Source organism: Arachis ipaensis, chromosome B9 (genome assembly GCF_059453495.1).
Source record: "Arachis ipaensis isolate K30076 ecotype BB chromosome B9, ASM5945349v1, whole genome shotgun sequence".
Taxonomy (NCBI): Eukaryota; Viridiplantae; Streptophyta; class Magnoliopsida; order Fabales; family Fabaceae; genus Arachis; species Arachis ipaensis.
The window spans coordinates 12,999,294-13,071,382 of NC_142444.1; the positions used below are offsets into that span (position 1 = coordinate 12,999,294).

A 72,089-nucleotide genomic window follows, 5' to 3' on the forward strand; every position below is an offset into this window, starting at 1 on the left:
TTGATTAAAAAATAAGTAATCTTTTGAGAACAAAATTAATCTTTTTTTTTTATATAATATAGATACATTTTATCTTAATCTACTACGATAATTACAATAGTTATAATATTTTAAAAAATATTACTAAAAGTTAAAATAATATTTTTTATTATTTAATAATATTTTTTAATTTAAAAATAAGAAATATTATTAAAATATAAAAAAATATCATCTTAGTTTTAATAATACTTATATAATCTACATAATCGTTGTTTCTACTAGAATCCACGTATAATATACATTCTTTTAATTAAGTGCTACACTTTTGAAGACTACTCACTAGTTACGTTATTCCGATCCATCACTTTCACACTTTTGCGAGAAGAGTTCAATCATATGAAAATGGTGAGTAATATCTATCTATTCCCAATTATATATGACTCATGTTAATTCATGTATGACCATACTATGTTTTTTCCCCTATAAGGATAACATTATTTGTGTTGAAATATCAAGTGTTAGATGTGAAAAATTATATCAATTCAGAATGGATTAAGTGAAGTGTGCAGAAAGACCCATAGATTTTTGGGTCAAGTTTTTTTAATCTTTGGTAAAACTCTTGATAAGATTAGACCCTAATCATACTTAAATCTATTAGTATGATTGATAGATTTTGATTTTTTACTTTAAAATATTTCTTCATCATTACCTCAATTTGTTATTACTGTTTCTAATAATACATACTTCTTTACTTTTTTCAACCAAAATTTATTAAATTCTTATTAGGCTAAATAACAAATAATTATCTGGTAAACAAAGATTTTGTAAAATAACTTTAGTATATTGGAGACTAAAATTCTGAAACTATTTATACTTAGCTATTGAAAAAGCTGTGGTGTACTATGAATTCCAACTCAAGGCTATCTTTACTTTTGCCATTTTTTTCTCTTTTTCCTTCAATTTTAGTTTTCAATTTTCCCTTTATTTTAATTTTTAAAAAATACATATAATAAGTTTATAATTACAAAAATAAAAATAGGGATCGATAGCAATGAATGCCAAGCTGTTGGTGCTTACCATAAATTCGCAACAAATCAAATGCCTTATAGAAGACAGACAAATGTCAAATTCTTTGCACTAAAAAATTTCCTTTAAAATATATCACAAAAATATTAAAGAGTCATCAGAATTTATTATTTATTATTATTAATTAATTATTAATATTTAAAAATATAAATTAAAATATATATTAAATTATTAAATTAAAAAATTAAATTAATAATTAAAAATTATTATTAATAATAATAAATAATTAATAATAATAATAATAATAAGTAATTAATTATAATAATTCTCTAATATTTCTCAATTATATATTAAATGAAGAACACTTTAATAAAAATATTTAAAATATTTTTTTAAGACGTTTATATATGTCATGATATTATTTGACATCTTTATTAAACCAGTTAATAATTTATTTTTTAATAAACTAAGATAAAATCGGTTTATTATAGCAACAATAATAAATTTAATTGTCTATATTATAATTATTAGATTTGATTTGATCCGATCAATTTACACAATCTGAACTGAATTATATTTAAATTTTTTGATAAAAAGATAAATATATCTCTAATTTTTGTTTTAAAAAAAAAAAACAAAAAAATCATAATCCAATGAATTTTATAAATTAATCGGTTCAACCAAATCTGATAATAATTGAATTTATTATTGTTGTTATAAAAAATCGATTTTATTCTGATGTATTAAAAATTAAAAAATAATCAATTTATTAATACATTGAATAATAATGCGACACATAAATATAAATATCTTTATAAAAAATGTTTTATATGTGTTTATGGAAGGATCCTCCATATTAAATACCGAATTATTCACAACTCTCCCTTGCGTCAAAGTTTCGTAGAAATTAAGGCAAACATATCCACTTTTTCTAATATATTTCCTTCGATATGTTTCCATCATTATTGTTATTTTAGTATTATTAAATCTGTATATATCCTTGCAATCATTACAGATTTACAGTACATCATCTATCACATGCATCTGGTTGCTTCTACAATCAATTTCCCAGCAACAACATGCAATTATAGTAATAATAATAATTAGCGTCTCTTTCTATTATCATGTGCAATGGGGATATTGTTCTTATAAATCATTACTTATCACCTAAACTGACGCAACATCAAATTAAAGCCGTCACAAATATATACTACTATTATATATATCTAGTAGTTAGATTGTTACCTTTTCTCCTTATGATGATGAGTGCATGTCCCTTATCTTGTTATATATTCCCAATAGAAAAAGACTGGATATTCGGATTCACTATACTAATTATTCTTCTAACTTTTAAATAAAAAATACTTTTTAATCTTTTTTTATGTTTTTCAAAAATAACATATATACATTTGAATAATTTTTATTCTTTTAAATATTAAAATAATAATTAAGACTTCTAATCATTACTCTTTCTAATAACAACGTAATTAAAGCATGGAATGATGGAAGAAGTCAAAATCGTGTTGATAATAATAATAATAATAATAATAATAATAATAATAATAATAATAATAATAATAATAATAATAAAAAAGTATATTTTTTGTTCCTGATATTTGACAAAAATTTTAAAAATTCTAAGTTTTATTTTATTTGTTTTAATTTTGTCCTAAAATTTTCGATTTGTATTAAATATACCACGATGACTAATTTTTCAAAAAATTTAAGACCAATTCAACAACAATTTCATAAGAACAACCCTCAATACAAGCAAATCAAGCATAATTTTCATGCATTATTATTAGATTGGTCTTAAATTTTTTGAAAATTTAGCTGTCAAAGATATATTTGATGCAAATCGAAAACTTTTGAGATAAAATTGAAACAAAATAAAATTTAGAGATATTTTTTAAACTTTTGCCAAACTTCAAAGACAAAAAATATACTTTACCCTAATAATAATAATAGTACAACAGAAAATAAACTCCAAATAGTCAAAATTAGTATTTTGTACTCTTTAATTAAAATTTATCTTATTTTGTTTTTTTCTAATTACTGTTAAAATAATTAAATAAAATTAAATATAACAAATATATAACTATAAATATTATATACATAAAATTATAAATATTAAATTAAATAAAATAACTTTGAATTATTGTGTAACATTACTACTGTAATAATTTAACAATATAGGATGATGGTTGCTATCTTTTCCATAAATTTCTATCAATATCTATATTATTTTAATTAAATAAGATGAAAATAGAAGTTAAAGTTTAATAAATCTTGAAAACATACGTGAGAATATATATATATATATATTAGTCCGTTAAATGAGTCTCAAATTAAAGGTCCCCAAATATGAGGAGTCAAAGGACAACGTGCTATTAGATCTGGTGGCTTCTTTCGGTTTTGAGTTCTTTAACCTTTTCAAACCATGTTAGAGGATCAAGATTTAGTCCACTATAACTAAGATGCCCATCAAAGGAATAAAAATCCATTAAAAAAGAAGTTTTCATGGGGCCAAAAAAGAAAGGAAAAGAAAAATGCCGAAGTAATTGTGCCCTATAAAAAAGAATATCTACTATGTTGGTTGGATGGGAAAGTACATAATAAATATATGATAATGAAATGTCATATAAATATCCAATGCATTATTCAGTTTCGTAACTTTATTCAAATGAAGGTGGTTGTGGATTGTTGAACTTGAAATTAATACATGTATGTATGTATATTACAAGTTGTTTACGTAGTTCAACTGTATATCCATTTCTGGAAAGTTTCCTGAATATATTATTGGCTTATTGCAATATATGCCAATATTGGATGACTTCTCCAATCTGACAAACTGCATACAGTATAATAATAATATTAAATATAATTATAATATATGTATGGTTAATTAAGTCCAATATGAATTAAAAATAGAGGAGTGTTAGGGACAGCAACTTTTGTGATTTGTAGTCATTAAATAGTCATTAATGATAATTTTAATAGTGTGAAATTTTAGTTAATGGTTCAATTTTTTTTGCTAGTTACATGCTGGCAAGAATTTAATAAAATTGCTGGCTCCCTAGACTTTTCCTCAAGAATTTGAACAGACAATTAGGTTAATTAGGGTAAAAATGGGTTACTCCTTATTTTTAATTCATATTGGGTTTAATAAACAGCCTATTATAGCCATTGTATAGATACTTCATTGGTTGGAAAAATCTAAAATATTTAAGAGTCCTGCTAGGGAGCCAATGACTTATTTGTACAATGTATACTGGCTATATGAGTTACAAAATGAACATCACCCATAAGCTGATTTTAGGATTCACCAAGGATCAAACTCTTGACCTTTCGGATCTAAAACTCTAATACCATGTCATGATACCACTCATACCAAAAGCTTACGCTGATGGGAAAAGGTAACACTAATGATTATATTTCTAATACTCCATAAACCTCCATTGTACGCATTGTACAAATATTCCATTGGCTCCCCATACTTTTCCAATATTTAAATCTGAATCTAAAGCTTGCCAAAATCTGAATCTGAAACCTGCCAAAATCTAACAAAAAGAGCCAAATTCTACATTATATGATTTGATCTTGGAAGATTCAACTAGGATCCTACTTTTTTTTTCACTTCTCTAATCTATACTGAAACTGCACAAACTTTAACTACATTAAATTAGTTTCAACTTTCAAGTTATTCTACTTTTCTTTGTTGCAAGAAAGATAAATCAGAACTGGGATCACAGTAGAGCAATTTGGCTTTCTGACTCATTCGAAAATATTTCTCTCGCGGTTGCCTTCCTCTTGTGATTAACATCAGTTGGCAACCTGAAAAACAAGAATCAAATATTAGATTAGAGTCTACAAAGCAAGTAGGTACATGAACATAAAGAATAATGGACTTTGTATGCAGCAAAAATCATAGAATAGCATGATTCTTATGCAGCTTAGTTGTAAATTTGGAGGTCGAATATAGGTCCCGAATCTCCTCTTTCGTTTTCTATCTAGGTAAGCAGTCAACTTAAAGTAAAACACTTTACTTGCACTAACTATAAACATCTAAATCATATGGAAATAACCTTCAATTAACAATGTTTCAACGAACATTAGTTGCTATCCTTATTAGATTACTAACTCTCGGCGACGAAATGGTTGGGAGCGTTTTCATGTGGCTTCAATGAATTGTGATCACCGACGGGAGATGAAATATGACACAGTGGTTGAACGACATGGCACTCCATTTAAGAACGTCCACGCGGTGATGGACATATCAAAGGACAAACACTTGTGATCCCTTTCTCTGTGCCGTCAACGTCCGGAGGAAGGCACACGCCCGTTGCGACGGGGTCGTTCCAGGTCTGGGTTGATGCGGTGCCGCGAGAAAGACCCACCAAATTTGCAGGTGCTGCTGGGCGTTCGCGGGTGTGGACGACGGCGTCAGACAGAACGTCTCCCGACGAGAAAGGACGAGAAAGGGAGAGAATGAGGTACCTCCGTTGAGAGAGAGAGGAGGTCTTCGTTATTAAGTGGCAACACTATTCAAAGAGAGAGGGTATTAGTTTTTGTTTTCCTATAATTGACGCAATCCTAACTTATTTCAAATTTTAAATTAGCAAATATTTAGAATTAATAAATTGCTTATAATTTAATTTTAATTTCAATTTAACCCATTATGTACATTATATACTAATGATATTAGCTCTTCGTACTTTCGGTATTGCAATATATGCCAATATTGGATGACTTCTCCAATCTGACAAACTGCATACAGTATAATAATAATATTAAATATAATTATAACATATATATGGTAAATTAATTGAAAAAATTTTAAGTGTATCGAGAAACATCAGTGTTCCAGTTGTTTTAACTGTTAATCTGAATTATAAAAAATATATATTAATTAAAATCAATGATTAAAATAACTGGAACATTGATATTCTCGATACACCTGAAACTCTTCCTAATTAATTAGTTGGTATAGTAGTGTTAATAGTAGTCTTTATAATTTTAAGCATTTAAAATTTTCTATTTTTTTTAACTAGGTCTAGTACCACCAATTCTATGGCGAATATCCAACTCATTTGGAAAAGGTTAAAAATCTTACTGTTATAGATAGGGTTAGAAGTACAGCTACGTAAATAAAATAGAATTTGAATTTAAAATTAATTCTATCCGATCTAGTCACACGCTTGATTTGTTATTATATCTTATAAAAAAATTATTATATTATTATATCTAAACTAAAGAGAATTGAACACACATCTTTTTTTCTTTGTTTTTGTCTAAGTAATGCTAAAAAGACCATCATAAAAAGTTATTTTATTTAATTTAATATCTATAATTTTATATATAACATCTATAATTATATGTTTATCATATAAAATTACTCATTTACTCATTGGACAAAAAGAAGATCATCGGTTTCTTTAAATTTGTGATGCAAAATGCACAACAAATTTTCACAGCCATGTATATTTAAGATATATAATGTAATACTCTACCACACTGATTTTCACGTTTAAGTCGTAAAATAGAAGTAGTATGGTATTACGATCTCGAAAATAAAATGTGTACATATAATAGTAGAAAGATTATAATATACTAGAAGTCTTAAAGAATAGAGGAAATAAAAAAAATCGCGAAATAAAAGCGCAATGTCCAGAAAACGAGTTAACTTGCGTACAAAGAAAACTGTAGCTGTGAAGCATAAGATAACAAAAGTAGAAATAGAGGGCCAAAAATACAGAATAACAAGCTCTTAACTCAGTCCGCGAAGTCAAAGCTGGCCAGAGAATATATACATATATATATATATATATATATATATATATATATATATATATATATATATATATATATGTCCAAAACCTAAATTTACATAAACAAAATCCTGTTTCTTCGTAAGCCTCTAAGAGGATAAAAAAAAACAAGTTACGCGGAGAGAAAACGAAGTCCATGTATATGTATTACTATACAATCCAAAAAGTAACCCGAAAACCACTTCGCTTCAAAAGTTCAGATGCCTAAGGAGGTGCCTCTCGACCTGCATCTGAAAAACAAAAACACAGTATGGGGTGAGAACCAGAGGTTCTCAGTATGATAAAAGTGCCACACATATAAGATATAAGATCTTGGGAATGCCAGAGGCAATCCTAGAACACCGACACTCAGATTATAGAGCTTAAAGTATTAAACAAAGCCATAAAAGGTGGTTTACTAAGAGTATCTAAACCTAACTTAACTTAATCTTGAATCTGAGTCCTACTCTCTTTCCTCCATACCTCCATCTCCAACAATATTTCACAGACAAATAAGCAGATAAAAGCAAACACAAGAAGGTTACAAGTACTGCAGGTAGCAAATATACATTTAACATATTAAATGCACTTAGGCACACCCAGTTACAGCACAACAAGTAATTCAAGTAATATGCATATGAGCATATGATGCATGCCTGTCCTATGGCTGATGAGTCTCATCTGTCGGTTATCAAGCCAACCCGACAAGTTCGGTTTGCTAAACCATTGGACTGTCCCCCAACGTGCATCCCCATGAGTCTATGCATAGCTTTTTCTCATATATATATATATATATATCGAATCGCTCAATGGGGGTACCATTCCCAGGAATTTATAAGTGCCTGGTCACCCTTACGTCGTAGGGTCAACAGAGTATCGAGTTTTCAACCTGGTACACGTGGTGGCAAGTCACGGTACTTTACACATGGAATCTCGTATCTCAGATCATTTAATCATTCAAGCCAAGTTTCATACATGATCATTCATTTGATTATCAAGGCAAGTATTATACATGATCATTCGTAATATTTCATAATCAATTAATCATGTTTCAGCTTTACTTCACCTCCAAGTTATCCCCATTTCCTAGCTTCATCTGATTATCAGGTTTAATACTACTATTTATGACTAAAGGAATGAAAATAGAGGTTTAGAAATTCGAAATAGGATTTACAACTAAAAAATTATGTTTGCTGGATCAAGGGCCACGCGTACACGTGGGAGTGTAAAAATGCAGCTCGCGCGCGCGTTCCCTTTTCATGCGTACGCGTGGACATGCATGTTGGTCCACTATGCGTACGCGTGGATGTACGTTATCTAAAAAAACAGATCACCCAGAGAGCTGCATAATCAGGAAATGTCACCTGCATAACCACATTCCATACCAAAATTTCTGACGGGCATAACTCAATCGTTTTAAATCGTTTTTCTTCCGTTCTTCGAACGGCATAAACTTTACGAACCCAATTTTCATTTAAAACAAGTTCGAATCAATTTGGGGTTCCGGAAGCAAAGTTATAGCCCGCCGAAGTTCAGCCCAAAACCAAAGTTCTACAAACCTCATAAACCTCATTTCATTCAAAACTCTCAATTTCCATTCATAATCATACCTACAATTCTCAACACAACAAATCCTTCTTTATCATCAAAATAACCATCATAACAACCTATTCCTTAAATCAATAGTAATACACATACATTTTTCTAAATTCCATCAAACATTACCAACCAACCAACAAGCATCAAACCACAATAATTCATCAAATCACCAATTATCCAACAAGCCAAATCAAATATGTCCATTGTCAAGATACTTAACATTAAATATAAATCTGCATTCCAACTTATCCTATGGTCATCTAGCCTAAGTTTTCACAGAATATTATATATTAAATGCAAGAAACCTAAACCATACCTTGGTCGATTCCCACGTAACGATCAAAATAATTCACCTAAAACAAACACAGCCCCAAAAGCTCAACAAAATACCAATGACTTATTTGTACAATGTATACTGGTTATATGAGTTACAAAATGAACATCACCCATAAGCTGATTTTAGGGTTCACCAAGGATCGAACTCTTGACCTTTCGGATCTAAAACTCTAATACCATGTCATGATACCACTTATCCCAAAAGCTTACGCTGATGGGAAAAGGTAACACTAATGGTTATATCTCTAATACTCTATAAACCTCCATTGTACGCATTGTATAAATATTTCATTGGCTCCCCATAATTTTCCAATATTTAAATATGAATCTGAAGCTTGCCAAAATCTGAATCTGCAACCTGCCAAAATCTAAAAAAAAGAGCCAAATTCTACATTATATGATTTGATCTTGGGAAGATTCAACTAGGATCCTACTTTTTTTTTTTACTTCTCTAATCTATACTGAAACTAAACAAATTTAACTACATTAAATTAGTTTCAACTTTCAAGTTCTTCTACTTTTCCTTGTTGCAAGAAAGATAAATCAGAATTGGGATCACAGTAGAGCAATTTGGCTTTCTGACTCATTCGAAAATGTTTCTCTCGCGGTTGCCTTCCTCTTGTGATTAACATCAGTTGGCAACCTGAAAAACAAGAATCAAATATTAGATTAGAGTCTACAAAACATGTAGGTACATGAACATAAAGAATAATGGACTTTGTATGCAGCAAAAATCATAGAATAGCATGATTCTTATGCAGCTTAGTTGTGAATTTGGAGGTTGATGGGTTTGGAAAACTCTAAATTAATATTTGTGATGACTAAACATTATTAAATACAAAATTATTAATTTGATTTTCATTTAACATATGTTAATTAATAATTTTGTTACAGGTTTCTAAATTGGGCCGAAATAAAAAGAAATGTTGCTAGCCCAATGATTAAAATATTCAGCATTAATATGAGTTAGTTTCTTGTGGCTGAACAATTTTTTTGGGCCAGAATGATTTTGGTTGCTTCAAGCCTAATTGTGTTATATGCTTAAGATCCAATGCTTGATCTAAAATCTATCAGGAAAGCAAATGTTATTATTGGGCTAGATTAAATGTTGTTGCAACCAAGTCTAATTTTATATTTGATGAAAGTTCCTCATGCATGATCCGAAACCAAAGAAGAAAGAAAGCAAAATTGCTTTCAACGGATCCAAGAATTCAAACATGTGATGGATTCCACAATTCATTCAATTGCCATTTATTGCATGGGAACTATGAGAGAGAATATGAGTGACTTTGATTTGATAGGTATCATTAAGCTACACATTGCTCAGTAAAGGGAAGTGGACATTTATTTTTTGCTTTATCAAATTACATTAGTTAATGTTCAATTTCTCTTTCTTCTCTCTCAACTCTCTTTCTCCTCTTCGGTCATTAACCAGGAAACCATGAAAGCAAAATGGAGCTACCGAAGTGAAGGAAGAACACTCTACAAGACCATCACAATGATGGCAAGAAAACATACCAAAATAAAAGTATGCTGTGACTGAGATTTTCACCAAATATGGTTAGATTTGGTGAAGTAATCTCGAGCTCTTCATGCTCAAAAAGGAAGAAGAAGATTCGGCCAGCAAGGTGAGATTCTTGGAGGCATGGCTTGTCTTTGATTCTGCTCAACCACCATAGGAAGTAGCTAGAGTGGCGAAGTGATGGTAGAGGCAGAGATTGAAGCAGATGAAGTCATCATCATCATGAAGCATCAAGGGCCAGAAATCCATCTTGGAGAGCAAGCCAAGGATGGAGAGCTCGGATTGATGAAGAGTGATGATCAAGGAAGGACTAGAGGTAATTGCATGTTGGTTCTTGCATGGTTATCTCTTCTCTCTCTGTGTGGCCGAACCGGTTATGTGTGAAGGAAAAGAAGTTAAGCTTGGATTTTTGGCTTCAAGTGTGGAGGCTTCCCTCTTCTATAAAAAGAGTGAACAACCACTGTTTGGAGCAAGGAGTTAGAAGTAAGCAGTGAGAGTGCAAGGCACAGGATTCTCAGAGCTACCTAAGCTTACAGATTTTCTTCTTCTTCAATGTATTCTGTTTTGTATTTTTCTGTTTAATTTTGTCATGTCTTGAGTCTCATGGAAAAAGGCAAACAGTGAGGTTTTTATGAAAAAGCCATAGAGCGGAAAAAGGCAGAGAGTGCAAAATTAAAAGAAAAAGCCATAGATGTCTTAGAGTTCCTTTGTTCATCTATGTTGTGTTTCATGATTCTATGGGAATCCCCTTGTGAGTTGGGTTAGCACTTTACAGATTGTAATTAGGAAGATTATAGTGAAATTCCATCATGTTTGTGATGGAGACTGGATGTAGGCTGCACTGTACTTAGCAGCTGAACCAGGATATATCTGGGTGTAATTTTCTCTCTTCTCTACTCCAATTCTGTTTCTATTGTACAGGAGCTCAAACTGAAAAATATCTCGTGCCAAGTGACGAGACAAAAAGAAAAGTCTCGTGCCAAGTGACGAGATAAAAACAAAAGTCTCGTGGCTAGGGACGAGACAAAAATAAAAAAGTCTCCTGAAGTTATCTCAAAGGCCAGCAAGTGTTACTAAGCAAAAAAGGGGCTAAGATTCAACCCCCCCTTCTCTTAGCCACTGAAACCATCAATTGGTATCAGAGCTTGGTCTCAAAGAGATCAAGCTTTGCAGCTTGGAGTAAAGATCCTCATGGCAGAAAACAGTGGCTCAAATGTGGTGTCCTACAATCTGACCGAAGGACAATCAAGCAACAGACCTCCTCTTTTCAATGGGAAAAATTATACCTATTGGAAGGAGAGAATGAAGATATTTGTGCAAGCAGTGCATTACAGACTGTGGAAGATCATCTTGGAAGGGCCTCAATTTCCAACTAACACAAGTGCTGAAGGAATAGTCTCTCTCAAACCAGAAGCAAGCTGGACCGAGGAAGATAGGAAGAAGGTAGAGTTAAATGCCAAGGCAGTAAACCTGCTCAACTGTGCTATCAGCTTCGAGGAGTACCGACGGGTATCACGATGCACAACGGCAAAGGAAATCTGTGATAAATTGCAAATCACTCATGAAGGAACCACCATTGTAAAGAAGACTCGGACAGATCTGTTGAACAGAGAGTATGAAATGTTTGCAATGAAGGAAGGAGAGTCTATTGATGAGCTGTTTGAACGATTCAACATCATCATTGTTGGCTTAGATGCTCTAGGAATTACATATCCTGATTCTATGCTTGTGAGAAGAGTGCTGAGATGTCTCACAAAAGAGTGGGAAACAAAAGCTTTAATTATTTCTGAGAGCAGTAGCTTAGACTCCATGACTTGTGATGATTTGAGAGGAAATCTTCTTGCTTTTGAAAACACCTATTTGAAAAAAGATTCAAAAAAGAAAGGAATTGCTTTTTCTTCTATGACTAACTCTCTGGATGATGAATCCAGTGATAACTCCTCTGAACATGAATTTGTGTTATTTGCCAAAAAATTCAGGAAAATGATGAAGCTCAAAGGCAAAGGCAGCAGCTCAAGGAAAGTGAAGAAAGACCTTAGCAAAGTAACCTGTTACAACTGCAAAGAAATGAGGCATTTCAAATCTGATTGTCCCAAGTTAAAGAAGGAGGAGAAGCCGAAAAGAGGAAAGAAAAAGGGACTGATGGCTTCATGGGAAGACTTGGAGAATGACTCAGATGATGATGATGAAGAAACCGAGACCAAGTCACAACCATGTCTCATGGCAGATCACATAGATCAGGTAGTCTTTCACAACCCTAACACTGAAGATCTTCATCTTATGATAGACCACCTTTCTGAAAAAATAAGATGCTTTCTGTTGGAAAATCAAGAACTTGAACAACAAATTACCATTCTTAAAGCTGAAAACAGTTTTCTTAAAGAGAAAGTGAGAGAGGCCGAAACTGCTTGTGATCTTGTTGAAGAAAATAAGCAGTTAAGAGCCCAAATTAAGAGTTGTGAAAGTAATCATTCCATTCTTGCATATGTAGATTGTTTTAAAAGAAATGAAGAGTTGCTTAAAGAGATTAAAAGACTTAAGGAAGACTTGGCCAAGTTCACTCAAAGTTCTGAAAATCTTAATCAAATCTTGGCTAGTCAAAAATCTCTTTACGATAAAGCTGGGTTGGGATTTTATAAATCTTCAGAAAAAGCTCATTTTGAAAACATTGCTTCATCTTCTAATGATACAAGATTTCAAGATCCCACCTACTTTAACAAAACAGCAACTCAAAGATTTTGTAGACTATGCAATCGAAATGGACACTTTCCGATTCAATATTTTTTTGGTGAAAGAATGATTGGTGATAAAGTTTGTAAAGTTGTCTTCGATTATAATGGCTTAGGGCATAAGAGATGGTTTAACGTGAAAGGATCCAAGAAAATTTGGATACCTAAGGTCACTTGAGCTTGTTTTGTAGGTGTGCCTAGCATCCAAACGAAAATAAAACATGTGGTATATGGACAGCGGATGCTCTAGGCATATGACCGGAAAGACAACCTTCTTCATAAAGCTTGATGAATATGATGGAGGACTTGTCACCTTTGGTGATGATGCGAAAGGAAAAATAGTGGCTGTTGGGAAAGTTGGTAAAAACTTTTCTTCTTGTATAAATGATGTTCTTCTTGTGAATGGCTTGAAACATAATTTACTTAGTGTTAGTCAACTGTGTGATTTAGGCTTTGAGGTTATTTTTAGGAAGTTTGTTTGTTTAGTTGTTTGTGAAAAAACTGGGGATATTTTATTTGAAGCTAAAAGATGCAATAATGTGTATGGATTGACTCTTGAGGACCTAAAAGAACAAAATGTAACATGCTTTACATCCCTTGAATCTGAAAAATGGCTATGGCATAGAAAGTTGGGTCATGCAAGCATGTACCAAATTTCTAAGCTAGTTAAGAAAAATCTGGTTAGAGGAATTCCAAACATCAAATTTGATAAGGATCATACTTGTGATGCTTGCCAATTGGGCAAACAAGTAAAATCCTCTTTTAAACCTAAAGATGGAATCTCAACCAAAAGGCCATTAGAGATGTTACATATTGATCTTTTTGGACCAACAAGAACTCAAAGTTTAGGAGGTAAACACTATGGTCTTGTGGTAGTGGATGATTACTCTAGATTTGGTTGGGTACTTTTCCTTGCTCATAAAAATGATGCCTTTCATGCTTTCTCAACTCTTTGCAAGAAAATTCAAAATGAAAAGGATTTAAAAATTGCTCATTTGAGAAGTGATCACGGAAGAGAATTTGAAAATCAAGACTTTGAAAAATTATGTGATGACTTGGGAATTTCTCATAACTTTTCATGCCCTAGAACCCCCCAACAAAATGGGGTGGTTGAAAGAAGGAATAGGAGCCTTTAAGAGATGACTAGGGCTATGCTTTGTGAGAATGAGATTCCTAAATTTTTATGGGCTGAAGCTGTGAATACGGCTTGTTACATTTTGAATAGAACAATCATTAGAAAAGGGTTGAAGAAAACCCCTTATGAGCTATGGAAAGGAACCCCTCCAAATCTTAAGTACTTTCATGTTTTTGGATGCAAATGCTTTGTACTTAACAATAAAGAAAACCTTGGAAAGTTTGATCCAAAATCTTATGAAGGAATGTTTGTTGGATATTCCACCACAAGCAAGGCCTATAGAGTTTATCTCAAAGAGCATAGAACCATAGAGGAATCCATACATGTTACTTTTTGTGATTCTAACTTATTTCCCAGTATTGTAAAGGATAATGATTCATATTGTGAAGAGGCTGGAACAAGTAAAGAAAATCCCAAATCTGTGCAAACTGAAGAATCTGTCAGCCCGGTTTTGTCTCGTCAGATTGGAGGAGGCATTTTTGTTTTATCTCCTGAGCAAGCACGAGAAACTGAAACAGTGAGACCACCAGAAGTTCATCAAAGCTCAACACCTGTCCGAAAGCCTAGAGAATGGAAGTCCATGAGGGGTTATTCTCATGACTTCATCATTGGTGATTTCTCTCAAGGTGTAACTACAAGATCCTCCACCAAAAGGCAAACCGAACCTAGCAATTTCGCTCTCTTGTCACAAATGGAGCCCAACAATATCAAACAAGCCCTTGAAGATCTATCATGGGTCAAAGCCATGCAAGAAGAGCTTGCTCAATTTGACAAGAATGAGGTTTGGACACTAGTACCCCATCCGGATGGTAAGAAAGTAACGGGTACTAAATGGGTTTTTAAAAAATAAACTTGGTGAGGATGGACAAGTTGTTCGTAACAAGGTTAGATTAGTGGCCCAAGGTTACGATCAAGAAGAGGGTATAGATTTTGATGAGTCTTTTGCTTCGGTAGCTAGAATGGAAGCAATTAGTTTGCTTCTTGTCTATGCTGCCCATAAGGGTTTCAAAATGTTTTAAATGGATGTTAAATGTGCTTTCCTTAATGGCTTTATTGATAGAAAAGTGTATGTGGCACAACCCCCCCGGCTTTGAGGATAAAAAGTTTCCAAATCATGTTTTCAAATTAACTAAGGCTCTTTATGGTCTTAGACAAGCTCCAAGAGCTTGGTATGAAAGGCTTAGTGCCTTCTTGTTGGAAAATCATTTTCAAAGGGGTACCACCGACACTACTTTATTCATTAAAGCATCTAATGATGATATACTCCTTGTTCAAGTTTATGTTGATGACATTGTATTTGGATCGGCCAATGTATCCTTGTGTGAAGAGTTTGGAAAACTTATGACTAGTGAGTTTGAAATGAGTTTAATGGGAGAGCTAACTTTCTTTCTTGGCCTCCAAATCAAACAGACTCCTAGTGGTACTTTTATTCACCAAGGAAAGTATGCAAAAGAACTTATCAAAAAGTTTGGCCTTGAAAATTCCAAACCAATGGGTACACCAATGCATCCTAACACAAAACTTGAAAAGGATGATGATGGCCAAGATGTGGATGAAACAAGGTATAGAGGAATGATAGGTTCACTCATGTACCTTACCTCCTCTAGATCGGATATTGTTCAAAGTGTGGGTGTATGCTCAAGGTTTCAATCTCACCCAAAAGAATCTCATCTTACGGCTGTTAAACGCATCATTAGATACATTAAGGGAACTTGTGATTATGGCTTGTGGTATCCTAAATCTGATGACTTTTGTGCAGTAGGGTTTTGTGATGCAGATTATGCGGGAGATAGAGTGGATAGACGAAGCACATCGGGTATGTGTTGCTTCCTTGGAAGCTCACTCAACATGTGGTCAAGCAAGAAGTAACCACATTGGCTTTATCCACAGCTGAAGCTGAATACATTTTCGCATCTGCATGTTGCTCTCAATTAATTTGGTTAAAAACACAATTGGAAGATTACAAATTAAAAATCAAAAGTATTCCCTTATTTTGTGATAATATGAGTGCTATAAACATATCAAAAAATCTTGTTCTGCACTCAAGAACTAAGAACATTGAGAAAAAATATAATTTTATTAGAGAACATGTGCAAAAGGGTACTATTGATATTCAATTTGTAAAATCTGAAGACCAAATTGCTGATATTTTTACAAAACCCCTCTGTGAAGACAGATTCTGCACCTTGAGAAAAAGTTTGGGAATGTTTGATTTTAGTTCTATTGATAACTTGTGAATATTTGACTCTGTTCAGTTTTGTCTCGTAGGTTTGGACGAGATAAAAATGAGGGCATGATGGCAGAGCTATAATTAAGGGGGAGACAACGCAGAATTTAAGTTTCATGGGCCCCACCAAATATCTTTTGACCCCACCATGACAGTTTTGTTAGTTCCTCATTTTTTTGAAAAATAAAATCACAAAATTCCTTAGTTGTCTTATCAAATCTTGTTGGAAGAAGCATGTTGTCAAATCAAATCTTTCCTTCCAACTAATCCCTTGATTCAAGGAAACTCCCTTTTTCAGTTTTTGAAAAACTTCCCTGGTTAATAACCGCGCCATTAATGGTTAATAACTCCCTCCACTATCTCTCTCCACTCCACATTTATTGCACCACTAACCTCCCTTCTCCCTCACTTCTTTCGGCCCTCCTCACCCTTTCATATTCAAATTTTCCACTCTCCAAACCATGAAAAAGAAAACTGCCCCCAGAAAAAGTGAAAGGATTCTATTTTCTCAAAAACCGTCCACTCCACAATCTCACACTCACATCCATATTCACTCTACATCATCATCATCACCCTCACCTCCCTCAAAGCAAACCGACACCATGAGAAGAAAGGTCATTGCCACGAAAACTTCTATAAGAAAGAAGAAAGGAAAAGGTCCCGTGGAAGAAGAAGAAGAGTCTCACATATCACCCATTCTGTCTCCACCACCTTCACCACCGAAGAGATCCACTCCCCATGCATCTGGAAAGAGCTCTCAAAAGGCCAAGGGTTTCGTGCTTCATGAGACTAGAGAACCCACGAACCTTGGTTCAATGGATTTCAAAAATAAGTTTCACAAACCGCACTCACATTTTGATCCTTCAAGGTTCTCGACCTGTGCCTTCTATGAATTCCACAAAGAGGTCTTGGAAAAACGACATATGTGCCCCCTCTTACTTAGTGAATCTGAGTCTCTGTCCTCCAAAGGAATCAATCTACAACCCCTGTTTGATAGCCTCAAATGGTCTCCATTGCTTCTTATTCACAAAATGGTTTATCCAGGGTTGGTGAGACAGTTTTATGCAAATCTGAGATATATTGATGGCAGCCTTCACTCCTATATGAAACGGGTGCATATCACTCTGAATGCTGAGACAATTGCTTCTGCCCTTGGTTACGTTGATGAAGGGCCGAAGGTTTACATGAGTGATAAATGGGATTCACATGTTGGGGTTACATACAAGCAAGTTCTTCATCAAATCTGTGAAAATCTGTCTGGACTAGATGGAACTGTTCATACTCACAAGGCTTTGGGTCCAACCAACTCCCTGCTGCACCGCATCATCACTCATACTCTCACTCCACAGAGTGGTTCTCATAACAGGGTAACCGTATCTGACTGTCTCATAATATTTGCTCTTGTTACTTCATCTTCCATTTCATTTAGTTATCTAATGATTAGACATAAGTGGGAGTCTGTAAAGAGTACAAAAAAGGCTAATTTACCTTATGGAATGTTCCTCACGTGCATCTTTGAGTACTTTAAGGTAGATTTAACAAATGAGGATGTAGAGAACAAGGTTTCTATGATTAAAGGAGGCGGCGCTACAAAAAGGGGAAAGAAATCTATGGCCTCTGATGATGACTTTGAGAGCCGGCCAGAATTCTTAAAGGCGACCGATTCCCTAAGAGACATTCTCACAGAATTCTCTAACATGTCTGATCTCATGGTTCAATTTCACAAGTCTGCTCGCAAACTTGCATATGAAAATGAGTCGGCCTGGAAGAAATGCCAAGAAAGGGTCGGTTTAATGCTAGAGAACCTTGATGATGAAGCTGGTAGTGAAGCAAGGGCTGAGGGATCAGACTTTAATCTCTCTGACGATTAAGTTTCTGTTTACTGTTTGATATTGGCACACTTTGGCTCAATTAGTTACTTTATTTTGTTAAGTTGGAGACTGACAGTAGCATAACTATGTGATACTCTGATGACACTTGTTGTTTATGTTTTCGGATATATTTTGCATACTCTGTTTTCCATGATAATCATTTCTTGCAGGTACCCCTTTGATGACAAAAGGGGGAGAAAAGCTAAAAATTGAAATATGGAAAAACAGGGGAGAAAACAGGGGATGAAATTTTCTGTTGAAAATTCATGATCACCCTTGTTATATTTTGATGCTTGATGATAGCACGTTGATAATATTGAAACTGCATTTGCTTCATTGTGTTTGCTGCTATTGTTTTATAATGATTTAGTAATGCATTTGTTTTGATTACATGGATGACTGGTTGTTAATTAACCTTGATGAAAGTGCATGATTATATTACTCTGTTTCATCCTGGTTAATATGCTTGATATTTTTGGCAGTTCCTTTAAACTATGGAAAATATAAAAACTACCATGTTTTGACCATGTGTGCTTCAAATATTTTTCTTATCATAATAATTTTGCTCTGATATCTTGTCTAGGAAAAATATTTGAATAAACTCTCTTGCTAATTGATATGTGTAAAAAGTTTGAGCAGACAATCAAATTATTGATAACAAATGAGTTTTGTATATCATTCAAATCTGCTCATAAATCAAGCATTTAGCATTATGTAATAAAAATGCTAAATAACATTGTTACTTGATGTAACACCCTACCATACAGAGTCTTATACTTAAGTCATAATTCAGAGATGGCAAGGTATTACGACCTCTAAAACAAAAATTTAGTACGTATAGTAGTATGAATAATTGATTATAACTAGGAGCCTTTATAGAAAACGGGGTAAACAAAAAAAAATGTAACTCAAAAGCGCTACACTCCGATCGATAACGTAACGAGTAAAGGATAAGCGAACGCGAGATCATATATATAAAGAGTGTCAAAAACAGGAATAACAAGACTCAAAATCTGGCCGCGAAGATAACCGGTCCGAGCATAGCAATATATACATATAATAAAATAAGGAAAACCCCAAGGAAAGCCCAAAGGGACACAAATACAGAAACCTATTCTCCAAACCTCCTATAAGAGGAGTCATCACAGTTTGTATTATTTAATGGAGATAAAAGTATCTAAACAAGATATATAACCCAAAACAGAGTCCCGAGAACAAAGATCTTCGCTAATCCAGAAGTCTCCAGCATGCCTCAACGAGAAGCCTCGCGTCCTGCATCTGAAAACCACAAAATCCGCATGGGTGAGAACCAGAGGTCCCCAGCACGGTAACAACTTCCACATATATAATACATAATAATAGAGGAAAGTCGAAGGCAATCCTAGAACTTCCTCCAGATAATATCAAAGCTTATAAACAAACTAAACCGTAAGTGGCAACTGACTAAAGATTCTTCAGTCTAACTAATACTTCCCTTTCCAATTCCTTCAGACCTCCCAACCACCAGCAGGAGTATAATATAGCAAACACAGTTATATCAGACAAGAAATTTACAAATAGGAACAGATAAGGCATTTAGACAATTAGCAAGTAATATGCAGTCAAATAGGCAATCTCAAACAATTCATGTAGTATGCTTATGATGCATGCCTGTCCCTAGTGGCTAATGATATCATCTGTCGATTATAGAACCAACCCGACAAGTCCTGGTAGCTAACCATTGGACTGTCCCTCTGTCGCGCATCCCCAACTCGAGTTATACTCATCATAAACTTGATCATAATCATGATCCATATCCATCACCCTCACTGGTGAATATTTACGGGGGCGAGCTCATCCGGGTCTTTCACAGTGCCCGGCCACACTTACGACATAGGGTCAAAAGAGCTTCGAGTCTCAACCTGGAGCACGTGGTGGCTAGCCACTGCTTCCTCCTAGGGAAACCCTCATCTCCGATGGTGGAAGTGCAAACATTCACAATTCATTCAACAATATATATGCATTTATACTTAGCCATAATCATGGCTCCGCCGTAACACGGCAATAATCTAGCCATCCGGCTCACGGTTAAATCCATAACCAGCCAATTCATTAACAATTACGGCCCTTCGGCCCATGGCACAACAAGCACTTCCACCGCCATTCTCCGTATCTCACATAATCATCTTTGATCCTCATTGATCATTCATTTTTCCCCTTGCTTCACTCGCAAGTTACCACATTCACTAGCCCTTTTTCTCATGCTAGGCATATCATAATGATTCAAGACATAAGTGGTGAGATCGGAGGCTTAGAAGTATGAAATTTGGCTTTTAAAACTCAAAAATCAACTTTGGGATGAAAACAGGGCCACGCGTACGCGCACTCCACGCGCACGCGCTGATGGCCAAAAACTCATCGACGCGCAAGCGTCATACGCGCGAACGCGTGGGTTGAAAAATATCCAAACGGCGCGCAAGCGTCAGCCACGCATACGCGTGGGTGCTCTTGCGCCCAGGCACAAAACTGGCACAATTCTGGCACAACTCTTTGGAAAATAGCTGGGCATATGGCGCAGCGCATCGACGCGCCCGCGCACACCACGCGCACGCGTGGATGGTGCTTCCTAGAAGAATGGCGTGCACGCGCCAAGTGTGCCTACGCGCGGAGGGTTATTCAGCTAAAAATTTTCTAAGTTAAAAGCTGCAGAATTCACAGATTCAACCCCCAATCTTCCGACGGTCATAACTCTCTCATTTTAAATCATTTTTCACCCGTTCTTCGAACGGCATGGACATCCCGGATCCAATTTCATTTCTAAACAGATTTGGCACAAATCAGAGGTCCGTAGTCCAAGTTATGTCCCGTCAAAGTATGCCCAAAAACCATGTTTTCATACAAAACCACAAAGTGCCATTTTCAAAACAAGCCACTTTCAACTCTTTTCAAAATCAATCAAAACATGCCAATTTCAACCCTTTTCTTTGAAATAATTCAAAATGTACCAAAATCAACAACAAGCCATCCTCAACTCGCACATTGACACTTTACCAAAATTTCCAAAACCACATCCAACCATTTTAACACTTATCAATCAAATGGCTAAAGGACAAATACAATATCATGTCATACATCCTTCCTCATCCCAATTTCCAATAATTCCATTTCCAACAAACCATCATTATACATAATCATCATCATACTCACCATCAACATGGTACCACCCATCAATTCAACCTCAATCATCCATCAAGCATATATCACAACATGCATTTCTCATATATCACACAATCAAGGCATCAATATTCATAATCACATATATGATCACATCATATATCTCAACCATTCAACAACATCAACAATTCAATGCCTATCTTAGGGCCTCTAGCCTAAGTATTTCCTACCACATTACATATTAGATACGGGAAACCGAAACCATACCTTAGCCGATTTCCCACGCTCAACCGGAGCACTTCCAAACCACTTGTCCACAAGCTCTCAAGGTCTTAACACCTCCAAGAACAGATTTTATCACACAAAACCCTCTTCCAAGCTTTCCAAAAATCACCAATCAAGCTCCAACATTCACATATACACAACCTAAGCCACAATCATCATATCCATACACAACATCTCAATACCCAAACATCATAGAACAACAATTTACACTAGAGTTGAGAATCTTACCACACCCAAGGTCCAAGGAAACAAGATTAACCTTCTCCTTCAAGAGAGTTGGGTCCTATAACATCAAAGGGCCCAAAATCTCAACATTTTTGCTCATGCAACTCGAAATCAAGTCTGGAAATTCGAAGAGCAAAACGTGGTTTACCTCAAGATTGATTGTATGGGTTTTGTAGAGCTCTCCGCGGTGAACGCGTGTGATGAGCGGATAATTTATACGCTTTTTGGCATTGTTTTTAGTATATTTTTAGTAGGATCTAGTTACTTTTAGGGATGTTTTCATTAGTTTTTATGTTAAATTCATATTTCTGGACTTTACTATGAGTTTGTGTGTTTTTCTGTGATTTCAGGTATTTTCTGGCTGAAATTGAGGGACTTGAGCAAAAACCAGATTCAGAGGTTGAAGAAGGACTGCTGATGTTGTTGGATTCTGACCTCCCTGCACTCAAAGTGGATTTTCTGGAGCTACAGAACTCGAAATGGCGCGCTTCCAATTGCGTTGGAAAGTAGACATCCAGGGCTTTCCAGCAATATATAATAGTCCATGCTTTGGCCAAGAATAGATGACGCAAACTGGCGTTCAACGCCAGCTCTCTGCCCAATTCTGGCATCCAGCGCCAGAAAAGGATCCAAAACCAGAGTTGAACGCCCAAACTGGCACAAAAACTGGCGTTCAACTCCAAGAAGGACCTCTACACGTGCAACACTCAAGCTCAGCCCAAGCACACACCAAGTGGGCCCCGGAAGTGGATTTATGCATCAATTACTTACTCATGTAAACCTTAGTAGCTAGTTTATTATAAATAGGACATTTTACTAGTCTTTTTGACCATCCGGGATTGTATTATTGATCCTGTGATCACGTTTTGGGGGCTGGCCATTCGGCCATGCCTGGACTTTTCACTTATGTATTTTCAACGGTAGAGTTTCTACACTCCATAGATTAAGGTGTGGAGCTCTGCTGTTCCTCAAAGATTAATGCAAAGTACTACTGTTTTCTATTCAATTCATCTTGTTTCGCTTCTAAGATACCCATTCGTACTTCAATCTGAATGTGATGAACGTGACAATCATCATCATTCCCTATGAACGCGTGCCTGACAACCACTTCCGTTCTACCTTCGACTGAATGAGTATCTCTTAGATCTCTTAATCAGAATCTTCGTGGCGTAAGCTAGAATGATGGCAGCATTCAGGAGAATCCGGAAAGTCTAAACCTTGTCTGTGGTATTCCGAGTAGGATTCAATGAATGAATGACTGTGACGAGCTCCAAACTCGCGATTGCAGGGCGTTAGTGACAGACGCAAAAGGATAGTAAATCCTATTCCAGCATGATCGAGAACTGACAAATGACTAGCCGTGCCATGACAGGGTGCGTTGACCATTTTCACTGAGAGGATAAGATGAAGCCATTGACAAGGGTGATGCCTCCAGATGATTAGCCGTGCCGTGACAGGGCATTGGATCATTTTCCCGAGAGATGACCGAAAGTAGCCATTGACAGTGGTGATGTATCACATAAAGCCAGCCATGGAAAGGAGTAAGACTGATTGGATGAAGATAGTAGGAAAGCAGAGGTTCAGAGGAACAAAAAGCATCTCCATTCGCTTATCTAAAATTCCTACCAATGATTTACATAAGTACCTCTATCCCTATTCTATTATTTATTATTCGAAAACACCATTATCAATTTATATCTGCCTAACTGAGATTTGCAAGGTGACCATAGCTTGCTTCATACCAACAATCTCCGTGGGATCCAACCCTTACTCACGTAAGGTATTACTTGGACGACCCAGTGCACTTGCTGGTTAGTTACACGGAGTTGTGAACCATGGTCTTGGCATCATGTTTTTGGCGCCATTTCCAGGGAAAGAAAGAGCAATGAATTTTACATAATTAAAGTGTAATCACGATTCCGCGTACCAAGTTTTTGGCACCGTTGCCGGGGATTGTTCGAGTTTGGACAACTGACGGTTCATCTTGTTGCTCAGATTAGGTAATTTTCTTTTTGTTTTCTTTTCAAAATTTTTTCAAAAATATTTCAAAATCTTCTCACCTGTTTTTGAAAAAAAAATATAATAAAATATAATGTTTTCAAAAATAAATTATTCTATGGCTTCAAAATTTTTGAGAATGAATTCTAGTGTTTCATGAAGCATGTGAAGCCTGGCTGGCTGTAAAGCCATGTCTAAATTCTTTTGGACTGAGGCTTCCAACCATCAGTTGTTACACGACTGTAGGGTATGTCAGGCATGTCATGTCTGAATTACATGCTGAAGCTTGGCTGGCCATTGGCCATGTCTAGTGTTTTGGACCGGAGCTTTCATTGAAAGCTTGGCTGGCTAGTGAGCCATGTCTAATTCCTGGACTGAAGCTTTAGACTAAGAATGCAAGATTCCTGGAATTCATGTTAAAAATTTTGGAATCCTTAATTTTTCTTTTTCATATAATTTTCGAAAAAATCCAAAAAAAATTAGAAAATCATAAAAATCAAAAATATTTTTCTGTTTCTTGTTTGAGTTTTGAGTCATGTCATAAGTTTGGTGTCATTTGCATGTGCATCTTGCATTTTTCGAAAATTTCATGCATTCATAGTGTTCTTCATGATCTTCAAGTTGTTCTTGGTAAGTCTTCTTGTTTGATCTTGATGATTTTTTGTTTTGTGTTGTATGGTGTTTTTCATATGCATTCTTGAATTCTTAGTGCGTAAGCATTAAAGAATTCTAAGTTTGGTGTCTTGCATGTTTTCTTTGCATTAAAAATTTTTCAAAATTGTGTCTATGATGTTCATCTTGACATTCAAAGTGTTCTTGGTGTTCATCTTGACATTCATAGCATTCTTGCATGCATTCATTGTTTTGATCTAAAAATTTCATGCATTGCATAATTTTCATATTTTTCATAAAAATTTTAAAAATCAAAAAATATCTTTCCCTTTTTCTCTCATCAAATTCGAAAATTGAGTTGACTTTTTCAAAAAATTTTAAAAATCAAAGTTGTTTCTTATGAGTCAAATCAAATTTTCAATTTGAAAATCTTATCTCTTTCAAAATCTTTTTCAAAAATCAAATCTTTTTCAAAATTCTTAGTTATTTTCGAAAATTCCAAAAATATTTTTCAAAAATCTTTTTCTTATTTTTATATCAAATTTTCGAAAATAACATAATCAATTAATGTTTTGATTCAAAAATTTGAAGTTTGTTACTTGCTTGTTAAGAAAGATTCAGACTTTAAGTTCTAGAATCATATCTTGTGAATCAAGTCATTAATTGAGATTTTAAAAATCAAATATTTTTCAAAACTAATTTCTAAAATATCTTCTTATCTTATCTTTTTCAAAAATCTAATTTCAAAATATCTTTTCCAACTTCCTAACTTCTTATCTTTTCAAAATTTGTTTCAACTAACTAACTAACTTTTGTTTGTTTATTAACTTTTTCAAAACTACCTAACTAACTCTCTCTCTCTCTAATTTTCGAAAATATCTTCCCTCTTTTTCAAAAATTTCTTTTTTATTAACTAATTATTTTTATTTTTGATTTTAAAAATTTTCGAAAAATACTAACATTTTTCAAAAACCATTTTCGAAAATCACTAACTCTTTTTCAAAAATATTTTTCGAAAATTCTCCCTCTCCCATCTTATTCTATTTATTCATTCATTTACTAACATCTCATCTCTCATCTCTCAACCCTCCTCACAGTTGTGTTTCTTCCATTACATTACATTCTTTGTCTCCCCCTCTTCTTCTACTCACACAGGGACCCCTATACTGTGGTATAAAGGATCTCTATTATTATTATTATTTTTCTGTGCCCTCTTCTTTGTCATATGAGCAGGAGCAAGGATAAGAACATTCTTGTGGAAGCAGATCCAGAACCTGAAAGGACTCTAAAAAAGGAAACTAAGAGAAGCTAAAATACAACAATCCAGAGATAACCTTTCAGAAATTTTCGAACAGGAAAAGGAAATGGCAGCCGAAAATAATAATAATGTAAGGAAGATGCTTGGTGACTTTACTGCACCTAATTCCAATTTACATGGAAGAAGCATCTCCATTCCTGCCATTGGAGCAAACAACTTTGAGCTGAAACCTCAATTAGTTTCTCTGATACAGCAGAACTGCAAGTTTCATGGACTTCCATCTGAAGATCCTTTTCAGTTCTTAACTGAATTCTTGCAGATATGTGATACTGTTAAGACTAATGGAGTAGATCCTGAAGTCTACAGGCTCATGTTTTTCCCTTTTGCTGTAAGAGACAGAGCTAGATTATGGTTGGATTCTCAACCCAAAGACAGCCTGAACTCTTGGGATAAGCTGGTCACGGCTTTCTTAGCCAAGTACTTTCCTCCTCAAAAGCTGAGCAAGCTTAGAGCTGATGTTCAAACCTTCAGACAGAAAGAAGGTGAATCCCTCTATGAAGCTTGGGAAAGATACAAACAGTTGACCAAAAAGTGTCCTTCTGACATGCTTTCAGAATGGACCATCCTGGATATATTCTATGATGGTTTATCTGAGCTATCAAAGATGTCACTGGACACTTCTGCAGGTGGATCCATTCACCTAAAGAAAACGCCTGCAGAAGCTCAAGAACTCATTGACATGGTTGCTAATAACCAGTTCATGTACACTTCTGAAAAGAATCCTGTGAGTAATGGGACGCCTATGAAGAAGGGAGTTCTTGAAGTTGATACTCTGAATGCCATATTGGCTCAGAATAAAATATTGACTCAGCAAGTCAATATGATTTCTCAGAGTCTGAATGGAATACAAGCTGCATCCAACAGTACTCAAGAGGCTTCTTATGCAGAAGAAGCTTATGATCCTGAGAACCCTGCAATAGCAAAGGTAAATTACTTAGGTGAACCTTATGGAAACACCTATAACTCATCATGGAGAAATCATCCAAATTTCTCATGGAAGGATCAAAAGCCTCAACAAGGCTTTAATAATGGTGGAAGAAACAGGTTTAGCAATAGCAAACCTTTTCCATCATCCACTCAGCAACAGACAGAGAACTCTGAACAAAATACTTCTAATTTAACAAACTTAGTCTCTGATCTATCTAAGGCCACTGTAAGTTTCATGAATGAAACAAGATCTTCCATTAGAAATCTGGAAGCATAAGTGGGCCAGCTGAGTAAAAGGATCACTGAAATCCCTCCTAGTACTCTCCCAAGCAATACAGAAGAGAATCCAAAAGGAGAGTGCAAGGCCATTGACATAAGCACCATGGCCGAACCTGTGAGGAGAGGAGAGGACGTGAATCCCAAGGAGGAAGACCCCCTGGGACGTCCAGTGATCAATAAGGAGCTTTCCTCTGAGGAACCAAAGGACTCTGAGGCTCATCTAGAGACCATAGAGATTCCATTGAACCTCCTTATGCCCTTCATGAGCTCTGATGAGTATTCCTCTTCTGAAGAGAATGAGGATGTTACTGAAGAGAAAACTGCCAAGTTTCTTGGTGCAATCATGAAGCTGAATGCCAAATTATTTGGCATTGATACTTGGGAAGTTGAACCTCCCTTGTTCATCAATGAACTAAGTGATCTGGATCAACTAACATTGCCTCAGAAGAGACAGGATCCTGAAAAGTTCATAATACCTTGTACCATAGGCACCATGATCTTTAAGGCTCTGTGTGACCTTGGTTCAGGAATAAACCTCATGCCCCTCTCTGTAATAGAGAAACTGGGAATCTATGGGGTGCAAGCTGCTAAAATCTCATTAGAGATGGCAGACAATTCAAGAAAATAGGCATATGGACAAGTAGAGGACGTGTTAGTAAAGGTTGAAGGCCTTTACATCCCTGCTGATTTCATAGTCCTGGATACTGGAAAGGAAGAGGATGAATCCATCATCCTAGGAAGACCTTTCCTGGCCACAGCAAGAGCTGTGATTGATGTTGACAGAGGAGTATTAGTCCTTCAAATGAATGAGGACTCCCTTGTGTTTAAAACTCAAGGATCTCCCTCTGCAACCATGGAGAGGAAGCATGAAAAGCTTCTCTCAAAGCAGAGTCAACCCAAGCCCCCACAGTCAAACTTTAAGTTTGGTGTTGGGAGGCCACAACCAAACTCTAAGTTTGGTGTTGAACTCCCATATCCAAACTCTAAGTTTGGTGTTGGAGAGTTTCAACAATGCTCTGAACATCTGTAAGGCTCCATGAGAGCCCACTGTCAAGCTATTGACATTAAAGAAGCGCTTGTTGGGAGGCAACCCAATGTTTATTTATCTAATTTTTATTTTCATTGTTTTTCATGTCTTTATAGGTTCATGATCATGTGGAGTCACAAAATAAATAGAAAAATTAAAAACAGAATCAAAAACAGCAGAAGAAAAATCACACCCTGGAGGAGCATCTGTCTGGCGTTCAGCGCCAGAACAGAGCATGGTTCTGGCGCTGAACGCCCAAAATGGGCAGCTTTTGGGCGCTGAACGCCAGAACAGGCATGGTTCTGGCGTTCAACACCAGAAATGGCACACAAATGGGCGCTGAACGCCCAAAATGGCCACCAACCTGGCGCTGAACGCCCAGAGTTGTGTGCAAAGGCATTTTTTCATGCCTAATGGGTGCAGGGATATAAATCCTTGAAAACCTCAGGATCTGTGGACCCCACAGGATCCACTCAGGATCTGTAGACCCCACAGGATCCCCACCTACCTCCACTCACTTCTTCTCACCACTCTCTTTCACACAACCCCATAAACACTCTTCCCCAAAAAACCCTTCACCAATCACCTCAATCTCTCTTCCCCATCACCTCCTCACCACTCACATCCATCCACTCTTCCCCATAAACCTACCTCATAAACTCCATCTACCTTCAAAAATTCAAAACCAATTTCCCACCCAAACCCACCCATATGGCCGAAACCTTTCCCCCCTCCATTCCCTATATAAAGCCCTCCATTCTTCATCAAATTCACACAACACACCCCTTTACACCCTTCTTGGCCGAAACACTTCCCACTCTCCCTCTCCTCCATTTCTTTTTCTCCTTCATCTATTCTTTCTTTTATTGCTCGAGGGCGAGCAAAATTCTAAGTTTGGTGTGGTAAAAGCATAAGCTTTTTGTTTTTCCATTACCATTGATGGCACGTAAGACCGGAGAATCCTCTAGAAAGGGGAAAGGGAAGACAAAAGCTTCCACATCCGAGTCATGGGAGATGGAAAGGTTCATCTCCAAAGCCCATCAAGACCACTTCTATGATGTTGTGGCCAAGAAGAAGTGATCCCTGAGGTCCCTTTTAAACTCAAAAGAAATGAGTATCCAGAGATCCGACATGAAATTCAAAGAAGAGGTTGGGAAGTTCTAACAAATCCCATCCAACAAGTCGGCATCCTAATGGTTCAAGAGTTCTATGCTAATGCATGGATCACCAAGAACCATGATCAAAGTAAGAACCCGGATCCAAAGAACTATGTTACAATGGTTCGGGGAAAATACTTAGATTTTAGTCCGGAGAATGTGAGGTTGGCATTTAACTTGCCCATGATGCAAGGAGATGAACGCCCCTACACTAGAAGGGTCAACTTTAATCAAAGGTTGGACCAAGTCCTTATGGACATATGCGTGGAAGGAGCTCAATGGAAGATTGACTCCAAAGGCAAGCCGGTTCAACTAAGAAGATTGGACCTCAAGCCTGTAGCTAGAGGATGGTTGGAGTTCATTCAATGCTCAATCATTCCCACTAGCAACCGGTCTGAAGTTACTATAGACCGGGCCATCATGATCCATAGCATCATGATTGGAGAAGAGGTGGAAGTTCATGAGATTATACCTCAAGAACTCTACAAGGTGGCTGACAAGTCTTCCACTATGGCAAGGTTAGCCTTTCCTCACCTCATTTGCCACCTATGCAATTCAGCTGGGATTGACATAGAGGGAGATATCCTCATTAAAGAGGACAAGCCCATCACTAAGAAAAAGATGGAGCAAGCAAGAGAGCCCATTCATGGAGCTCAAGAGGCGTATGAAGCTCATCACCATGAGATCCCGAAAATGCCTCAAATGCACTTTCCTCCACAGAACTATTGGGAGCACATCAACACCTCCCTAGAAGAATTAAGTTCCAACATGGGACAACTAAGGGTGGAACATCAAGAGCACTCCATCATGCTTCATGAAATAAGGGAAGATCAAAAAAGCAATGAGGGAGGAGCAACAAAGACAAGGAAGAGACATAGAAGAGCTCAAGGACATCATTGGTTCCTCAAGAAGGAAACGCCACCATCACTAAGGTGGATTCATTCCTTGTTCTTATTTCTTCTGTTTTTCGTTTTCTATGATATGTGCTTATCTATGTGTGTGTCTTCATTACATGATCATTAGTAGTTAGTAACTTTGTCTTAAGGTTATGAATGTCCTATGAATCCATCACCTCTCTTAAAATAAAAACTGTTTTAATTCAAAAGAACAAGAAGTACATGAGTTTCGAATTTATCCTTGAACTTAGCTTAATTATATTGATGTGGTGACAATGCTTCTTGTTTTCTGAATGAATGCTTGAACAGTGCATATGTCTTTTGAAGTTGTTGTTTAAGAATGTTAAATATGTTGGCTCTTGAAAGAATGATGACTAGGAGACATGTTATTTGATAATCTGAAAAATCATAAAAATGATTCTTGAAGCAAGAAAAAGCAGCAAAGAACAAAGCTTGCAGAAAAAAAAATAGGTGAAAAAAAAAGAAAGAAAAAGCAAGCAGAAAAAGCCAAAGCTCTTAAAACCAAGAGGCAAGAGCAAAAAGCCAATAACCCTTAAAACCAAAAGGCAAGGGCAAATAAAAAGGATCCCAAGGCTTTGAGCATCAGTGGATAGGAGGGCCTAAAGGAATAAAATCCTGGTCTAAGCGGCTAAACCAAGCTGTCCCTAACCATGTGCTTGTGGCGTGTAGGTGTCAAGTGAAAACTTGAGACTGAGCGGTTGAAGTCAAGGTCCAAAGCAAAAAAAAAAGAGTGTGCTTAAGAACCTTGGACACCTCTAATTGGGGACTTTAGCAAAGCTGAGTCACAATCTGAAAAGGTTCACCCAATTATGTGTCTGTGGCTTTTATGTATCCGGTGGTAATACTGGAAAACAAAGTGCTTAGGGCCACGGCCAAGACTCATAAGGAAGCTGTGTTCAAGAATCATCATACTGAACTAGGAGAATCAATAACACTATCTGAACTCTGAGTTCCTATAGATGCCAATCATTCTGAACCTCAATGGATAAAGTGAGATGCCAAAACTATTCAAGAGGCAAAAAGCTATAAGTCCCGCTCATATGATTGGAGCTATGTTTCATTGATAGTTTGGAATTTATAGTATATTCTCTTCTTTTTATCCTATTTGATTTTTAGTTGCTTGGGGACAAGCAACAATTTAAGTTTGGTGTTGTGATGAGCGGATAATTTATACGCTTTTTGGCATTGTTTTTAGTATATTTTTAGTAGGATCTAGTTACTTTTAGGGATGTTTTCATTAGTTTTTATGTTAAATTCACATTTCTAGACTTTACTATGAGTTTGTGTGTTTTTCTGTTATTTCAGGTATTTTCTGGCTGAAATTGAGAGACTTGAGCAAAAACCAGATTCAGAGGTTGAAGAAGGACTGCTGATGCTGTTGGATTCTGACCTCCCTGCACTCAAAGTGGATTTTCTGGAGCTACAGAACTCGAAATGGCGCGCTTCCAATTGCGTTGGAAAGTAGACATCCAGGGCTTTCCAGAAATATATAATAGTCCATACTTTGGCCAAGAATAGACGACGCAAACTGGCGTTCAACGCCAGCTCTCTGCCCAATTCTGGCGTCCAGCGCCAGAAAAGGATCCAAAACCAGAGTTGAACGCCCAAACTGGCACAAAAACTGGCGTTCAACTCCAAGAAGGACCTCTACACGTGCAACACTCAAGCTCATCCCAAGCACATACCAAGTGGGCCCCAGAAGTGGATTTATGCATCAGTTACTTACTCATGTAAACCCTAGTAGCTAGTTTATTATAAATAGGACATTTTACTAGTCTTTTTGACCATCCGGGATTGTATTATTGATCCTGTGATCACGTTTTGGGGGCTGGCCATTCGGCCATGCCTGGACCTTTCACTTATGTATTTTCAACGGTAGAGTTTCTACACTCCATAGATTAAGGTGTGGAGCTCTGCTGTTCCTCAAAGATTAATGCAAAGTACTACTGTTTTCTATTCAATTCATCTTGTTTCGCTTCTAAGATACCCATTCGTACTTCAATCTGAATGTGATGAACGTGACAATCATCATCATTCCCTATGAACGCGTGCCTGACAACCACTTCCGTTCTACCTTCGACTGAATGAGTATCTCTTAGATCACTTAATCAGAATCTTCGTGGCGTAAGCTAGAATGATGGCGGCATTCAGGAGAATCCGGAAAGTCTAAACCTTGTCTGTGGTATTCCGAGTAGGATTCAATGAATGAATGACTGTGACGAGATCCAAACTCGCGATTGCAGGGCGTTAGTGACAGACGCAAAAGGATAGTAAATCCTATTCCAGCATGATCGAGAACCGACAGATGACTAGCCGTGCCGTGACAGGGTGCATTGACCATTTTCACTGAGAGGATAAGATGAAGCCATTGACAAGGGTGATGCCTCCAGACGATTAGCCGTGCCGTGACAGGGCATTGGATCATTTTCCCGAGAGATGACCGAAAGTAGCCATTGACAGTGGTGATGTATCACATAAAGCCAGCCATGGAAAGGAGTAAGACTGATTGGATGAAGATAGCAGGAAAGCAGAGGTTCAAAGGAACGAAAAGCATCTCCATTCGCTTATCTGAAATTCCTACCAATGATTTACATAAGTACCTCTATCCCTATTCTATTATTTATTATTCGAAAACACCATTATCAATTTATATCTGCCTAACTGAGATTTGCAAGGTGACCATAGCTTGCTTCATACCAACAATCTCCGTGGGATTCGACCCTTACTCACGTAAGGTATTACTTGGACGACCCAGTGCACTTGCTGGTTAGTTACACGGAGTTGTGAACCATGGTCTTGGCATCATGTTTTTGGCACCATTTCCAGGAAAAGAAAGATCAATGAATTTTACATAATTAAAGTGTAATCACGATTCCGCGTACCAGCGTGGCCGCAAACGGTGCGGCGATCAGAGCTCTAGATCAAAAGTTATGGTGGTTTGAAGATCAAGTGAGAGAAAGAACTTGAGAGAGTGTTCTTCCCCTCCCTTACTCCATTTCAGCGTGAATGAGAGTGTTGTGAGGAGAGAGAGTGCTGAAAACTAGGGTTTTGGTTTAGTTTAGTTGGGCCAAGGGTCCACTTTGGGTCCGGTTGGCCCGATTTGGCCCGTTCGGTCCAATCTTGGTCCGTTTTCTATAAAATCGGTACCGAAATTCTCATCTCAATCTCCTCTATCATATTAAGCCATAAAAATAACATTTTTGGCTTTCTAGTATAAATTCTCATTTATGGGTTAATTAGCCGTTAATTAACCGGGTCTTACATTCTACCCACCTAATTGGGAATCTTGCCCACAAAATTCAAATTCAAATTCAATTACCTGAGAATAAGTGTGGATAGTCCGTTCGCATCTCTGACTCAAGTTCCCAAGTGTGTTCCTCAACACCACCTCGACTCCATGCAACTTTGACCAATGAAACCTCTTTTCCACGCAACCGTTTGATACTAGTATCATCGATTCTGACTGGAGTCACTGAAAGCGTCAAATCTTCCCTTAACTGAACCGATTCAGGTTCTAACACATGGCTAGCATCTGGAGTGTACTTCCGAAGCTGCGATACGTGAAACACGTCGTGCAGGTTCGAAAGATGAGGTGGTAGAGCCATTCGATACGCCACCGGTCCAATCCTCTCCAGGATCTGAAATGGACCAATGTATCGAGGATTCAACTTCTTTGCTTTAATCGCCCTACCTACTCCTGTGGTTGGAGTAACCTTCAGGAAAACATGATCTCCTTCCTCAAATTCCAAGGGCTTCCGCCTTTGATTGGCGTAACTTTTCTGGCGACTCTGCGCCGTAAGCATCCTACCTCGGATTTTCTTAACTTGTTCAGTGGTCTCAGCTATCATTTCCGGCCCCAACAAACCCTTCTCTCTAGCTTCATACCAACATAGTGGAGATTGACATTTCCTCCCATACAATGCCTCATACGGATCCATTCCGATGCTCGCATGGTAACTATTATTGTATGCAAACTCCACTAACGGCATATACTGATCCCAACTCGCCGGTTGGTCCAAAACACAAGCTCTCAACATATCCTCTAGGGTTTGGATCGTCCTCTCGGATTGACCATCTGTTTGAGGATGGTAAGCTGTACTCAAGCTTAATCGGGTTCCAAAAGCTTTCTAAAATGCACCCCAGAACCTCGAAGTGAAACGAGGATCTCTATCAGAGATTATAGTAGCAGGTACACCATGGAGTCTCACAATCTCCTTTATGTATAACCGTGCTAGCTCCTCAAGGGTGTAAGTCATCCGAATGGGCAAAAAGTGAGCTGACTTCGTCAGTCGGTCCACAATCACCCAGATAGCATCAAAACCAGTCCTAGTCCTTGGCAATCCTGACACAAAGTCCATTGCAATACTTTCCCACTTCCATTGCGGAACCTCTAAAGGTTGCAACATCCCGGAAGGTCTTTGATGTTCAATCTTTACCTTTTGACAAGTTAAGCACTTTGAAACATATTCCGCCACATCATTCTTCATACCCGGCCACCAAAACATCGCCTTTAAATCATGGTACATCTTAATACTTTCCGGGTGAATGGAGAATCCGCTTTTGTGTGCCTCCTTTAAGATATCTTGCCTCAAAGTGCCAACATCCGGCACAATGATCCTACCCTTGAATCTCCATAACCCATCTTTTTCTTCCGACACTCTCCATTGTTTCCCTTGTTCGATAGCCGGTAACACCTTCCATAACGCTTCATCATTTTCATGAGCCTTTAGGAGCTCGGATTTAAAATCACTCGAGATTTCTAATCGGCTCAAACACAAGGTTCCAGATACTTCTCGAGCACTAATTTTTAGACTCTCGAATCCCTTGAGTAACTTCTCCTCTTGAAGCATAATCCAAGCCGCATATAACGACTTCCGACTTAACGCATCCGCCACTACATTCGCTTTTCCCGGATGGTAATTCAACTCAAAGTCGTAGTCTTTCAATAATTCCATCCACCTCCTTTGCCTCATATTAAGCTCTTTCTGATCAAAGAGATATTTCAAGCTCTTGTGATCGGAGAAGACTTGGAACTTAACCCCATAAAGATAATGCCTCCACACCTTCAAGGCAAACACGACCGCAGCGAGTTCTAAATGGTGCGTAGGGTAACTAACTTCATGAGGTCTCAACTGTCGTGAGGCATACGCCACCACATTATGATGCTGCATCAGCACGCATCCTAGACCCTTTAGTGAGGCATCACAATACACCTCAAATGGTTCGTTCGGCTCAGGTAACACCAACACAGGTGCAGTGGTCAACTTTTTCTTCAATGCCTGAAAGCTCCCCTCGCACTCAGGAGTCCAAACAAACGGAGATTCTTTGCGAAAAGCCCTTGATGAACCTTCGGTAATAGCCAGCTAAACCCAAAAAACTCCTTATCTCAGTTACTGTGGTTGGTTGCTTCCAATCCATCACAGCTTCCACCTTAGTTGGATCTACGGCTATTCCTTTCTTACTCACCACGTGACCCAAAAACTTCACCTCACTCTTCCAAAACTCACACTTAGACAGTTTCGCATAAAGTTTCTTCTCCTTTAGAATTTGCAACACGGTCCTCAAGTGTTCCGCATGCTCTTCTTCAGTCTTGGAGTAAATTAGTATGTCGTCAATGAAGACAACAACGAATTTATCCAGAAATGGACGGAACACTCTATTCATGTAATCCATAAACACTGCAGGAGCGTTCGTCAACCCAAAAGACATTACAGTATACTCGTAATGACCATAACGAGTCCTGAAAGCGGTCTTAGGGATATCCTCACCCCTCACCCTTATCTGGTGATAACCAGATCGCAAATCGATCTTGGAGAAAACCCCAGCTCCTTGTAACTGATCCATGAGATCATCAATTCTCGGCAATGGGTACTTATTCTTTATGGTGATCTTGTTCAGCTGCCTGTAATCCACACAGAGTCGCATACTTCCATCTTTCTTCTTTACCAGTAACACTGGAGCACCCCACGGGGAAACACTTGGTCGGATAAAGTTCTTACCCAACAATTCCTCTAACTGAGACTTTAGCTCGGCCATCTTTAATGGTGACATTCTATAAGGAGCACTTGAGATTTGTCCCGTCCCAGGCACCAATTCAATAGCAAACTCGACCTCTCAGTTAGGTGGAAATTCCTCAATATCATCGGGAAATACTTCCGGAAACTCACACACTACCGGAATCTGATCCAACCTTTGATCATCACCCGAAACACCAGCAGTCAACAACAGGATACCCTGACATTCGAATCCAGAAGAGTTCACCATCATCGAATTCAAGTAATAATTATTCACCACGACCGGCCCTTCTGTATCTTCTGGCATAAAGTACACCGACTTTGTAGAGCAATCAAGCAGGACATGGTTCTCAGATAACCAGTCCAATCCCAAGATAAGGTCAAGACCGATCATCGGTAAGCAGATTAAATTATGGACAAAATCACGCTGCTTGAACCTAAACGAAACTTTCGGGCATCCTAGCCTAGTTACCATGGCTTCATGGGTAGCATTATAACTTTTAGGTCATAACCTAAGGTTACGATCTTCAATCCTAACTCATGGGCTTTTTCAAATGCAATGAATGAATGCGATGCTCCCGAATCAAATAAAGCATTTAAAGTTTGACCAGCCATTTCACAGTTACCTCGAATGAGTGTCTCAGATCCCTCTACACCCACAGCTGAGGTGGTGAACACCCGACCAGTCTGTTGTACTTTCCCAGCACCTTGCTTTTGCTTCTCCGGACAACTTGCGACTTTATGCCCCGCCTTTCCACAATTGTAGCACAAACTCCATCCGGCCTTGCATGGTGCACCCGGATGGTGACTTCCACACCTAGTACAAGCTTGGTCATTCTGAGGCTGCTTCCCAAACCTTTTCCCTGGGAGTTGTTGTTGTTGGGCCTCCTAAAAGAACCTCCCTTTTTGAAAGGCGGACCTCTAGGTGCAAAGCTCTTCCCTCGGTTTTGTGGAAATGATCCTTTGTGACTTCTTTTCTCAGCGGCTGCCCTCTTCACACACTCTTCAGCAACCCTACACTTGTTCACCAATTCCGAGAAAGTCCTAATCTCCATTGGTCCCACTGAACTGAAAATATCGCTCCGGAGTCCTCCTTCGTACTTAACACACTTCCATTCCTCATATTCCACCGGAGTCCCTTGACACATACGAGAGAATCTGAACAGCTCCTCAAACTTGTCAGTATACTCAGATACGGACATAGTACCCTGCTTCAGCTGCAACAATTCAAGCTCCTTGGCTGTCCTGGCAGAAGTCGGAAAGTACTTCTTATAGAACTCCTCTTGGAAGACGTCTCAGGTGATATAATCATCACCCTGCTGCAGGAGGCGTCGGATTCCTTGCCACCAATGCGACGCTTCACCAGTGAGCAAATAGGTAGCGAACTCCATACGCTGCCCTTCAGGTACCACCTGCACTTGCAGTGCTCGTTCCATAGCCTGAAACCATGTATCGGCCTCAGTCGGGCTAGTAGTTCCCTTGAACTTCGGGGGATTAACCTTCAAAAAGTTCGCCAGTGTCATCGGTCCCTGAACTTCACCTCCGTCATTACCATGGTTGTTCATCTGTTGGCCAAGAGCCTCAGCAGTGGCTTGCATAGCAGCAGCCATGTTCTCCAACGCAGTCATAAAATTCACCGAGTCATTAGGGTTAATTCCTGGCGCACGAGCATTTGTATGACCTCTCCCACGGCCTCTACCGCGTACACGAGGCGCCATCTGGTTCCTATACACACCAAACAATCGATATTAAGTTGATCAGTCTCAATATCGGAAGTCTAGTGCTTCAAAGTCCCAAATGCATGCTCATGAACGTTTATGCCAATTATATCAAGCAGATATACTAACAGCACATGACACATATACAGAGAATGCACAGAAGCATAGTCAGTCTATTCCTCAGGCTCTACAGGAACGAACTGCTCTGATACCATAATGTAACACCCTACCATACAGAGTCTTATGCTTAAGTCATAATTCAGAGATGGCAAGGTATTACGACCTCTAAAACAAAAATTTAGTACGTATAGTAGTATGAATAATTGATTATAACTAGGAGCCTTTATAGAAAACGGGGTAAACAAAAAAAAATGTAACTCGAAAGCGCTACACTCCGATCGATAACGTAACGAGTAAAGGATAAGCGAACGCGAGATCATATATATAAAGAGTGTCAAAAACAGGAATAACAAGACTCAAAATCCGGCCGCGAAGATAACCGGTCCGAGCATAGCAATATATACATATAATAAAATAAGGAAAACCCCAAGGAAAACCCAAAGGGACACAAATACAGAAACCTATTCTCAAAACCTCCTATAAGAGGAGTCATCACAGTTTGTATTATTTAATGGAGATAAAAGTATCTAAACAAGATATATAACCCAAAACAGAGTCCCGAGAACAAAGATCTTCGCTAATCCAGAAGTCTCCAGCATGCCTCAACGAGAAGCCTCGCGTCCTGCATCTGAAAACCATAAAATCCGCATGGGTGAGAACCAGAGGTCCCCAGCACGGTAACAGCTTCCACATATATAATATATAATAATAGAGGAAAGCCGAAGGCAATCCTAGAACTTCCTCCAGATAATATCAAAGCTTATAAACAAACTAAACCGTAAGTGGCAACTGACTAAAGATTCTTCAGTCTAACTAATACTTCCCTTTCCAATTCCTTCAGACCTCCCAACCTCCAGCAGGAGTATAATATAGCAAACACAGTTATATCAGACAAGAAATTTACAAATAGGAACAAATAAGGCATTTAGACAATTAGCAAGTAATATGCAGTCAAATAGGCAATCTCAAACAATTCATGTAGTATGCTTATGATGCATGCCTGTCCCTAGTGGCTGATGATATCATCTGTCGATTATAGAGCCAACCCGACAAGTCTTGGTAGCTAACCATTGGACTGTCCCTCTGTCGCGCATCCCCAACTCGAGTTATACTCATCATAAACTTGATCATAATAATGATCCATATCCATCACCCTCACTGGTGAATATTTACGGGGGCGAGCTCATCCGGGTCTTTCACAGTGCCCGGCCACACTTACGACATAGGGTCAAAAGAGCTTCGAGTCTTAACCTGGAGCACGTGGTGGCTAGCCACTGCTTCCTCCCAGGGAAACACTCATCTCCGATGGTGGAAGTGCAAACATTCACAATTCATTCAACAACATATATGCATTTATACTTAGCCATAATCATGGCTCCGCCGTAACACGGCAATAATCTAGCCATCTAGCTCACGGTTAAATCCATAACCAGCCAATTCATTAACAATTACGGCCCTTCGGCCCATGGCACAACAAGCACTTCCACCGCCATTCTCCGCATCTCACATAATCATCTTTGATCCTCATTGATCATTCATTTTTCCCCTTGCTTCACTCGCAAGTTACCACATTCACTAGCCCTTTTTCTCATGCTAGGCATATCATAATGATTCAAGACATAAGTGGTGAGATCGGAGGCTTAGAAGTATGAAATTTGGCTTTTAAAACTCAAAAATCAACTTTGGGATGAAAACAGGGCCACGCGTACGCGCACTTCACGCGCACGCGCGGATGGCCAAAAACTCATCGACGCGCAAGCGTCATACGCGCGAACGCGTGGGTTGAAAAATATCCAAACGGCGCGCAAGCGTCAGCCACGCATACGCGTGGGTGCTCTTGCGCCCAGGCACAAAACTGGCACAATTCTGGCACAACTCTCTGGAAAATAGCTGTGCATATGGCGCAGCGCATCGACGCGCCCGCGCACACCACGCGCACGCGTGGATGGTGCTTCATGGAAGAATGGCGTGCACGCGCCAAGTGTGCCTACGCGCGGAGGGTTATTCTGCTAAAAATTTTCTAAGTTAAAAGCTGCAGAATTCACAGATTCAACCCCCAATCTTTCGACGGTCATAACTCTCTCATTTTAAATCATTTTTCACCCGTTCTTCGAACGGCATGGATATCCCGGATCCAATTTCATTTCTAAATAGATTTGGCACAAATCAGAGGTCCGTAGTCCAAGTTATGTCCCGTCAAAGTATGCCCAAAAACTATGTTTTCATACAAAACCACAAAGTGCCATTTTCAAAACAAGCCACTTTCAACTATTTTCAAAATCAATCAAAACATGCCAATTTCAACCCTTTTCTTTGAAATCATTCAAAATGTACCAAAATCAACAACAAGCCATCCTCAACTCGCACATTGACACTTTACCAAAATTTCCAAAACTACATCCAACCATTTTAACACTTCTCAATCAAATGGCTAAAGGACAAAAACAATATCATGTCATACATCCTTCCTCATCCCAATTTCTAATAATTCCATTTCCAACCAACCATCATTATACATAATCATCATCATACTCACCATCAACATGGTACCACCCATCAATTCAACCTCAATCATCCATCAAGCATATATCACAACATGCATTTCTCATATATCACACAATCAAGGCATCAATATTCATAATCACATATATGATCACATCATATATCTCAACCATTCAATAACATCAACAATTCAATGCCTATCTTAGGGCCTCTAGCCTAAGTATTTCCTACCACATTACATATTAGATACGGGAAACCGAAACCATACCTTAGCCGATTTCCCACGCTCAATCGGAGCACTTCCAAACCACTTGTCCACGAGCTCTCAAGGTCTCAACACCTCCAAGAATAGATTTTATCACACAAAACCCTCTTCCAAGCTTTCCAAAAATCACCAATCAAGCTCCAACATTCACATATACACAACCTAAGCCACAATCATCATATCCATACACAACATCTCAATACCCAAACATCATAGAACAACAATTTACACTAGGGTTGAGAATCTTACCACACCCAAGGTTCAAGGAGACAAGATTAACCTTCTCCTTCAAGAGAGTTGGGTCCTATAACATCAAAGAGCCCAAAATATCAACATTTTTGCTCATGCAACTCGAAATCAAGTCTGGAAATTCGAAGAACAAAACGTGGCTTACCTCAAGATTGATTGTATGGGTTTTGTAGAGCTCTCCGCGGTGAACGCGTGGCCGCAAACGGTGCGGCGATCGGAGCTCTAGATCAAAAGTTATGGTGGTTTGAAAATCAAGTGAGAGAAAGAACTTGAGAGAGTGTTCTTCCCCTCCCTTACTCCATTTCAGCGTGAATGAGAGTGTTGTGAGGAGAAAGAGTGCTGAAAACTAGGGTTTTGGTTTAGTTTAGTTGGGCCATGGGCCCACTTTGGATTCGGTTGGCCCAGTTTGGCCGGTTCGGTCCAATCTTGGTCCGTTTTCTATAAAATTGGTACCGAAATTCTCGTCTCAATCTCCTCTATCATATTAAGCCATAAAAATAACATTTTTGGCTTTCTAGAATAAATTCTCATTTATGGATTAATTAGCCGTTAATTAACCGGGTCTTACACTTGAAGCTTGATTAAATTGTTACAGGTTGGTACTTCCCTTGGTAAAAATGGTATATATTAAGGGGGAGCCATATGACAATTTGAAAGGGGAAAAAATTCAAACATTCAAAGGGAGTACTCTATACTCTAATCTTAAATTTCTTTCCATTTCAATTTTAATAATGTTTGTCATCAAGGGGGAGATTGATGAGTTTGGAAAACTCTAAATTAATATTTGTGATGACTAAATATTATTAAATACAAAATTATTAATTTGATTTTCATTTAACATATGTTAATTAATAATTTTGTTACAGGTTTCTAAATTGGGCCGAAATAAAAAGAAATGTTGCTAGCCCAATGATTAAAATATTCAGCATTAATATGAGTTAGTTTCTTGTGGCTGAACAATTTTCTTGGGCCAGAATGATTTTGGTTGCTTCAAGCCCAATTGTGTTATATGCTTAAGATCCAATGCTTGATCTAAAATCTATCAGAAAAGCAAATGTTATTATTGGGCCAGATTAAATGTTGTTGCAACCAAGCCCAATTTTATATTTGATGAAAGTTCCTCATGCATGATCCGAAACCAGAGAAGAAAGAAAGCAAAATTGCTTTCAACGGATCCAAGAATTCAAACATGTGATGGATTCCAAAATTCATTCAATTACCATTTATTGCATGGGAACTATGAGAGAGAATATGAGTGACTTTGATTTGATAGGTATCATTAAGCTACACATTGCTCAGTAAAGGGAAGTGGACATTTATTTTTTGCTTTATCAAATTACATTAGTTAATGTTCAATTTCTCTTTCTTCTCTCTCAACTCTCTTTCTCCTCTTCGGTCATTAACCAGGAAATCATGAAAGCAAAATGGAGCTACCGAAGTGAAGGAAGAACACTCTACAAGACCATCACAATGACGGCAAGAGTACATACTAAAATAAAAGTATGTTGTGGCTGAGATTTTCACCAAATATGGTTAGATTTGGTGAAGTAATCTCGAGCTCTTCATGCTCAGAAAGGAAGAAGAAGATTTGGCCAGCAATGTGAGATTCTTGGAGGCATGGCTTGTCTTTGATTCTGCTCAACCACCACAGGAAGTAGCTAAAGTGGCGAAGTCATGGTAGAGGCAGAGATTGAAGCAGATGAAGTCATCATCATCATGAAGCATCAAGGGCCAGAAATCCATCTTGGAGAGCAAGCCAAGGATGGAGAGCTCGGATTGATGAAGAGTGATGATCAAGGAAGGACTAGAGGTAATTGCATGTTGGTTCTTGCATGGTTATCTCTTCTCTCTCTGTGTGGCCGAACCGGTTATGTGTGAAAGAAAATAAGTTAAGCTTGGATTTTTGGCTTCAAGTGTGGAGGCTTCCCTCTTCTATAAAAAGAGTGAACAACCACTGTTTGGAGCAAGGAGTTAGAAGTAAGCAGTGAGAGTGCAAGGCACAGGATTCTCAGAGCTACCTAAGCTTACAGATTTTCTTCTCCTTCAATGTATTCTGTTTTGTATTTTTCTGTTTAGTTTTGTCATGTCTTGAGTCTCATGGAAAAAGGCAAACAGTGAGGTTTTTATGAAAAAGCCATAGAGCGGAAAAAGGCAGAGAGTGCAAAATTAAAAGAAAAAGCCATAGATATCTTAGAGTTCCTTTGTTTCATGATTCTGTGGGAATCCCCTTGTAAGTTGGGTTAGCACTTTACAGATTGTAATCAGGAAGATTATAGTGAAATTCCATCATGTTTGTGATGGAGACTGGATGTAGGCTGCACTGCACTTAGCAGCTGAACCAGGATATATCTGAGTGTAATTTTCTCTCTTCTCTACTCCAATTCTGTTTCTATTGTACAGGAGCTCAAACTGAAAAATATCTCGTGCCAAGTGACGAGACAAAAAGAAAAGTCTCGTGCCAAGTGACGAGATAAAAACAAAAGTCTCGTGGCTAGGGACAAGACAAAAATCAAAAAGTCTCCTGAAGTTATCTCAAAGGCCAGCAAGTGTTACTAAGCAAAAAAGGGGCTAAGATTCAACCCCCCTTCTCTTAGCCACTGAAACCATCAGAGGTCGAATATAGGTCCCGAATCTTCTCTTTCGTTTTCCATCTAGGTAAGCAGTCAACTTAAAGTAAAACACTTTACTTGCACCAACTATAAACATCCAAATCATATGGAAATAACCATCCATTAACAATGTTTCAACGAACGTTAGTTGCTATCCTTATTAGATTGCTAACTCTCGGCGACGAAATGGTTGGGAGCGTTTTCATGTGGCTTCAATGAAATGTGATCACCGACGGAAGATGAAATATGACACGGTGGTTGAACGACAGGGCACTCCATTTAAGAACGTCCACGCGGTGATGGACATATCAAAGGACAAACACTTGTGATCCCTTTCTCTGTGCCGTCAACGTCCGGAGGAAGGCACATGCCCGTTGCGACGGGGTCATTCCAGGTCTGGGTTGATGCGGTGCCGCGAGAAAGACCCACCGAATTTGTAGGTGCTGCTGGGCGATCGTGAGTGTGGACGACGGCGTCAGACAGAACGTCTCCCGACGAGAAAGGACGAGAAAGGGAGAGAATGAGGTACCTCCGTTGAGAGAGAGGAGGTCTTCGTTATTAAGTGGCAACACTATTCAAAGAGAGAGGGTATTAGTTTTTGTTTTCCTATAACTGACGCAATCCTAACTTATTTCAAATTTTAAATTAGCAAATATTTAGAATTAATAAATTGCTTATAATTTAATTTTAATTTCAATTTAACCCCATTATGTACATTATATACTAATGATATTAGCTCTTCGTACTTTCGATATTGCAATATATGCCAATATTGGATGACTTCTCCAATCTGACAAACTGCATACAGTATAATAATAATATTAAATATAATTATAACATATATATGGTAAATTAATTGAAAAAATTTTAAGTGTACCAAGAAACACCAGTGTTCCAGTTGTTTTAACCGTTAATCTGAATTATAAAAAATATATATTAATTAAAATCAATGATTAAAATAACTGGAACGTTGATATTCTCGATACACCTGAAACTCTTCCTAATTAATTAGTTGGTATAGTAGTGTTAATACTAGTCTTTATAATTTTAAGCATTTAAAATTTTTTATTTTTTTTTAACTAGGTCTAGTACCACCAATTCTATGGCGAATATCCAACTCATTTGGAAAAGGTTAAAAATCTGATCTGTTATGGATAGGGTTAGAAGTACAGCTACGTAAATAAAATAGAATTTGAATTTAAAATTAATTCTATCCGATATAGTCACACGCTTGATTTGTTATTATATCTTAAAAAAAATTTAATATATTATTATATCTAAACTAAAGAGAATTGAACACACATCTTTTTTTCTTTGTTTTTGTCTAAGTAATGCTAAAAAGACCATCATAAAACGTTATTTTATTTAATTTAATATCTATAATTTTATATATAACATCTATAATTATATGTTTATCATATAAAATTACTCATTTACTCATTGGACAAAAAGAAGATCATCAGTTTCTTTAAATTTGTGATGCAAAATGCACAACAAATTTTCACAGCCCTGTATATTTAAGATATATAATGTAATACTCTACCACACTAAGTTTCACGTTTAAGTCATAAAATAGAAGTAGTATGGTATTACGATCTCGAAAATAAAATGTGTATATATAATAGGTTAAATTACACAGTTAGTCCCTACACTTTCAGTGAAATTGCAAATTGGTCCCTATAATTTAAAAGTTTGTAATTGGGTCCCTGAAGTAAATTAAAATTTGTAATTAGATCCTCAATAACGTTTACCGTAAAAAAATGCATATTTACCATAATGTCCTCTTCTTCCTCTTTTTCTCCTTTTTTTTCTTCCTCCTCTCTTCAGAATTTTTCTGTTATTCTTTTTTAACAACAACAATAGGGCTTCAACAACAACAATCCCAGAAAGATAACATTTCAACAAATCAAACAATCAGAAATTCAACTCAACAACCAAATCAACACACAACAACAATAAAATCAAAATCAGAAACTGGAGTAGTCACAAAAATAGAAGCAGAGGCAGTAACAGAAGAAGAAGCAGAGGCTCAAGCAGAAGAAGAAGCAGAAACAGTCACAGAGGAAGAAGCAGCGCCGGCAGGTCCCCCTCTCCCCCCTTCTCCCTCTTCTTTTCCCCTTTTCCCTCTCCCTCCCCTCCCCCTTCACGTTTCCTTTCGGCTCCCCCTCCCCCCAACCCCCAAAACGCGTTTTCTTCCCCCACCCCACTCTTTCTTGTTGCTGCTATAATCTGTGCTCCTTGGAGAATCAGATTAATTGCTTCCAGTAAACAAGTCTCAGTAATTAAAATCTAAATTAATTTTATCTACTATGAGTTAAAATTTCAGATTTAGAAAATTGAAGAAAAATATGAGGTCTAACATTTCAAGCAGAAGCAGAGAGAAAGGTTGAGTAAGAATAACAGAAAGAGAAGCTTTGAGAGCTTGAGAGGGAGACAAGAGGTTGTCTTCCCTGGAAAGGAAGCAAACAACATCAACCATGCACACTTTGCCAACGCATCTACAGCACTCTCCTCCTTCTACTTCTCATTCTTCTTGGAGATCCAGATTTCAACAAAATGAGGTTTACGATAGAGTTAGGTTTCCCGATCCAAAACCCCTCTGACTTCAACAATGTCGTAGAAGCCTTCGGCTGGGAGGAGTTCCCCTACCACGGTGGCGCCGCTCCCCACAGCAACGTTATTTGCCGTGTGTTCACCGCCAATGAGTCCCCACCGAAGCCGTTTCCGAAGTAGCCTTCACAGGAGCAGGTAAGAAGGGAGAATTAGCCATGGCTTTGAAGAGTGATGGTGCGATTGTTGTTGTTGCTGTGATCTTAAGAGAGGAACTTGATTGTTAAGGTTGGCATTGGAGCGTAAAGAATTGGAAGAGTATGTGAGGAAGTAAAGGAAGAGAGAAATGGAGTTGAAGATGAAGAGGAAGAGGAGACATGAGCGTAAAGAATTATTGTTGTTCCTTCAATTCATGACGCTGGGGAGGGGTGGGATGGGTTAGGGATTTTTTCTCTGTTTTGGAAAGTGGAGAAGTGACAGTGAGAAGGCTGAGGAGGGGGTGGGATGGGTTAGGGATTTTTTTGTCATTTTTAAATAGTTAAATTATAATGTTGGTCCCTATACTTTTACTAAAATTGTAAATTAGTCCTTACTGTTAAACACGTGCAACTCACATGCTTAAAATAGTGAATATACTGAGGAATATTCTGTTAAATCAAACGGTGTTTGAACGGTAGGGACCCAATTACAAATTTTAATTTTTTTCAGGGACCCAATTACAAACTTTTAAACTATAGGGACCAATTTGCAATTTCACTGAAAGTGTAGGGACTAACTGTGTAATTTAACCTATATAATAGTAGAAAGATTATAATATACTAGAAGCCTTGAAGAATAGAGGAAATAAAAAAAATCGCGAAATAAAAGCGCAATGTCCAGAAAATGAGTTAACTTGCGTACAAAGAAAACTGTAGCTGTGAAGCATAAGATAACAAAAGTAGAAATAGAGGGCCAAAAATACAGAACAACAAGCTCTTAACTCAGTCCGCGAAGTCAAAACTGGCCGGAGAATATATACATATCCAAAACCTAAGTAGAATATATATATATATATACATACATGTCCAAAACCTAAATTTACATAAACAAAATCCTGTTTCTTCATAAGCCTCTAAGAGGATAAAAAAGAACAAGTTACGCGGAGAGAAAACTAAGTACATGTATATGTATTACTATACAATCCAAAAAGTAACCCGACAACCACTTCGCTTCAAAAGTTCAGATGCCTAAGGAGGTGCCTCTCGACCTGCATCTGAAAAACAAAAACACAGTATGGGGTGAGAACCAGAGGTTCTCAGTATGGTAAAAGTGCCACACATATAAGATATAAGGTCCTGGGAATACCAGAGGCAATCCTAGAACGCCGACACTCAGATTATAGAGCTTAAAGTATTAAACAAAAGCCATAAAAGGTGGTTTACTAAGAGTATCTAAACCTAACTTAACTTAATCTTGAATCTGAGTCCTACTCCCTTTCCTCCATACCTCCATCTCCGACAATATTTCACCGACAAATAAGCAGATAAAAGCAAACACAAGAAGGTTACAAGTACTGCAGGTAGCAAATATATATTTAACATATTAAATGCACTTAGGCACACCCAGTTACAGCATAACAAGTAATTCAAGTAATATGCATATGATGCATGCCTGTCCTATGGATGATGAGTCTCATCTGTCGGTTATCAAGCCAACCCGATAAGTTCGGTTTGCTAAACCATTGGACTGTCCCCCGACGTGTATCCCCAAGAGTCTATGGCTCTATGCATAGCTTTTTCTCATATATATATATATATATATATATATATATATATATATATATATATATATATATCGAATCGCTCAATGGGGGTACCATTCCCGGGAATTTATAAGTGCTCGGTCACCCTTACGTCGTAGGGTCAATAGAGTATCGAGTTTTTAACCTGGTACACGTGGTGGCAAGTCACGATACTTTACACAGGGAATCTCGTATCTCAGATCATTTAATCATTCAAGCCAAGTTTCATACATGATCATTCATTTGATTATCAAGCCAAGTATACATGATCATTCGTAATATTTCATAATCAATTAATCATGTTTCAGCTTTACTTCACCTCCAAGTTATCCCTATTTCCTCGCTTCATCTGATTATCAGGTTTAATACTACTATTTATGACTAACAGAATGAAAATAGAGGTCTAGAAATTTGAAATAGGATTTACAACTAAAAAATCATGTTTGCTGGATCAGGGGCCAGCGTACACGTGGGAGTGTAAAAATGCAGCTCGCGCGCACGTCCCCTTGTCATGCGTACGCGTGGACATGCATGTTGGTCCACTCTGCGTACGCGTGGACGTACGTTATCCAAAAAAAAACAGATCACCCAGAGAGCTGCATAATCAGGAAATGTCACCTGCATAACCATATATTCCATACCAAAATTTTCGACGGGCATAACTCAATCGTTTTAAATCATTTTTCTTCCGTTCTTCGAACGGCATAAACTTTACGAACCCAATTTTCATTTAAAACAAGTTCGAATCAATTTGGGGTTCCGGAAGCAAAGTTAAGCCCGCCGAAGTTCAGCCCAAAACCAAAGTTCTACAAACCTCATAAACCTCATTTCATTTCATTCAAAACTCTCAATTTCCATTCATAATCATACATACAATTCCCAACGCAACAAATCCTTCTTTATCAACAAAATAACCATCATAACAATCTATTCCTTAAATCAATAGTAATACACATACATTTTTCTAAATTCCGTCAAACATTACCAACCAACCAACAAGCATCAAACCACAATAATTCATCAAATCACCAATTATCCAACAAGCCAAATCAAATATGTCCATTGTCAAGATACTTAACATTAAATATAAACCTGCATTCCAACTTATCCTATGGTCATCTAGCCTAAGTTTTCACAGAACATTATATATTAAATTCAAGAAACCTAAACCATACCTTGGTCGATTCCCACGTAACGATCAAAATAATTCACCTAAAACAAACACAGCCCCAAAAGCTCAACAAAATACCAATGACTTATTTGTACAATGTATACTGGCTATATGAGTTACAAAATGAACATCACCCATAAGCTGATTTTAGGGTTCACCAAGGATCGAACTCTTGACCTTTCGGATCTAAAACTCTAATACCATGTCATGATACCACTCATCCCAAAAGCTTACGCTGATGGAAAAAGGTAACACTAATGGTTATATCTCTGATACTCCATAAACCTCCATTGTACGCATTGTACAAATCTTCCATTGGCTCCCCATACTTTTCCAATATTTAAATATGAATCCGAAGCTTGCCAAAATCTAAATCTGAAACCTGCCAAAATCTAAAAAAAAAAAGAGCCAAATTCTACATTATATGATTTGATCTTGGGAAGATTCAACTAAGATCCTACTTTTTTTTTCACTTCTCTAATCTATACTGAAACTGCACAAACTTTAACTACATTAAATTAGTTTCAATTTTCAAGTTCTTCTACTTTTCCTTGTTGCAAGAAAGATAAATCAGAACTGGGATCACAGTAGAGCAATTTGACTTTCTGACTCATTCGAAAATATTTCTCTCGCAGTTGCCTTCCTCTTGTGATTAACATCAGTTGGCAACCTGAAAAACAAGAATCAAATATTAGATTAAAGTCTACAAAGCATGTAGGTACATGAACATAAAGAATAATGGACTTTGTATGCAGCAAAAATCATAGAATAGCATGATTCTTATGCAGCTTAGTTGTGAATTTGGAGGTCGAATATAGGTCCCGAATCTCCTCTTTCGTTTTCCATCTAGGTAAGTAGTCAACTTAAAGTAAAACACTTTACTTGCACTAACTATAAACATCTAAATCATATGGAAATAACCATCCATTAACAATGTTTCAACGAACGTTAGTTGCTATCCTTATTAGATTGCTAACTCTCGGCGACGAAATGGTTGGGAGCGTTTTCATGTGGCTTTAATGAATTGTGATCACCGACAGGAGATGAAATATGACACGGTGGTTGAACGACAGGGCACTCCATTTAAGAACGTCCACGCGGTGATGGACATATCAAAGGACAAACACTTGTGATCCCTTTCTCTATGCCGTGAACGTCCGGAGGAAGGCACACGCCCGTTGCGACGGGGTTGTTCCAGGTCTGGGTTGATGCGGTGCCGCGAGAAAGACCCACCGAATTTGCAGGTGTTGCTGGGCGTTCGCGGGTGTGGACGACGGCGTCAGACAGAACGTCTCCCGACGAGAAAGGACGAGAAAGGGTGAGAATGAGGTACCTCCATTAAGAGAGAGGAGGTCTTTGTTATTAAGTGGCAACACTATTCAAAGAGAGAGGGTATTAGTTTTTGTATTCCTATAACTGACGCAATCCTAACTTATTTCAAATTTTAAATTAGCAAATATTTAGAATTAATAAATTGCTTATAATTTAATTTTAATTTCAATTTAATCCCATTATGTACATTATATACTAATGATATTAGCTCTTCGTACTTTCGATATTGCAATATATGCCAATATTGGATGACTTCTCCAATCTGACAAACTGCATACAGTATAATAATAATATTAAATATAATTATAACATATATATGGTAAATTAATTGAAAAAATTTTAAGTGTATCGACAAACACCAGTGTTCCAGTTGTTTTAACCGTTAATCTGAATTATAAAAAATATATATTAATTAAAATCAATGATTAAAATAACTGGAACGTTGATATTCTCGATACACCTGAAACTCTTCCTAATTAATTAGTTGGTATAGTAGTGTTAATACTAGTCTTTATAATTTTAAGCATTTAAAATTTTTTATTTTTTTTTAACTAGGTCTAGTACCACCAATTCTATGGCGAATATCCAACTCATTTGGAAAAGGTTAAAAATCTGATCTGTTATAGATAGGGTTAGAAGTACAGCCACGTAAATAAAATAGAATTTGAATTTAAAATTAATTCTATCCGATCTAGTCACATGCTTGATTTGTTATTATATCTTAAAAAAATTATTATTTTATTATATCTAAACTAAAGAGAATTGAACACACATCTTTTTTTCTTTGTTTTTGTCTAAGTAATGCTAAAAAGACCATCATAAAACGTTATTTTATTTAATTTAATATCTATAATTTTATATATAACATCTATAATTATATGTTTATCATATAAAATTACTCATTTACTCATTGGACAAAAAGAAGATCATCAGTTTCTTTAAATTTGTGATGCAAAATGCACAACAAATTTTCACAGCCCTGTATATTTAAGATATATAATGTAATACTCTACCACACTAAGTTTTATGTTTAAGTCGTAAAATAGAAGTAGTATGGTATTACGATCTCGAAAATAAAATGTGTACATATAATAGTAGAAAGATTATAATATATTAGAAGCCTTGAAGAATAGAGGAAATAAAAAAAACCGCGAAATAAAAGCGCAATGTCCAGAAAACGAGTTAACTTGCGTACAAAGAAAACTGTAGCTGTGAAGCATAAGATAACAAAAGTAGAAATAGAGGGCCAAAAATACAGAATAACAAGCTCTTAACTCAGTCCGCGAAGTCAAAGCTGGCCGGGGAATATATACATATATATATATACATGTCCAAAACCTAAATTTACATAAACAAAATCCTGTTTCTTTATAAGCCTCTAAGATGATAAAAAAGAACAAGTTACGCGGAGAGAAAACTAAGTACATGTATATGTATTACTATACAATCCAAAAAGTAACCCGACAACCACTTAGCTTCAAAAATTCAGACGCCTAAGGAGGTGCCTCTCGACCTGCATCTGAAAAATAAAAACACAGTATGGGGTGAGAACCAGAGGTTCTCGATATGGTAAAAGTGCCACACATATAAGATATAAGGTCCTGGGAATGCCAGAGGCAATCCTAGAACGCCGACACTCAGATTATAGAGCTTAAAGTATTAAAAAAAAGCCATAAAAGGTGGTTTACTAAGAGTATCTAAACCTAACTTAACTTAATCTTGAATCTGAGTCCTACTCCCTTTCCTCCATACCTCCATCTCCGACAATATTTCACAGACAAATAAGCAGATAAAAGCAAACACAAGAAGGTTACAAGTACTGGAAGTAGCAAATATACATTTAACATATTAAATGCACTTAGGCACACCCAGTTACAACACAACAAGTAATTCAAGTAATATGCATATGATGCATGCCTGTCCTATGGTTGATGAGTCTCATCTGTCGGTTATCAAGCCAACCTAACAAGTTCGGTTTGCTAAACCATTGGACTGTCCCCCGACGTGCATCCCCATGAGTCTATGCCTGGGAATATATATATATATATATATATATATCGAATCGCTCAATGGGGGTACCATTTCCGGAAATTTATAAGTGCCCAGTCACCCTTACGTCATAGGGTCAACAGAGTATCGAGTTTTCAACCTGGTACACGTGGTGGCAAGTCACAGTACTTTATACAGAGAATCTCGTATCTCAGATCATTTAATCATTCAAGCCAAGTTTCATATATGATCATTCATTTGATTATCAAGCCAAGTATTATACATGATCATTCGTAACATTTCATAATCAATTCATCATGTTTCAGCTTTACTTCACCTCCAAGTTATCTCCATTTCCTAGCTTCATCTAATTATCAGGTTTAATACTGCTATTTACTACTAAAGGAATGAAAATAGATGTTTAGAAATTTAAAATAGGATTTACAACTAAAAAATCATGTTTGCTGGATCAGGGGCCACGCGTACACGTGGGAGTGTAAAATTGCAGCTCGCGCTCGTGTCCCCTTGTCATGCGTACGCGTGGACATGCATGTTGGTCTACTATGCGTACGCGTGGACGTACGTTATCCAAAAAAAAAAAACAGATCACCCAGAGAGCTCTATAATCAGGAAATGTCACCTGCATAACCACATATTCCATACCAAAATTTCTGACGAGCATAACTCAATCGTTTTAAATCGTTTTTCTTCCGTTCTTCGAACGGCATAAACTATACGAACCCAATTTTCATTTAAAATAAGTTCGAATCAATTTGGGATTTCGGAAGCAAAGTTATAGCCCGCCGAATTTTAGTCCAAAACCAAAGTTCTACAAACCTCATAAACCTCATTTCATTCAAAACTCTCAATTTCCATTCATAATCATACCTACAATTCTCAACACAACAAATCCTTCTTTATCATCAAAATAACCATCATAACAATCTATTCCTTAAATCAATAGTAATACACATACATTTTTCTAAATTCCATCAAACATTACCAACCAACCAATAAGCATCAAACCACAATAATTCATCAAATCACCAATTATCCAACAAGCCAAATCAAATATGTCTATTGTCAAGATACTTAAAATTAAATATAAACCTGCATTCCAACTTATTCTATGGTCATCTAGCCTAAGTTTTCATAGAACATTATATATTAAATGCAAGAAATCTAAACCATACCTTGGTCGATTCCCACGTAACGATTAAAACAATTCACCTAAAACAAACACAACCCCAAAAGCTCAATAAAATACCAATTCCCAACCTCCACCAAAATTCCAACGTCCACAATTTCAAGCTCCAATTATTTATTCTCAACCTAATACACATTCATAACACATTTATACCCAATTTAATATCCGAAACATAAATTCAGCAAATTAAATAGGATTTATGATATCCTCACCTTACCGAAGCTTCACATAAGCAAGAGTGAATATTTTTCTCAAGCTAATTGGATCCTAAAACATCAAAGAGCAAAGAAATTCAATACCTCCACTTAATTTTTGAAAATTGGGAGAAGAAGTGGCTCAGATCAATAAAGTGAGTTACCTATAAAATTGTTCTTGTAGAAACGTAGAGCTCAACACGGTGGTCGCGTAACCGCAAACAGTGCTGTGATCGGAGCTCGGACGGAGGAGTTACGGTGATTTAAAATCAACGTAAGGATTACGGGGAAATTTTCTCTTTTTTTCTTCCCTGGAAGTTTTCAGCGTTACTTTAGCTGAAATGAGGAAGAAGAAAGATTAAATGCTGGGCCGGTTGGGCCCACGGGCCCTGTTTGGGTCCGGTTCAACCGATTCGGCCCGTTCGATTCAATTTTAGGCTGATTTCTTTGAAATTAGTGTCAAAATTCTCGTTTCGATGAGCTCTATCCTAATTTAATATAATATTCACATTTCTAATTCTCTTTATTAAAAACTAATTTATTGACTACTTATTTACTAATTTAACGGGGTTTACACATAATCTTCATTTACTGCTTATTCTTTCTAATAACGCAAAACAATTTACTACAATAAAAAAAAATCAAAAATATTTTTATCAAAGTACAATGGACATTAAATTTGTGTTTGATTAGCATCTTTTAAATATATGAATGTAGACACAAATATCTAGAGACATAAATATAAAAATATACAATTTTTTTATTATATTTAATAATAATGTATACGACAAACTAGTATAAATTAAATGTCAATTTTATCTTTTTACTGTCAATACTACTTCATCACTACAACCGCCACTACCATTATTTTTTCCATCACTACCATTAATATCAACCCAAATTATTACTAGCAAGAACTCTTTCAATAATCAATGCAATAATTTTTATTCTGAGTCTAAGCATGTCCATAAGCAAAAGGAGCGCATCCTCTATCTCATGTGTGTCCCAATCATAATGAAATTTGACTCCGCTCTTTAAGAAATAGATGGGGACAAATTCTTTATGAACTAATCTATTATTCAAAACCTGGCTCAAGCTCCTAGTGAAAGAAAATGGATTGAACACATTTAAGAAGAAATCATTGCAACGAGGAGCATGAGAGAGGGTGTGATCAGAGTGACAATAGTAAACTGAAAAAGTGGGCGATGCGAAGATGAAGAGGGAGAAAGACAGTGGTGGGCAATGCAGAGAGAGTGAGGAGAGAGAGTGAGAGTGAGAGTGAGAGAGAGAGAGAGATGGGGGGAAGCGCCAATGGCAGTGGCGGTGGCGGACGAAGCAGTGATGAAGAGAGAGGATAGTCGTAGCGGAGGGAAGATGATAAGCCATGGAGCTAAGAAATAGAATGGGGAAAGGGGAAAGGGAAAAAAGGGGTCATGATTAGAGATAAATTGATATGTTAAAAATTAATATGGGATAAAAATGTAAAAGTTTGTGACTCAACTTTTTGGAGAAATATTGAACATATATCTATATTGTATGCATTTGTGTGCTGCTATGTCTATTAAAATTTGTGTCTAAACAAATAAGCGATGAACATGTACTACTGTGTCCATGTTTTTTATGGGCATGGATAAGGACCAAACTAGCGGCATTTCTCTGCACACCCTTTACTCGGCACATTAAATTTGATAGTCTTGTGTAATTTATCTTCTTAAATATATGGGTGATTTGATGGGACTAGGTTTCATGAAGTAATTTAAATGTAGGAAGAGATAAAAATAAGTGAAGCTAGAATGAAGGGTGATTATTTTTAAGTCGCAATAGCAAATGGTCATCCACAGCATGTAATTTGCACTTTTTTTTTTTTTAGCATAGGTTGCAAATTTCTACACATTAATGTCATGAAAAATAAATTACCTAATTAAAGTGTCTAAAAGAGTAAAAATAGATAATATTATATGTTGTATATACTTCTATATACAATCCATCAAATATGACAAATGCTAGCAATAGCAGTGGCAGGTGGGCCAATCCATCCTGCCCCTCCTCCTGTCCCAACCACAACAAATTCTGGCTCCCACTCCATGAGAAACAGAGAGGGACGAATTCTTCATGAACGAATCCATTAGATTTAAAACCTGGCTCAAGCTCCTACTTAGAAAAAATGGATCGAGTACATCCAAGAGAAAATCGTTGCCGCGAGAAGCACGAGAGAAAGTGCGATCGAAGAGACAACGGGTAAACAGGGAGAGTGGGAGATATGTAGCAATGGGCGACGCGAAGAGGAAGGGGGGGAGAGTGGGTGGGCACTGCGAAGAGGTTGAGAGAGAGAGAGGGGGAGAGATAGAGAGTGAGTGTGAAAGAGAGAGAAAGAGGTGGCAGTAGGCGATAAAAAAGTGAGAAGAGGAGGGTGCAACAACGTCGGTGGTGGTAGCGGTGACAGATAGAGAAGTGATGAAGGGAGAGGGTAGTGGCAGAAGAAATATGGGGGATGGTAAGTCATAGAGACAAGAAACAGAATGGGAGAAGGGAATAGGGAAAAAAGAGGGGTCTTTGTTAGAGATAAATTGGTATTTTAAAGGTGCAAAAGTTTGTGTTTAATTATTTGTGTCTTTGTATCTCAACCTTTTGGAAAAACACTATATATATATTGTATGCATTTGTGTGTGTGATGTTGTGTCTATTAAAATTTATATCTCAACAAACAAATGATGAACATGTATCACCGTGTTCACGTCTCTTAGGCTGTGTTTGTTTATAAAGACAGGACACTGAGACAGGGATACAGAGACACAAAATTGTGTTCGACAGAGGAGAGATGGACAGAGACAATGTGTCCAGAGACACTGAATTAGTGTATTTTATGTCCATCCTGACAGGAAGGATATGGAGACACTAACAAGGGACACAACTTATTTTTCATTTTTTCTTTCATTATTCTTGTTAATTTTTCATAATTATATTTTTTATTATTATATTTTTCATCTCAAATTTTTTGAATGAAAAAAATGTGAATAAATTAAATTTTCATAATTTGTTCTAGTTTATCACCAAATAGAATACAAGAACACAAAATTTTGTGTCTCTGTCCATCATTGCCTTGTCCTGTCCTATTTTCAGTATCTTGTCCTATCTTGTTCTCAGAAACAAACGCAGCCTTAGAGACATGGACAATGACCAAACAAGATGTATTCCCTTCACACCTTTTATTTGGCACATGAAATTTGATAGTCTTGTTTAATTTATCTTAAATATATGGGTAATTTGATGGGACCAGGTTTCATGACGTGGCTTAATCGTAAGGAGCGAGAAATAGGATTGAATAAATCTAGAATGGATGGTGATTATATATAAGTTGCAGTAGCATGTGATCACCCTTGATATGTAAGTTGGTCTTTTGTTATTTTTTTTATTTTTATCAAAGGTTCCAAATTCTTACACATTAATGTCATGCAACATAAATCACCTAATTAAAGTCTCTAAAAATAGATAATATTATATGTTGTATATACTTCTATATAATCTATTAAACATGACAAAGGCAGGTGGGCCAGCCCATCCTGTCCTTGTCCTTTTCCGTCAGAAACGTGCCTTGTCTTGCCTAATAGCAAGTTGGCAAGATAAGTCTGTCTGTTTAGATTTTTTTAACTTCTTAGAAAAAGTAATTTTTGAGAAAAAGGACCGTAAGTTAGTATTCCCAGAAATTAGACATAAAGAATTAGAATCATATCATTATCACATATTCACATTCATAACAAAATTAACAATATTGACAATATAATTTTACTGCCTTAGAAATTCAAAAACTCTAATTCAAAAAATTTAGAAATTTAGAGTAAAAAATAGATGAGAAATTTAGCAATTCTAACAAAAAAAAATTATAATCAAGAATAGAGTATAAGTTTAGAAATTCTGTCAATGTTAAGACTTGAGGGAGAAAGAGTGCGTGCTGCGTGTGGGAGTGAGTGATTCACAAGCTGAGAGTGAGAGAGAAGAGTGTGAGTGACGAGCTAAGAATGAGGAGCAGACGAAGTCGAGGAGAGACGACATAGGTTTGGCCAACAGACACGGGAGAGTTGAAGCAAACGCAACAGACATGCAATGAACTTGGTGTCACGGTGAGTGGATAGCACGGCGAGCGCCCAGGGGCGAGGCGCAACGGCCCCCGATTGTTGTGGGTCAGTGTGTGTGACGGAGAGAATCAGAGACAAAGAGTTCGTAGGCATTACAGCTTGTGGGTGTTATTAGGAGTGGAGACTGAACTGTATTATGTTATGGGTATTGAGTAGGATTTATTTGAGTTATAGGTCTTAGTAAATTTTTTTGTTCAACCCTAAAAAAAAAATTAAAAAGTGGCAAGTCCCTTCCCCTACTCCCATCCCCCGTAAGGGTATCTAAGCTTGCGGGTTAGGCATACTTTTTTATTAGGGTTAAGTACGATTTTGGTCCCTAAGATATCAGTTGAAATTTTTTTTCGTCCTCAACTTTTTTTATATACAAAATGGTCCTTAAGGTTTAACTTGATTTTAAAATTGTCCCTAAGGTTTAACTTCTTCTTCTTCCCTTCCCCCTTCTTCTTCTTCTCTTCCCTCTCCGCAGGAGCAGAAATACTCTTCTTTTCTTTTTTTTTTTAATTTTATAATTTTTTTTGTTATGGGTAATTTGATCCAAAATTTTAGGATTTTAGTAAAAAGGACGATTTTAAAATTTGATTTTAAACCTTAGGGACAATTTTACATATAACAAAAGGTTAGAAATGAAAAAAAATTTCAACCTATACCTTAGAAACCAAAATCGTATTTAACCGTTTTTATTACTACTCTTTTTTTTTTTTTGCAAGTTAACTGGATCAGTACAGTAGATTTCGTTTCATTTGTTACCTCTACTAGCAAAGAATTATCATTATTTTTATTACTTGTTATAGTCTCTCATTGGGATTACCATTTGAGAGAATTGTTGGTGAAATTCTTAAATAAACAAGGTTAATAAAAATAAGAGAGTTTCCGGCAAAAGAAATATATGTTAGAATTTTTAATATGTATCATAGTTAATTATAGATTTCACTTTATGAAAATTGAGTTGACTGTACGATATGATCTTAGTTATAAATATATGTCTTAAGCTCAATAATTAATTATTGGAGTAAAGTGACAAAAAAAAAATTTTAAGATTTACATTTTGGACAAATTATTTTTTTTTAATTATTAATAAAATTTTTTAAGATAATAAATGTGGACAAATTAGTTGAAATTAAGAGTTTCTATCTTAATTATAGGGACTAATTTAAAAATGGTGAATGATATGGTGTCTATCACTTTGTGCTTAAATTATTAAAAAAAAATAAATAAATAATATTTAATAAATTTTATATGATTTATTTTTTATTTTAAAAAAAAAAGTTAAGTAATTTAAACATCATAACAAAGACACCATAAAATTCACCTTTAAAAATAGTGTATTCACATTTATTTAAAGAGCTTTATTGATACTTTTGTTTTAAGAATTACTCTATCCTAAGCGTAAATACTCAAGGATTTATTTATCATTTTATTGTTAATTATTGATACATGTTGTGGATTCTCGACATTTATTGAAAGATTGTTTTTGGGTAGAGAATTGAAAATTAGTATTGTAATGTAATATAAATATGAGCCCATTAATCCTTAGCCCATTATAATTTTCTTTGACAATAACTCTTTATAAGAGGGTCTATTAAGGTTACAAGAAAAAAAATCTTTAAGAAAATTCTCTTCATGACCAAAAATATCCTTTAGAAAAGAAAAATGTTGGTAAAAATCTGTTAGAAAAATAACCTAGCCATTATAACTCACTCAAAGGTAGCGTAGCAGGTTCCAACCCTATCGGATACAATTAAGGAAAAAATATGGTAAGTGTGTGAGGAATGTGAGGAGTGTGTGGGTGTGTTGTATACCTAGGATTAGAAGTTGTCCAATTCATTTGGGTATCTAAAATTGGGGGTTGTCCAATCCACTGATTAAAAAAAAACTCACTCTTGCCAATGAGCCTTAGTTCAAGTGGCATATGCTCCTCTTTCTTATCACGAGGTCTTGGGTTTAAGTCTCATATAGTACAAACTTGATCAAAAAGAAGATATCATGTGTGTGTGGGTGTGGTGTATGTGAGTGTGTAACTTAGGATTGATGGGTTGTCTAGTCCATCAACAAAAAAAAAAAAAAAACTCACTCTTAGCACCAAAAAATAAATTCAAGGGTCTGTCGCTGGCCAATGAATTGCTGCATGCACAAGGTGAGGTTCAAACTCCCGACAGCTTAAGCAGACGAGTGAGCTGACCACTCGACCAACCCAAGTTAGTTAGGGGCAAAAGTAGTTAGATCTAAATTATGAACTAACATTAGGCCCATTGGGCCTCAAAGAACAAAAAAAAAGTGAAAAACAATGCACACACTTAGGGTTCTTTAAAAAAAAAAAAGAACAAAAGAGAAAAAAGAGAATAGACACATATATATGCGCCACAACTAGGGTTTTAAGCTGGTGATAGTAGTGGGAGGCGACTCGGTGCTTTTGGTTCAGCCAAGATGGGTATGCTTCAAAATCATCGCTCTTCTCCAATTGCAACGCCAATTTTCTGATGATTTCACAGAATCAAAGCAACGCCAATTATGTGATGGATTTGTTTGTTGTGTTTCAGGTATTTCCAGGGATTCTATGCACAAGAGGCGCGCCACTGGTGGCAAGAAGAAGGTTTGGAGGAAGAAGAGAAAGTATGATTTCACTCTCTTTTTTCCATTCTCCTTGTTTTTCTTAATTTTGTTTTTCATGGCATTTTGAATATACTGTTATTTTAATGGATTAGGAATGCAATTTTTATGTTTCGAATGTTGCATAGAGGTTTGATGCAAAATGTAGACCTTGTATGAGAGTGACATATTTTTTATAAATGATCCGATGGCTTCTTCTGATATGTGTCATTCTATAATTTTGTTTTATGTATGTAGGAAATAGAAAATCATAAGTACTGAAAGTGGAGATGCAATGCAATGAGCTTGTTTTATTTTCTAATCCTGTAGAAAATATTAACTGAAAGGAAATAAGCCCTATATAATTTAATATACAAAAATGTTTGTTTAACTCATTCTCAATGTGCATTTTGTATTCTAATATGTATTTCATATTGATGGCTAATTTTGGTGTATACCTAGTATGGTTGTTTAATATAATATCAAAGTCCTAATTATTTTTATAAAGCCAACATACTTTTATGGTTTAATATAGGTATGAGCTTGGACGCCAGCCAGCCAACACCAAGTTATCGAGCAATAAGACGGTCAGGAGGATTCGTGTTAGAGGTGGCAATGTGAAGTGGAGGGCATTGAGGTTGGATACAGGAAACTATTCGTGGGGTAGTGAAGCTGTGACTCGCAAGACTCGTATTCTTGATGTTGTTTATAATGCCTCAAACAATGAGCTCGTGAGAACTCAGACCCTTGTCAAGAGTGCCATTGTTCAAGTTGATGCTGCTCCATTCAAGCAGTGGTACCTTCAGCATTATGGTGTTGATATTGGTAGGAAGAAGAAAACAGCAGCTGCCAAGAAGGATGCTGCCGAGGTGATGCCTTTGGAACTTTTCTCTTTCTTCCGTTTTAATATGATAAGCTTTCGTCACACTTCTGTTTCCTGTCTTCATAGTCATTGTAGATGAATAAGCCTTTTAAAAATTATCAGAAGTAATTACATGCTGCATTATGTTTATTTGCAAGTTATTCTTTCTATTAGGCCAAATGCACATAAAATGCAAAATAAAGAAAGCATTGCCGAGGCTAAAGTGTTTTCCTATAGTGATATTTAGCTAACCTATAATTGATTTATAAAGTCAACTGCATTAGTGTGTTTATTGGCTGATGTGTTTTCCTATTATCCATCGATGTCTTATTTGCAGGAAGGTGAGACCCCGGCCGAGGAAGCCAAGAAAAGCAACCATGTGCAGAGAAAAATCGAGAAACGCCAGAAAGATCGTAAGCTTGATCCCCATATTGAAGAACAGTTTGGTGGTGGGAGATTGCTGGCCTGCATTGCTTCTCGACCTGGTCAATGTGGCAGGGCTGACGGGTAATGCATACAACTATTGCTTGTTTGGGTTGCACTGAATTTTGTCTAATTTGATTCTTGATCTGTTACTTATTTCATTCCCTCTTGAATGCTGCAGCTATATTTTGGAAGGTAAGGAGCTTGAATTTTATATGAAGAAAATCCAGAAGAAGAAGGGAAAGGGTGCTGCTTAATTGTTCTATTCTCATACTTGTATTTTGGATTTGGTCGTTTCTGTTGGAGAATGGCTCCATTCTTGGTGATTTTTCACCGTCATCACCTTCTGAATGAAGCCATAGCACATGTTAGTGTGACCTAATGCGTATTGATATATTAGTTTTGTTTTAATTTTATTTATTTTGGAAGAGTACTAGTAATTTTCATTAAAAATGTTTTGAAATTGATATTGATGGATAACCTCGCTTAGTTATATTGTCAAATCAAGATAATAATGTGCGTAATACCTTTTTCTTAAATAAACAAGATTGACCAAAGTGCGTTTTTCCATTTGGCCTTAAAACTCTTTAACGTAAGCTCTAAATGGCCTCTATCGTCTAAGAAATGTGTGCCGTTGACAGTAGGTGATGATCAAGAATGGCAGTTATTTCAAGAGTCTAAAGCAGTTGAAGGATTCAATATGGTTTATGAAATGATGGATCTTTAGATTTGATTCTATGATTTGTTTTTAGGTGTGAACTTGCCAAAAAATAGGAAGTGTTTGATGTCTTTGCTTCATTAACTCGACTGCGGTTTATTTTATTTATCCTACTTCAGCCTTTCCATGTATGGAGTTTCCTCAAATTGAAAATTGTTCATTATCTATCCTACTTCAGCCTTTCCATGTATGGAATTTCCTCAAATTGAAAATTGTTCATTATCGTCATGGTCATCACAATGTTGTCCCTGTTCGTTCTTCACGGAAAATTTGTTTTATGATATTTCCGGCCTAACAATAACTAATTTGTTGCGGATTTAAAATCTACTTAATCACCAACCAAAGTTGGCTGGGCAACATAAGTTTTTATTTGAAAAGATTTTGGATTATTTTATGATTGAAGCAATTTTTTTTATTTTCACATTTAGAGATATTGTGCTCATTTGCAGTTGAAAAACTTTTAAGAGGGAAAAAAATGCTTGTTTAAAATATACAAACACCTAAATTGACCACTAAGATTCTATAACAAAGACTTTATTGCTTAACAAATTATTTTTCAAAACTTTTTTTCCTTTAAACAAATTAATCCCTCGGACATTTTGAAAAGAGACTAATTTATCATATAGTAATACCTTTTAAAAACCTAATTATCTTAAAATTTGTTAAAAACTTGTGCATCCCAGACACGCAAAATATTTCCATTGATTAAATGACCAATTTGTGTGAAAGAACGAATAAAATTTGCACGATTGAAAGAGACCCATACACTTCAAAAACAACGCAATATTTACTCTTATCCTTAATTCCTTATGTATCTCTCTAACCTAATCAACCAATATAATTTAGAGAGGTTGTTAGTTATCATGAATATCAATTTCAAAACATTTGAGGAAACTACTAGTTCTCATCAATAACCAAAAAAAGAAAAGAAATGAAAAAACACATTTAAAACAAAACTATGATATCGCATTAAGTCACACTAAAGTGCCATGGCTTCACTCAGAAGGTGATGACGGTGAAACATCACCCAGAATGGAACCAATCTCCAACAGAGACAACTAATTCCAAAATACAAGTACGAGAAAAGTACAACTAAGCAGCACCCTTTCCCTTCTTTTTCTGGATTTTCTTCATGTAAAATTCAAGCTCCTTACCTTCCAAAATGTAGCTGCAAGATTCAAGGGGGCAAAAATAAGGAATGGATCATGAAACAAATTAGAACAAAGTTCAGTCGAGCAAGAGTTATATGCATTACCCGTCAGCCCTGCCACATTGACCAGGTCGAGAAGCAATGCAAGCCAGCAATCTCCCACCACCAAACTGCTCTTCAATATGGGGATCAAGTTTGCGATCTTTCTGGCGTTTCTCGATTTTTCTTTGCACATGGTTGCTTTTCTTGGCTTCCTCTGCAGGGGTCTCACCTTCCTGCAAATTAGACATCAATGCATAATAGGAAATCACATCAGATTTTATTTGTTTTGCGTATTATTTGCATTTGATTTAATGGAAAGTGAAAACTAAAATTCTTAAATGCAAAATTGAAGTACAAGACAAATCAGATTCGGAGGGTGAAAAGGATGATGAAGATTTAATATTACACACACAAGCCAATTTTAAAATAAATGCTATTAATATATTTTCATAAATTATATGCAAAGCATCAAACAAAAACAAATATTTCATATGATCAATCTTTTGACACTATTAGTGGATGCGATAAACATAAACCAGTGTATCAGGGTGGTTATTTAAAATCTTGACATGTTCATGAGTAATGACAAATAAATAATACATTTGTAAGACAAACAATGCAAGAACCCCCAAGTTCAACATGAAAAGGATAAAAATAAATTATCAATTGGGCTTCAATAAAGGAACATTGGATGAATATCATTATGCATACAGCTTAGTTTCTAGGATTTTGTTAAAAGGAAATATCACTTCCCAGAATTTCCTATATTGCTGGAGTTAAATTCTTAGGAGTAATAAAATAATCTCCCCATTTTAGGTTGTTATGGAGCAGGAAGAAGTGGTTGATCATTAGCTTTATCCATTTACACTGATTATGAAGACTGGAAAAAAAATGAGCCGAAAGCTTATCATATTAAAACAGAACAAAGAGAAAAGTTCCGAAGGCTTCACCTCAGCAGCATCCTTCTTGGCAGCTGCTGTTTTCTTCTTCCTGCCAATATCAACACCGTAATGCTGAAGGTACCACTGCTTGAATGGAGCAGCATCAACCTGAACAATGGCACTCTTGACAAGGGTCTGAGTTCTCACGAGCTCATTGTTTGAGGCATTGTAAACAACATCAAGAATACGAGTCTTGCGAGTCACAGCTTCACTTCCCCACGAATAGTTTCCTGTATCCAACCTCAATGCCCTCCACTTCACATTGCCACCTCTAACACGAATCCGCCTGACCGTCTTATTGCTCGATAGCTTAGTGTTGGCTGGTTGGCGTCCAAGCTCATACCTATATTACACCATATAAGTATTTTGGCTTTATACAAACTATTAGGACTTTGATATTCTATTAAATTATATAGGGCCTATTTGCTCTTTTCGATTTTCTATAGGATTAGAAAATAAAACAAGCTCATTGCATTGCATCTCCACTTTCAGTACTTATGGTTTTCTATTTCCTAAATATATAAAAAAATTATCAAATAACACATATCAGAAGAAGCCATTGGAACCTTCATAACAAATAACAGTGACTCTCATACAAGTTCTACATTTTGCAGGCAACATTCCAATGAGCTAACATTGTCAGTTCTTCATTCCCAAACCTAATCCAAAAACCCTAAACTAAAAATGAAACTAGCTAGATCGAATACATTACCCTACAAATATAAAAATTGCATTCCTAATTCATTAAAACAAATGTACATTCAAAATGCAATGAAAAACAGAATTAAGAAAAACAAAGAGAATTGAAAAAGAGAGTGAAATCGTACTTTCTCTTCTTCCTCCAAACCTTCTTCTTGCCACCAGTGGCGCGCCTCTTGTGCATAGAATCCCTGGAAATACCTGAAACACAACAAACAAATCCATCACATAATTGGCGTTGCTTTGATTCTGTGAAATCATCAGAAAATTGGCGTTGCAATTGGAGAAGAGCGATGATTTTGAAAGCATACCCATCTTGGCTGATTCAAAAGCACAGAGACTGCCTCTCCCTGCTCCAACCTTAAAACCCTAGTTGTGCCTTATATATATGTCTTTGTTCTCAATTAATTTTTTTTTTTGGACTAAGTTCTCAATTAATTTTGTCTATCGCTTTTGTGTTTTTTTTTGTCAGGAGTGTGTATTCTCTTTGAAGCCCATTTTCTGATCCTACTTCTGGGCCCAATAAGCCCAATGTAAATTCATTATTCAGAAACTCTATTACTTTTGACCTAAAAATATCAAATGTGTGGAAATTATTAAACTAGTTTGTTGGCTATCACCCAAAAACAAAACCTAGTTTATTGGCGAGTGTAAATCTCTGTTTGCTCTAGTCAATACCAAAAAATAAAATTTAATTTAGTCAGTTTGTAGATATTTAATTTTACAAAAACTTAAATATTTTTTTTTATTGGACAAAAACTATCCTAATCATTTTAATTTAGTCAAATTCAATTAACTTGGCAGCAGAGGCCCAGCACAGATGGTATACCTATCTGCCTCATACAACACTGCATCCGGGTTCTAATTAGGGGTGGTAATATGTACCCTACTCGCGGGTACCCAACCCGACCCCACCCGATCGGGTAGGGTTGCCAACCCGATCCGCAGCGGGTAGGATAGGGTTTTCGTACGGGTAGGGTTTTCATGCGGGTCGGGTAGGGTTGAGGTTTGACCAACTCGCACTCTATATATGTTTATATTATACACTTATATAAAAATATGTTTTAAGTAGATGTTAAATCAAAGACCTCTCACTAAATGCAAAAGATCCTTAACCACTAAAAGAAAATCATTAATTGATAATTTAATTTTTTTTTTTACATAAAAATCAGTTCTATTTTAAATTATCATCAAGTTATACAATAATATTGTATATTTTTTGTAACCCGCGGGTAGGGTTGGGTACTCGCGGATTAAGAGCGAGTAGGGTTAGGGTTGGATCCAAACCCTACCCTACCCTACCCATTGCCACCCCTCTTTTAATCCCAACTGAGGCTGTAAGAACCCATGATACCCATGGTAGTGTGTGTGTGTGAAACATGGGTGTAATGCCTAATATTGGAGGCTGTCCAATCCACTTGACCAAAAAAAAAAATTCAATTAACTTTAGTTTTATAATTTTAAATCTGAAACAATTTAAAAATAAAAAATTTAAAATAAAAAATATATATAAAAAATAAAAAAATAAAAAAGTATTTAATCTAAAATTAAGATTCAGTGTTTTCTTTCTCTTTGGAAAAAAAAAAGAACTCAGTCTCTCTACGTGGTTTTTTCGAATAGCTCAAGTATTATTGAATTTTGCTAAGTGAATAATGGATCTGTCACTGGTTTCAATTCTGAGTAGGGATCGGAGGGCATGATGGTGTCAAGAGGGTTGTTAGATTGGTCCTGCCACACATACAGCCTATCTGGTCAATAGCATCATATCTTCTAGTTTTTTTTTTTCCTCTCGTCAATCATAATGTTCTGGAGCTTTGTTATTTGGTGGTGTTGTATCTGACAAAAAACTCATGAATGACACGATTCAAGAATCGCATATTATTCTTCTGCTTTTCTTCTGAAGGCTTTGTTAAAAACAAGAGACTGAAAGAGTAATCTGAAAAGTGTATTATTCAATGTGATCAAAGGTACAATATACAAGGGGTATTTATAGGTGCTAAATGAATCAGAGTAATAAAGGCATAGAATCCTATAATTAATATACAGATATACTATATAAATATAGACGATACTAATTGATCTAAATTGATGCTAATGATTCTCTAACATCCCCCCTCAAACTCAAGTGGGAGCTAAGGATACCAACTTGAGTTTGGATAACAAAGTCCGGAAACGAGTCGGGTGATGAGCTTTCGTGAAGATATCAGCAGTCTGATCTAGTGTTCCAACAGCAATGAGATGAACAGCATCAATAAGGATACGTTGCCGAACAAAGTGACAATCAATCTCAATGTGTTTGGTGCGTTCATGAAACACATCATTATGGGCGATCTGAATAGCACTGCGGTTATCACAAAAAACATCAGTAGGGGACGACTGAAGAGCACCCAGATCATCGAGAAGCCAACGAACTGAAATAACTTCAGCAGTGGTGTCAGCGAGGGCACGGTACTCAACTTCTGTGCTTGAGCGAGCAGTGAACGTTTGCTTCTTAGCACGCCAAGAAATGAGAGCGTTGCCAAGAAATAAACAGTAACCAGTAGTAGAACGACGATCAGTGGGATCACCAGCCCAACCAGCATCAGAGTAAGCCTAAAGAGACAAAGAGGAATGGGCAGAAAAATAAAGGCCATGAAATAGAGTGCCTTTGATGTAGCGAAGAATGCGAAGAACTACCGAATAGTGAGTCATACGAGGAGCTGACAAGAACTGGCTAAGTGCATGAACCGGATAGGCGATGTCTGGTCGGGTGACAGTTAAGTAGACGAGACCGCCAACTAACTGTCGATAGAGAGTCGGATTATCCAAAACAGTGCCATCCATAGGGGTAAATCGAACATTAGGCTCAAGAGGAGTAGACTCAGTGCGATTATCTGTAATCCCAGCGCGAGCAAGAAGATCTGAAGCATACTTAGCCTGAGAGAGATAGATGCCATCATCGGTGGAGATGACCTCGAGACCAAGAAAATAGTTGAGAGAACCAAGATCTTTCATCTCAAAGGTACGGTGAAGTGAGGCCTTGAGATAAGAGATACCATCAACATCATCCCCAGTAATGATTATGTCATCAACATACAAAAGTAGAAGAACAACTCCACGTTCGCTTTTACGAATGAAGAGAGAATTCTCATGAGGGCTAGAAGTAAAACCAAGACTGCATATGGTAGTGCTGAACTTGTCAAACCATTCACGAGGAGTTTGCTTAAGTCCATAAAGTGCCTTGCGAAGGAGACATACCTTATTAGAAGGACAAGGATATCCCGGAGGTGGTTTCATATAGATTTTCTTTTTCAAATTCCCATTAAGAAATGCATTCTTCACATCCATCTGATTGAGAGACCATTTTTTAACCGCGACAATGGCAAGAAGAGCTCTAACAGACGTAAGACGAGCAACAGGAGCAAAAAGTCTCTTCATAATCAATACCATACTCTTGCATACAACCTTGAGCAAGCAAGAGGGCCTTATAACGGTCAATAGAGCCATCAGAGCGAGTCTTGATCTTGTATACCCATCTACTGCCCACAACTTTCTGATTAGAAGGAGGATCAACCAGATCCCAAGTGTGTGCTTTTTCAAGTGCCTGTATTTTTTCCTGCATTGCTTGTCGCCAATTTGGGTTTGAGGAGGCTTCTCTAAATGACTTAGGTTCATGTTGATGAAGGATAGTAGAAAAGCAATGATAATCAAGAAGATGAGGAGGTGGATTCCTTACCGTAGAAGAACGAGCGGGAGGAGGAGGCATGACGGTAGGAGTAGGATCATCGTCCGGTCTGGAATCATCGGGAGATGGAGAAGGCTGAAGAACAGGAGGCTGTGGAGGGTCACTCGAGAAAGAATCTAGAGAATCATCACTAGGAAAAAGATCAACATTGGGGTTAGTAAACAAAGGTGACTGAGTAGTAGGAATGGACTCAAAGGATGAGAACCGAGAAAACATGTGGTGCTCCCAGAAGACAACATGACGAGATATATGAATACGTTTAGAGAGAGGATTCCAACAACGATAACCTTTGTGTTCAGTGCCATAACCAAGGAAACAACACATACGAGCCCGAGGTTCAAGTTTACTATGTTCATGAGGCTGAAGAAGAACAAAACATACACAACTGAAAACTCGAAGAGAACTACAATCTGGGGGGTATGATAAAGACGCTCAAAGGGAGTAACATTACCAAGAACAGAAGAAGGGAGTCTATTGATAACATGAACAGCAGTAAGAACAGCTTCACCCCAAGTACACTCAGGACACGAAGAAGAAAGGAGCATTGCACAGACGGAGTCAAGAATGTGACGGTGTTTGCGTACAGCTCTACCATTTTGTTGAGACGTACCAGGACAAGAAAACTCTGACAAAGTACCTTGTTCTACAAGAAAGGCTAAGAGTTTGGAATCACGGTATTCCATAGCATTATCACGTCGGAAAACCTTAATGACCTTGGAAAACTGGGTATTAATCATAGTAGCAAAGTTGATATAGATCTGAGGTAACTCATGGCGATTAGTCATCAAATAAACCCAAGTAAAACGGAAATAATCATCAATGAAAATGACAAAGTATCGAGCTCCGTCCATAGAGGCAGTGGGAGCGGGGGCCCAAACATCAGAGTGAATGAGATCAAAAGAAGAGCAAGCAAGAGATAAATTATTGTGAAAAGATAAAACAGGTTGTTTGGCAGTTTGGCAAGAAATGTAATCAAAATATTCATTTGAAACCTGACTTAAAACACCTTGAGACACAAGAGGACGCAGTTCTCCTAAGGAGGTGTGGGCAAGACGTTGATGCCATAAGTGAAGGGTAGAGGGAGAAGAAGCAGCACAGAGATTTGGTACAGGAGGAATATGAAGATTCTCGAGTTCAAACAACCTTCCGACCTTACGTCCAGTCTCGATGATTTGTCCCGTCCGAGGATCCTGTACACGACAGCCAGAAACGGAAAAAGTGACTTCAAAACCCAGATCAACAAGTTGACCAATAGAAATAAGATTGAAGTTTAATTTGGGAATATAATAAGTATCAGGAAGATTAAGAGTTGACTGGGATATAGAACCCTTGTGTGTTGCGTGCAAGAGGGAGCCATTTGTAATATTGACAGAAGGTCCATTTGTAGTGGTAGACATAGACGAGAAAATATTATGCAACGGAGACATGTGATTAAAGCAACCCGAGTCAAAGTACCATTTAGAATTACCTGGAGGGGTCGATAAAGCAGTAGGGGTATTACCAGAAATAGAGAGAAGATGCTGAAGAAGAGATGCAATATCAGATAGAGAGACAGGAGACGAGTGGAGTGGATCAGGACATGGTGGGCGAGTAGGACATGCAGTAATTAAATGTCCTGAGAACTTGCAGTAACGGCAAAACAGCTGTGAACAATGGTAGCTAATGTGACCTGTCTGGTGGCATGTGCGACATTCAACAGAAGGACAGTCGGGGAAGAGGTGCCCAGAATGGTTATAGTTTCGACAGAATTTACCCTTTCTGTCGGTGGTAGCAAAAACATCTGGCTTTTTCATGATAGTGGTCACAAAGATCAAAGAGAGGAGAGAAAACGGCAATTTCGGAGCAGAAAATGAGAAATCGGAGTGCAGAATCGGAAAGAGCTCACCAAAAAACCTTAGGGAGGATCCCGCTTGTCTGCCACGTCAGCGAGACAATGACACGTGGCAGCACTTGAGTGGACGAGAGAGACACGCTGGCGGTGAGGTGGAGGCGCGGGTCAGGTGCGGGTCGGGTTGGGTCGTGCGCGGGTCGTGGAAACAAGAGACTGAGAGAGTAATCTGAAAAGTGTATTATTCAGTGTGATCAAAGGTACAATATATAAGGGGTATTTATAGGTGCTAAATGAATCAGAGTAATAAAGGCATAGAATTCTATAATTAATATACAGATATACTATATAAATATACGAAAATATTTGGTAACGAAAGAAAATCAGTCAAAAACAGCTATAACTTGCTTTATTTAGTATTCATTAATTGTTGCCACAATTAATTAATGCTAAATAAGGCAAGTTCTGACTGTTTTTTTTTTATCTACCTAGCATTACCCATAAATATAAACGATACTAATTGGTCTAAATTGATGCTAATGATTCTCAAGCTTAAATTTTAGTTTATTTTTCTTGTTCAAAATTATGTTAGGTTTTTGAATATAATATTGTGTTTGTTTCTCAATTGCTGCAGCGAATAATAACGGAGAAGTGAGAAAAATATCAACACATACTTCAGTCTCGTTATTAAAGCTCAACATTTACCTATTTTAGTGATTTACTTCTACTATTATTAGTGAAACTAAAATTAGCATATTGGTCTTGTGGTTAAATGAGCTTCATAGGTTCATATTTAAATTCTAGCCCTCTATATAACCATCATAATTATTATTTATGATTATGATGTCCTAAAGTGGTAACATGATGGAGTGGATCCTTTCCCGTGAAAAAAAAAAATTAAATAGTGTCAGTTGTGATCTTTTATCTTTGATTGCGTTTTCTTTTATATTTATTTTTGATCCCACTTATAAAATTAATGGTGAGAGATCACACTTTATTTTTTCAAGTGTTAAAAAAATTGAAGAGGATCCATTTTCGTAACATGATAGTTTTAAAAAATGTGTAATATCTAATAAATATACCGAGTTTATTTCATGATGTTCAAATTGAAGTAAACTAGAATGAGACCCGCGCAATGCGCGAACGGTAAATTA

At 36.9% G+C, this 72,089-nt stretch overlaps 2 protein-coding genes, 1 non-coding gene and 1 pseudogene across 3 annotated transcripts; 1 reads left to right on the plus strand and 3 right to left on the minus strand.

Moving 5' to 3' along the window:
- Window positions 1-26,264: 26,264 nt before the first annotated feature.
- On the minus strand, window positions 26,265-26,372 carry LOC148543790 (small nucleolar RNA R71). Its single transcript, XR_015900669.1, has one exon. It is a non-coding gene; the product is annotated as a small nucleolar RNA R71 (small nucleolar RNA).
- A 7,601-nt stretch (window positions 26,373-33,973) lies between these two features.
- Window positions 33,974-37,861, minus strand: LOC148543791 (uncharacterized; annotated as a pseudogene).
- A 22,385-nt stretch (window positions 37,862-60,246) lies between these two features.
- On the plus strand, window positions 60,247-62,251 carry LOC107617926 (small ribosomal subunit protein eS8). The gene is made up of 5 exons (XM_016319814.3): window positions 60,247-60,390; window positions 60,500-60,572; window positions 61,084-61,417; window positions 61,748-61,917; window positions 62,015-62,251. Exons 1-5 carry the CDS (start codon window positions 60,387-60,389, stop codon window positions 62,088-62,090), a joined length of 657 nt encoding a protein of 218 aa, XP_016175300.1. The 5' UTR covers window positions 60,247-60,386; the 3' UTR covers window positions 62,091-62,251.
- Window positions 62,252-63,319: 1,068 nt separating this feature from the next.
- LOC107617927 (small ribosomal subunit protein eS8) lies at window positions 63,320-65,773 on the minus strand. Its single transcript, XM_016319816.3, has 5 exons — window positions 65,695-65,773; window positions 65,512-65,584; window positions 64,694-65,027; window positions 63,807-63,976; window positions 63,320-63,719 (listed from the first exon to the last, which is right to left on the minus strand). Exons 1-5 carry the CDS (start codon window positions 65,696-65,698, stop codon window positions 63,644-63,646), a joined length of 657 nt encoding a protein of 218 aa, XP_016175302.1. The 5' UTR covers window positions 65,699-65,773; the 3' UTR covers window positions 63,320-63,643.
- Window positions 65,774-72,089: the final 6,316 nt, after the last annotated feature.

Bases quoted from the DNA above. Each gene is read 5' to 3' on its own strand.
- LOC107617926 (XM_016319814.3), top strand. The intron at 60,573-61,083 runs GTATGATTTCAC...GGTTTAATATAG, and splicing joins GTTTGGAGGAAGAAGAGAAA to GTATGAGCTTGGACGCCAGC. The intron at 61,418-61,747 runs GTGATGCCTTTG...TCTTATTTGCAG, and splicing joins CCAAGAAGGATGCTGCCGAG to GAAGGTGAGACCCCGGCCGA.
- LOC107617927 (XM_016319816.3), bottom strand. The intron at 65,028-65,511 runs GTACGATTTCAC...GGTGTAATATAG, and splicing joins GTTTGGAGGAAGAAGAGAAA to GTATGAGCTTGGACGCCAAC. The intron at 63,720-63,806 runs GTAATGCATATA...TGAATCTTGCAG, and splicing joins CAATGTGGCAGGGCTGACGG to CTACATTTTGGAAGGTAAGG.